The sequence below is a fragment of the Amphiura filiformis genome, chromosome 4 (genome assembly GCF_039555335.1).
Source record: "Amphiura filiformis chromosome 4, Afil_fr2py, whole genome shotgun sequence".
In the NCBI taxonomy this organism is placed as follows: domain Eukaryota; kingdom Metazoa; phylum Echinodermata; class Ophiuroidea; order Amphilepidida; family Amphiuridae; genus Amphiura; species Amphiura filiformis.
The window spans coordinates 49,838,123-49,910,211 of NC_092631.1; the positions used below are offsets into that span (position 1 = coordinate 49,838,123).

Consider the following 72,089-nt stretch of genomic DNA (forward strand, 5'->3'; position numbering starts at 1 on the left):
CATGTGTCATCTAGCTGTGAATTTTAAACAGCACAGGAAGCATATTGGAAATTAGGTTTCAAGAAACAATTTGTCATGCAAGTGCACCCCCACACACTTCTATAATGTAATGAATAATGTCAGAAATGTGTCCTCTCCTTTACTATCAAGTGACCAACTGCATTCTAAGTGTTCCTTTTTATGTGGAACATTTGTTTCTTAATGCATAGAATCAGAATCAGATTTTATTGACATTCATCTTACAACAAGATATGGTCAAAACATATATAATAATACGATATATATAATACAAATAAAGTACAAGAACAATACAGTTTAGAATATAATATAAATTAACTAGGCATAGGCCTATTATTTAAATCCCGTTTTTCAAATGCAGTATAAATGAAATTGGCAACTGCATTGGTGGTGTCAAAATCATTGGCACCCAAGATATGAAGAAACTTATCATTTTCAGTTAAATTGTTTGTAACAAAAATATCATCTATTAACGTCATAAATCTATTACGGATATCGTTATATAAGGAACATTTCATAATGAAATGAAATTAGTCCTCAATTTCATTGAGATTACAATATTTACAAATTCTCCGCTCTGGAGGCAATTTAGGTGAAACATATCTATCCATTTCAATCCTTAATTTATGACAACTAATTCTAAGTTTACAAAAAGTAGATCTATGCCTACGTTTTAATAATGTAACATAATTTTCTAATGAAAATGAACACTTGAATTGACAATAAGTTCAAGTTTAGTCTGATGGTTTTTACAACATTTAACCATGAATTATTATAAACAGTTTTTAGGCTATCTACAATTAATGTGTTAAAATTAGCCTTATTAATCATGGTAGGTCTATTCCATATGTCATATTTATCAATCAGTTTCAAAACATTCATAATTCCGGTGGACCAAGAAAAGGTGTTTAGTTTCCTGTTATCAATCAGAGCCTTTGTTACAAGAGAGGTTGAACCTAACATGCAGTTTAAATTAAGTTCCCACCAATATTTTATAGCTAAAGCAATCATAGTAATGAGAATGGGGTAACTTCCCAATTCTCCACGTACAGCATTATTTGTAGCTTTCTTATGAACACCCAGTACTGTTTTACAAAATTTTATATGTACATTTTCGCCAGGAGGCTTATCACAAATATTTACAAAATTAGTATCATTAATGTTTTTACATAAATAAGGCACCCATATTTCACTGCCGTAACTTAAGATTGGTTGAATGAGAGTACGGAATAATGTAGAGCTGCACTTATAAGAGTTGCTATAAAGGTTTTGACGAACGTTAAAATATGCTTTTAAAGCTTTATCTTTCAGCCTAACCATAGCATTTTGAAATGAACCTGATGGTGTGAAAATAACACCCAAGTAGCAGTATTCATTAGTTATTTTAAGATCAGTATTGCCATAAGTAAATGTGAAGTTTCAATGAGATGACCTTTTTTTAAAGATCATGATGTTAGACTTGTTAATATTTACAGAAAGCTTCCATTTTAAACAATAATTATTTAGATTATCAAGTGCTTGTTGGAGACCTTGAGCACTTTCAGAAAGAATGACAAGATCGTCAGCATACATTATACAAGATAGACGATATTTATCAAGCAATACTGGATCACATGAATTGTCAAATATTTTTGGAATGTCACTGGTAAAAATATTAAAAACATTGGGCTAAGAATACATCCCTGTTTGACTCCAACTGTTGTATAAAACGTGTCGGTTAACTTACTATCATATTTTACAGCAAAATTGACTGAAGAGTACATATCACGGATAATATTAATCAAGTGACCACCTATTCCAGCCTGCATCAGTTTATATAACAGTGCGCTTCTCCATACGGTGTCAAAGGCTTTTGAGAAGTCAATAAAACAAACAAAAAGTTTTGACTTTACTGAGTTCAAGCTTTGGTTCAAGTATTTGTCGATAAGAGATTTAAGAACGAGAATATGATCACTCGTGACGGCTACCCTTTCTGAAACCAATTTGTTCAGTTGGAATGGTCTTGTATTTATCTGTAAATAAAACAAGACGATTATGTAAAACTAAGCAAAATAATTTGCATAGATTACTGGACACTGCTATACCACGATAGTTTCCTGGATCTGTTTTATCACCTTTCTTATGAAGAACAGTCAGTGTACTTAATCTCCATCTTGATGGAAATTTACCGCTAGTATAAATTGTGTTAAATAGTATGCATAAAGCAGGTGCAAGAATATGAATACCTTCTTTTAACATTTCGTTTCTTATACCATCAACTCCTGGTGCTTTGTTGTTCTTCAGTTTCAGACCTGCTTCAATGACTTCATCTGGAGTTATGTTAAAATTTAATTCATTATCCGAGAAGTCATAATGATCCCAGAGGCTGTTTAAAGAGGCCTCAAAATCTTTATCACTGTGTACGATATTTCTGTTCATCAGTGTTGAGAAATGATCTAACCATTTTTTGGACTGATAGGATTAGTAGAATCAGTGTGAGAACTACTGCATAAATCATCATATAAGTTCCAAAATGCTTTAGGATTATTTTCCTGCATATTATCTAGCATATCAAAAATGTTATCACGGAAACTTTGTTTTTTCATATTAGGCAATTTCTTGTATTGCTTTTTCATATAACGGAACTTATGAATTAAAAACATGTTAGATGGTTGTTTCTTAATATTACGAGCCAAACTTTGCAGTTGACGAAATGACAGTTTACAATCCTTATCATACCATTTACCATCTTTATGCGTTTTACATTTATGTAATTTATCAGAAGAACACTTCTTGCCTTTTACTAAGCCCGCTGAATTGCCCATGTTTTCAATAAGATCGTAAAAGTTATCTACGACTTTATTACTATGTAATTCCTCAGAAGTATCTGAAAAATTGCCAATTTGAACGTTTTTGGTGAATGACTTAACAAATGATTCAGCATCTGGGTTTCTAATAAAATCTTTCCATGCCTGTAAAGCGTGAGTGTTCCATATAAACTGATCAGGAAGCACATGAAGAGGAGTTTCTTCAGCAAAGATGTCATTGTAGGTACACCAATTTGACTTTACAGTACAATATATCATACAATGAATGGAGGATGGTGTTAAATCATGAACACGGAAATATTCAATATCATTTAATATGTTGGAACTACATAATGCATAATCTATCACACTTGGGGTACCTCGATGGTTGAAACAGGTAAAATTACCACAGATATCACCTAGTTTTCGACCATTAATAATACGTAGTCCACTGCTCTTACATAAATCTAGTAACTTCTTACCATGGGTATCAACATTCTTTTCGTCACAGCTTCTCCTAATAATAGGCGTATCACTAACATAAGATGAAGACAGTGACAAAAAATTATTATTATCATTAGTAATATAGTCGGGTTTACAGTTCGTTCGAGCATTGAAGTCACCAATAATGATACAATTACCCTTCACTAATAAACGATAATGTCTTCTTCAATTAAACTAAAAATATCATCTCGTTGAGAAGAGAAACGAGAGCGAATAGGACAAATATATACATTACAAATATAAATATCTTTGTCCAGACCAAAAAAACGTTTGTTTAATTTGAACCACATGTATTCAGAATGAGTTGATTTTAGGAAGGTAACCCCTTTAATCAAGGTTGTTTTCACCCCTACTGCCAGACCGCCGAAAGCATGAGGAGCATTTTTTGATTGCGGTCTATTATTTTGTACGATGTGGTAACCAGGAACTGAAAGAGAATCAGTGGAGTTACAATGAGTTTCAGTAAGACAGAAGATATCTAGTTTTGATAACATATCAACAACATGTTTAAATGTAAGTTTGGAGGTACGAATATTTGCTGTTCTAGTATGCACACCATCGATATTCCATCCTCCAATTTGAATATCAGATTGAGAAAATGTCTGAATGTTGAATTTGATTTAAAAGTGAAAGTTCGTAGGCTAACTTATCTAGAATTAGCAACATACCGTTTTCTTTTATCACGGATATTTAAGGTAACTTCGATCTTGCACCTAATATTACTATATAATAGACTAGAACCATCTTGGGAAAGATGGTATCCATCAGATGCTAACAGGTGGTCTATTACTATACCATTTCTCAAGAAGTTACTGTGGTCACAAAACACAACATTTGGGAAATTAGCAAGTTGAATGGAGTGTTTTAGCATGATATTTACCATATCTGTGGCGAAGTTCAGGTTTTTGAAGTCTTTGCGTGGCAAACCGAGCGAGAGAATGAACTTGGTTTTTGGATATTTTGAGGAGAATTCATTTAAAATACCCATTAGTTGGTGTGCGCAAATATGCGGTGGCATCCCTTTGAGAGAATTGGTAATCTCGTGGATTACGATGCAGTCAGGAGTGAATGAGAGGTTGGCTAACCTGTCGAGACTTCTTGAATTGTGTATGCTGGTTCGGACAAGCATACGCTGGCGCTGAGGTACCAAACGCCACGCGTCTCGTTGGAGAAGTGCGAGTTACCAATGATGAGAGCTGTCGGACGATAAGGTCGCTGGTGAGCATCATCTCTGTATTCGTGGTAGTAGTCCGGTGGATCAGGTCTATCACGAGTTGCTGATGCGGCAGGTAGGCCTGCTGATGGTGATGAATGATCATGAAGCGGTATGCCATGCTGCGCTGGAGATGATGAAGATGAAGCTGGTGGTTCACCGACGAGAGAAGGAGAATGAGCTGGTGTTTTGCGGGCTGTCTGTGTACGCTTAGCTGGTGTTTGCTGAGACTTTTGGTTTCTGCGGTTTACAGCAACGAAATCATCATCAGGGTAGACGGCTGCCTGCGCCTGTGCATGTTTAGCTGGTGTTTGGTGTGACTTGCGGTTTTTGCTGTTTACAACAACAAAGTCATCAGGACAGACGGCTGTCTGTGTGCGCTTAGCCTCGTAGGCCTCCTCCTTGGCTTTGAAAACTTCAACCGCTGCAACTGCTAGTTGTTCTTGAAGTGTCGTGATCTGCTTGTCTTTCTCCGTAAGAATGCTGTTGTTTTGATGTTGATCAACTTGGCATTTGGTCAGTTGTTTACGTAATTCTGCCTTATCAATTTGGTCTTGTTGTCTGAGGGATTTTATAGCATGCTCCGCTTTCAGTACGCAACTGATGTAATCCTGCCTTATCAGGAGAAGTAACTGCAGGAGATTTTGACTTTGATTCTGCTAGCAGTTGCTTATGTTCTTTAATTAGGCGTGCATTTTCTTGATTTGCAATATCAAGATCTTTCTTGATTATTTGTAATTTCAAGTCATAGTTTTCCTTCATTGACCCACATAGTCTATCAACAAGAGATGTTTCCAGATCCCGTACTGCCTGGATACATGGATTGTGAAGTTCAGGATCAGGTGTGGGCTTATTTGGTGAAGGGTTTATGGCTTCGGTTTGTACCGAAGTTGTAACGTAACATACCTCACCATTTACGCCAGTCTGTATCGCAGCTGTAGTAGAACTAGAAGAAATAGTAGTAGGTCTATCACTATCACTATCAGCGAGAGTACCGGTATCAGTCTGTGTTGATCTTGAGATAACATTAGTATCAGCTGTAAGATGTTGCACAATATCTTCATCCGGAGATGCACATTTGAGGCAGGTATATTTCCTGTTTGAATTCCTTAGAATTGACAAGAAATAGGGCGGCAGTTTTGTGCATTCATAATGCAACCGAGATTTGCAATCCCTGCATTGTATCATGTATTTATGATTTATGGCAGAGCAAATCACGCAGGAATAGTTAGTATTAGTAGAATCCGAAGTTCTTTTCTCTGTAGGCCTATCGTTATCCGAGACTTCCACTGCTTCCGAGGGAATAATGCTGATGTTTGACGCATCATTCACATCGGGATTACCTGATAAAAAGTTCTGAGCATCTGTCTTGTCTTCGAAGGATTTGTGGCGAGCACCGGGATATTTATCAGTGCTGGCATGGGCTTCAAACCAGTCTTCAAATATCCCAAGAGATCTGCCAACAGCCACTGCATAGTATTTCTTCGGTTTCAAAGAAGTCATTTCTGTACCAGCTAACGCTCCAGAACGGAGGACGCGTTATTAAAACGCTACCCGTGCATGTTCCAGCTGTTATGCTTGTCGATGATGATGATGAGAAACTTGGAGTTTCAAAATGTTAAAGCCAGAAAATATATGATTAATTATAATTATTAATCAAAACCAGCATCCCGTCACTATCCATACAGTTGTGGCAACTTATTGTAAAAATTCCAAGTTGATCGGAAGTGTTAAAGAGGCTTTTTTATAGCAATTTCTTGCTGCTATCTTCAGAAGATAGCAAAACCGTGCTTCCATGTAGTGTTTATTTTTCTCAGACGTGTAATGAAGCTGCTTTTAAAGCTTGTTGAACTAAAAACGTCTCAGAAAGGTGTTTGTGTGGTTTTCTCAGCCCCTTGGTATATAAATTAAAAATAAAAATATGAGGGTTTATCCTCATCAAAATAAATATGAGGGAATATCTTCATCTAAATAAAGTTGTTGTGTGTGTTTTTTTAGAATGCCGTTACGGTTAGAACTGTCGCCTGTGAATGGTGCTGTAGAATACTTGAAGTGTTTCAAGTGCAACCAGTTTGAGACTACTGACAGAAAGGCTTTAAGGGCACACATAAAGAGTCATAAGGTGATTTACAGATGCTCATATTGCCCACATTTCACCCATACCAGAGAGCAACGAGTTAGGAGACATGAGAAAGAACAACACGCACATATGGTCAATTTGACATATAATCCGGTTGATAATTTAGAGCAACTACCTGACTTAGCCAAAGTGGTGGAGGCGGTATTTCCAGAAGAGAATTTCACCACATCACAGCCAACTAGCGCATCATATTATGAGGGATATCAAGCAGAACCGTGGCCCATCACACCTGCTGCTGAGATTGTACCAGCTCCGGCCCCGGTAGGCTTTACAGAAACACCAAACACGTCAAACGCCAATGCCCTCGGTATTCAACCAATCCTTCACGCACCAATGCCCCCACTCTTCGGGAGATGCCTCCGGCAGGCACACGGACAGGTGACATCGTCCAAGAAACTTGTCTAGAAGCCGCCCGTGACCCAACAATCCAGAGACTTTGGGAAAACCCAAGTTTGCTGGTCGGGGGTGTGACTTACCGCAAGATAACAGAGAGCGTGACCCTACCGGACGGGACCAAATATACAAGCGTCGTAGAGGATATGGAAAAGCCAGAAGAGGAAGAGCGTCCCCATAAAAAGCACAAATCGCATAAGAAATCCTGTTAGGAAAATTTTAAAATTTCAGAGAATGTTCAGACAATTATCTTATATGTTAGTCACGTTTTGAGGCATTTTTTTTTATAATAGGCCAAATAAAACAAATTTCTGATTCAGCAAATTGTTTTCTTTTATTCACAAATTAAAAGGAAAAAAAGCCAGATGGCAATTCAAAGTTTAGGTCTTTTCAAATTGCAAGTGTCAGAATTACCAAAAACAAAACAAAAAAAAAGTCAAAAATAATATTAATTTTCATTCAGGAAATTTGTACCTACTGACATTCTCTGTTAAACAATTAATTAAGTCCCCACTTAATGGTTGTTGATTACAACCAAATTTTATAATTAAATTTCATGATGTTAATATTAATGCTGACAGTAAAGGTTGTGAGGAAAACAATATTCTGAATACATGCTGTTTGGGATGTCAACCACCACTGTCTGGCATTAATAATTCTTTAAAAAAAAAAAACACATTTAAAAATACTGGGTTACCCATTTGGTGCCGAGAAAGTTCCTAGTGAACTTTCGAATACCTGTTGCTTTAGGCATGTTGCTTTAGGCAAGTGCACCAGGGAACGTCTCAATTTGGCGATAACCAGTTTTTTTTATATTCATGTGGTTTATGCATTCATGTATGTCAAGTTATGGCTGAGAGAGAAAATAAAAATGTTTAATATATGCATGAGGATTGTCAACAGTTTTACTTACCTCTTCACTGAAAAATTGCCTAGACCTTGAATTAGCTGTTTCACTTCAGTTCTGGTTAAATTTTAGCCTTTAACAAGATGTCATTGCGTGAATTTTCATTGAAACAAAAATTTAATATGTCTGACTTTTAAGATTTAACCTTGTCAAAATGGTGAGTCCTTGCCCCTATAATATACACATCTTACTTGTGACCAATGCGCTATAATTTTTGAGAAAAATGCAAAAATAAGCACAAAATTGGCCAGTGGTGTAGTACCCCCTTAATATAATTATGCCTAATGTAAAGGAGGGACAAAAAGTTTGACACACAACATCTTTTTAATGCGAAGAGCTTAGATTATTACATTTGGCATCAGATGTAATAGCCACCCATGGATTATTGTAAATGTTATTGGGTGATTATTCAATAACACTCACATTATTCACTCACTTTTGTTCAAGTAACATAAAACTTCTTGAAGTCAAATTAAATTTTTATCAGGTTTTCTGTACTTGAATGTGATGTTGTCAGATATATTTGTTTGTTATTGGCATGATTTGTATACCGTTGAAAAGCTACATATGTCAGCATAAATTGTTACACATTTACTGTTTAAAAAAGTCTCACTTTAACAAAGTCTTCATTAAATTGACTGGAAAATCACCACTTTCCAATTTTTCTCTCTATTTCAGAGTATAAGTTAAATTTTCAAAAAAGAAATTGAAAGCCAACCTAAAAAATTGCTGTAAAATGTAAATTTAATGCCTGTAGACTCAAACAAACCAGAAAAGGAGTACAAAAAACATACTTCAATTTTGACCCCTATGAAACCTACTTGTGTACCCTGATTGTGAAACAGCCCATGTATTATATTTTGTTTATCTATTTTGTTGTCCAATAGGATGTTTTTATTGTTTTGAGAGGAGGCATGTCCTCAGCAGCTGCCCATCCCTGGGACGTCAGCGTGAGCTGAACAGAATGAAAGCGTTTTTTAGGGAAAGAGAAGAGGAACTGGAAGAAAAGCAGCAAAGGATGAGTCAGATAAGGTTGAGTGTGGAATGGAGAAGGAGGGACATGGAGAGTAAGAGGGCACCGGAGGAGATGGAAGGAGGGGAGAAAATGGTAAGTAAGAAAACAGGAAAAGGAGGGGGTAGTAAGAGTAAAGGAGGAGAAGGCAGAGGAAGTTTTGGAAGGAATAAAGAAGGAAGTTAATGACAGGAAGAGAATGTTAAGTGGCGATGACAGGAAGGGAGTACAGAAATATCATTCACTGTTCCACCATCTGTCACCTCTCTGACAACAAAATCCTCTCAGACACCCAGCATGGGTTCAGGAAATGACGTTCTTGCGACACACAATTAATTGCCACTGTAGATGACCTACATGTAGATAAGGAAATCAAACCGATGTCATCCTCCTACATTTTGAAAAGCGTTTGACAAAGTGTCTCATCGCCATCTTCTAGCAAAGGTCAAGCATTATGGCATACATGGCAGCACATACCATTGGATCAGCGACTTCCTTCACGCCAGAACACAGGTCGTACTGGTGGATGGTCAGAAGAGTTCGGAAGCCTATGTCACATCTAGTGCTCTGCAGGGGAGTGTGCAGCCCTCGAATTAACCCACGGCACCCATGGCATTTTGCCGTGGGTGCCCATCCCCACTGCCGTAATGCCCTCAAAATATGTTCTTTACCCAAGGCAGTCACTTGCCGTGCCCTCTAATGAAGTTGCCGTCGGTGCCCCAGCCCTGCCCCTTCACTTATAAAATCATCTATCTATGTTTGTGTGTGTTTTCTTCACTTTTGAGAAATTGCCTTGGTGCCCTTCTCAAATTTTCAACAGTTGCCAACTTGCCATGATGCCCTCTTGAAATATTACAAACTGCCGTGCTGCCTTGCCTTTTCAGTGAAAATCCAAGGCAATTTCCAACTTGCCCTAAAAGTTGCCATGCCCCTTCAGATCCTTAATTCGAGGGCTGGGAGTGTGTTAGGCCCCCTCCTTTTCCAGATCTTTATTAATGATCTACCTGAGTGTGTATCATCTGCCACTGCTAGATTGTTTGCTGATGACAGCATCTTGAACCACCAAATATCTTCAAGTGCTGATTCTATCAAACTCCAGAAAGACCTTGATGCTCTCCAAGACTGTGAATCGAAATGGCTAATGAGGTTTGACGCCGCCAAATTCCAGGTCCTCCAAATAACCAACAAGAGGAATCCCCTTCCAGCATCCTACACAATTCATGGCCAAGTCTTGAAGGTGGTAGGCTCAGCAAAGTATCTGGGCGTTCACTTGGATAGTCATCTGGATTTCAACACCCATATTGATGCCATTACCCGGAAAGCCAACTGTACAAGAGCATTCCTGCAACATAAGCCACAACTGAAAGATTTTTTAAACAATTTTTTTAATATCCCAAGTATGATGTTATGTATAATGTTATCACATTTGTTTCTGATTACAGACAAATAAAAAAAAGAAGAAAACAGATTCACCCCGGGAACCAAATTTCAAAGAGGGCGAATCCAAGGTCCTAATTGCTAGCATTGCACAGTTCAAACACAAGCTGTTTGGTAGTGCTGGGAAACCGGGACATGAGATTCAGAGAGTAATTATTGTTTTTGTGACGCTGGATATCACTATAATAGTCATTTATGTTTATTTTGTCACATTATAAGTACTGTCTTCTTCTTTATGTGGAGTGTATAATTGTTATTGATGTCTTTCGTACTAGGTTGTCACCTGTTGACCCATCATTTTGTACTTGGAATATATGCTATCACAAATAATATTCCAAAGCCAGTTTTATTGCTCATCGACGGTCACACGGCGCACATTAACATCCACACAGCAGAGTTCTGCCCCACACACAACATCATTCTTTAATGTCTGCCACCTTCTGCAAGTCACATCCTCCAGCCGTGTGATGTTGACCTCTTCACATTTAAAAATCCTTGGATGGTATAGCCTATAGGTCTAAGCTTGTGGTATTGTAAGACATCCACAAATTCAGGTGAGCATGAGGCTAAGATCGGAATATGGCATTATTTTATTTAGACTTATTTGCTATTGAATAATGAAATCAAACTTATTTTACACATTTTCACAATTTCATACAGATTTGGACTGAAAGATGCCTTTAAGGATAAAAACAAAGATCCCATTTTTGGGGCGCTCTCTACGAAGGGGCCCCAATATTGTCTTGTAATTGCATTTCAGTTCGGGGGCACTGCTAATTCAAAGACGTCTCTGATATCAAATACTCTTGAAGCGTCATGTCACATAACAGTATCATATTTCAGAGACGTCTCATAAATCAAGTACTCCCTAGTTTCAAAACCCAGTCGCAAACGATATAAGTAATTTTGATGAACGTGCCAGCGCAGTGGGTATAATTTTGTGTATAGGCCTTATCAGGGTTGTAGCTAGCCCAAGTTGAGCATGTTGAGTGCCTGCTAATTTTACTATCCAATTCATGAATTGGATAGTAAAATTGGGATTTTTTTACTTCAAAATATTTGATTTTGGCCATTGCAATCTAAGTGTGTTCTATCTGGGACCATTTGTCAGAATTTGCACAGATAGATATCATTTTTGCACAGGCAGATATTTGCTAAACATAGGAAAGCTTATTCTAATACACTCAGCTTCGTTCCGATGTGCTGCATCGAATGCCCAGCTGTCAACAAAGCTCGACGTATGTGATATCACAGACCCCCGTATGTGAAATCACTGACCCGTCTTTGAAATCAGAGACGTCCGGTTATTACGAGTGCCCCCGAACTGATTTTGCTTCAATTTTTGGTTTTTGTTTAAAAGTACGTGCTGAAAATAAATAACACAATAGATTTGGTTTTGATTTTATTACTATTTACTAATATGAACTGAATGCAAGTTAAGTAGTTATATACTAGTATTTACAGCAGGAATTTACGCTTGAAACACGAACCATGAGAAGACCTGAGATGTATTTATTTGACGTCACACCAACTTCCACATGTTCAATGCACTGGACAGATTATGTCACATGACCAGTACTGAATTTAAAATCCTAATCAGCGCTTGTCACCATGATGAATGCTTGCCTGTACCGTGACCCATCTATCCCCCAGTCCCCGAATACTCATGCACGGCCGCTCCACTGTGCTGTATTGAGGACTGGAGCAAACAATGTTCGAAAACAGGAACAGTCAAGTCTCATGAATTATTAAGTAGATGACCATATTTGGTAACATGAATAGTAAGTAAGTACAAGTATGCATGCCCAGTGCTCAATTGTTTTTCATCACAGTCAATTTATCATCATGGAGATTTGTAGCCACTGCAGGCAACTAGCCTCAAAGAAAGTGAGAAAAATACTAAATAAAAATGACAATAATCAACAAAAAATGTTTAATAGCTACCCTGCTATCTTCGCTTCAACCGGGAAATGTTATGTATGCAGAAAATGCTATAGATTGCTTGAAACATTAACCAAAACAAAATCTCAACTGGATGATGTATGATCGAACAGCAGCAGCAGTAGGAGCAATCCAGAAGGAAAACTGCACAACGTCGTAACTGAAGTAGAAAATAATCCTCCGAATAATTCGCCAGATCAAAGTGAAAGGAGCAAAAAAGGGAAGACTTAACGTTGATGTAGTGGTGACGCCAAAGGTAAGCTTTTGCTGAAATTTAAAGCACATGACAATGTTTATATTTACTTGAAAAGCTCCACCCACTAGATGTATATTCATGATGGTATATCGTCGAGTGTATTTCAATGCAATACCATGGTACAGCAAAAATGTATCAATGTCAAAGTTCACATTCTACTAGGTTGCCATACAAGTTGTGCGTGCCGGCCGAGCTGAAAGAAGATACTGTAGATATCACCCTACCAGTGGAGTTAGTTTTATATTTGCCAGCAATATTTCAGGACCCTATCATCACTTAGCCACTGGGATCACTGGGATCGTTATTGTTTTCCAATCTTACATTCAATCTTATTGGACAAGTTATCTTAGTCTACGTCCAAGGATGGAGCATGGGCTGATGCTGTGATCCTCATCGTTTCCAATCTTACATTTAATCTGATTGGATAAGCTAACTTGAAAATATATCTAAAGATGGGCTGATGCTGTGATCCTCATTGTTTCCAATCTAACATTCAATCTGATTGGATCCCGGGGATTGGATAAGCTACCTTGAGTCTATATCCAAGGATGGAGAATAAGCTGTTGCTGTGATTCTTGTAGCAATGGATCATATGCTGGAAAGAGACATCATGGTAGTGACCAGCTCTCCTGAAAGCACAGATGATCAAGCTAATCTGCAGCAGAGACTTGGCGATATCCAGTGTAAGGTTGTCTAAACAGACTTGGACGAGGTGCACCACATAGGCATAGAGATTTTAGATTGGATAAAAACCTCAGGTGTAATAATGGGTACTCGGTTCAATCCCTGACAGGAGCTTCCTGGGGTTATTGACAGGGTAAAGATTTGCACGGATATACAGATGACCAAACAGAACAATTGCGTGGCCCAGATATTCATTTAACATTTTCCATACCAGATACATGCTGAAATGATTTGGTGAGGGTGAAGGATAGGGTGGAGCAGGAAGGATGAGAATGTCCATCAGAAATAGATTGATTCTTTGATTGATTCATTTCATGATCATTTAGTTTTTTATGTTAATATTACAAGCAACAGAAAATGGCAGATGAAAGTAGCATTTCAGAGAGACCAGCAATAAAGAAGTCTGTAGCTGATAATGCAGCACTTAATTATCCACCACAAGATCCAAAACAACTCCAAAGACATGGACACGAAAAGCTGCTGAAATGTTTGGACTTGGTAGTGGGATTACCACTACTGATTCGCAAATCACAGGTTCACGCCTTCCAACATGCCGACAAATACTTAGATGCTTTCTATACCACCAACAAAAGGGTGCATCTTCCAGACAAACCAAATTTGAGACTGCCAAATTGTACTCTCTCAGGTCTCTGAATTTTACAGGAAAGCAAACATCCCAATAATTTCAGAACTTAAAGCTTGTTAAAAAATTATCAAACTTGCAGATGACAATGCAAAGCTCCGGTCCACCCCTGAGCCCGCAGAACAACACCAGCTACCCTCACTAAACTCAAAGATAGGGATAATGAACTGAACAAAACTTTCCAAATCTAGCCACCAAATGCTGCAGAACTTATATCAATATCTGAAGATCTTCAGTTCTTGGAGTACATGAAGACTGAACGCTCTGCAACATTTGGTTGCATTGACAAATTGTTGTGGATAACACCAAAGTTAGCCTCTATACATTGGGATTCCAAAACAATGTCTTCACCATTGTACCAAAATGAAAAGGAAGAGCATCTTTCTATTTTGGTTGGAAATGCTCATGAGATTAAACTTCTAGGAGTCCCATCATATAAACCAGGCCCTGATCCTAAGTCTGGTACTATCATCTCGGAATTGACTGTTGATTTGCTTCACTCATGGCATTGTGCGGATTCCATTATTAACATGGTCTTTGACACAACTGCTTCTAACACAGGCCATTTGTCTGCAGCATGTATTGCAATTCAACAGTCATCAGCATGTACTCTTGTGGTCAGGATGCCGGCATCATATTGGGGAAATCATCCTAACTCAAGTATTCAATGACTTGCAAATTGAAGTCTTCAGATCACCCGACTTTAGTTACACTCTTCTCAAGATATCTGACAAATTTTGACATACTACCACAGAGTAGTGACCAGCCACTTGCACAATTAAACCTTTCTCAGTTCAATGAGGAGACATTTACATTGTTACAGGATTGGAAAGCTGATACCCTAAAGATTTTAAGATCCAAGTTGGATCTCACAAGATATGACTATCGTGAGTTCGCTGAACTGTGTCTGGTGTTTATGGGTGGTCAGCAATCCATCAAATTCAATCGACCAGGAGCACTTCATAAGGCAAGATTGATGGCCAAATTGTTGTACTCCGTCAAGATCTCCTTGCTGCAGGATCACATTCTGCAGCTTCCACAAGGCACAGTCACAACAAAACACCAGCTGCCCAAGCTAAAGACTTTGTCATGTTTGCAACCATCGTCTATTCATGGTGGATGACATGCAGTATTGCTGCTGACGCACCATGGAATGACCTTAACCTGTACAAGCACCTATTGGCATATGAACATGTCAATGCTGCAGTTTCTCAGAGTGCAGTTAAAGCACTGAAACAGCATCTCTGGTATTTAACCGAAGAGATGGTCCCCGTTGCACTCTTCTGTGAAAAAGTGCCGACAGAATTGGATAGAAATCCACGATGAGGGGGGGAAGGTGGAAAGAGTAAGCTGTTAATTGTGCACCAAGCATAACAACATGGGATTACCGGAACAGCTCTCAAACGAGATAATGCGAAGAAGCACCATGAATCTGAGATGCATCAGAAGCCTACAGGCCTTGAAACAACGCTTCAGGAATTTTAGAGTAAAACACAGGTGGGCAGATGTGCCGCTAGTGCAGAATCCGTGGAACGTGACCGGGTTGGTCAGCTTATAGACATTGTCTACTTGCTGGCCAAAACAGAAAAGCCTATGATGTTGTATCCCCAGATTGTCGCATTAGAAAAGCGTGGCAGAGTTGAGCTTGGATCAGCATACCACAACAACAAGGCAGCAACAGATTCTGCTGATTGCATTGCTCAGGTAAATGATCAACTCATTATAGTTTCATCATTTTGCTTTCTAAAAATGCTACACAAAACTGTGGAAATACTACACAAAAATATGTTCATTTTTTGCTTTGCAACAAGATAATACATCATTATTGAAAAAAATGATAATTTGCTTCTTAGCATAGGCCCTATCATACTATAGTTCTTGTAAGCGATTTGAAAAGAAGTAAACTCATAATTGCAGGCCTTGCCGTTTAGATTTTAAAGGCGAGTGGTTAATCACTCGCTAGCATGATTCAAGGCGAGTGGTCGAATTTACACCACTTATTTGGGTATAATGGGTATACTAGTAATCAAGTAGAATTTCAGCCTTAAAACGGTATCGATGTATTTATGTTGAAATGCGCGTGTAGCGCGCTAAAATTTGAGGCTTTCTCCGCTTGGGAGAACAGAATCGATTGAATGCTGAATTGGCTGATTTGATGGCTGATTTTGGGAGATTCGCAGCGAGTGATATTCAGTGTCTATGGCGAGTGGAAAAACGCTGACTAGAAATTGAGTTTGGGTGAGCAATGGCGAGCGAGAGCAATCGCTCGCCTCAAACGGCAAGGCCTGTAATTGAAGGGCTGTAACTACAGATCCATGAGGAATCTGTTGTAAAAGATAATATCATTAGAAAGAGCAAATTCTAAACATCTAAATAAAAAAATTGTTGTAATTGCTCACAGCAAAACCAAGTTAAACTCATTTTTATAAAACTACTCATTTTTGTAGCTGCACACAGTTTCACTTCCCAAGTACTTAGTGTATTGCTTGGATTGGATCTGACCCTGCTGGGTTATTGCTTATGGGGTTAACTCAAGTTCCAGGTACTAGTATATTCTTGAGGCCCACACCCAAGTCTGCATCTGGATGCCCAACAGGTAGTGAGGTAACCATGACAATTAATTATAAAACATTGCCTCGTTAAGGTTTCTTCATCATCAGTGCACCATTCAATTAAGGACTGATAAAGGACAATATAATAAAGATTTGACATCTAGATTCAAAACAGGTGATGAGGCAACCATGAAAATTAATTATGAAACATTGCCTCGTTAAGGCTTCTTCATCATCAAATCAGTGCACCATTCAATTACTAGTAATTTAAAATGGCTGATAAAGACAATATAATTAAGATGTGTCCTCTGGATGACCAACAAGTGATGAGGTAACCATGACAATTTGAATTAATTATGAGACATTGGTCTCGTTAAGGTTTCTTCATCATCAGTGCACCATCCAATTAATAAAAGGACCATATGGCTACGAATCAAAACCAGAATACAAAATCTAAAGGAATGGTGAGACTATGTGTAAAAATGCACATATTTAAGCACTCAAATGGACACAGCAGTTATAAACAGAAGAAAGAGACTGGTTATGACAGCAAATCACACACTGAATTTCATTCTTATTTCAAAGAAGAACACACCAATAGTCATGAAAACATGCATCTTCTCGGCTTTCATATTAAGCATATTTCTTTACAATATTGAGCTATGAACACAACCAAAAAACCTGCAAATAGCATTGAAGTATTACAAAGATCAATTCTCAGTCAGGAGAATGCTAAATATTAAGACAGACAAAATGACAAACCCTGAACTATATGGTAAAACTAAACAAGACAAATGGAATGAAATAATCAAAACATGAAGACTAAGGTGGTTTGTACACCGAATGAGACTACCCAAAGAAACACCAGCAAACAAAAACTAAGTTGGATCAAACAAATAAACAACCAGTTGACAGAAATGGGTAAAGATGACAAAAACATTAAACTTTTGACCTATGATGGGGACTACCTGGAAAGCTGTAATTGTTGGGTGTGCCAAGTTGACGTCAATTGATGATGATGATAAGGCTATGACAATTAATTAATTAGGAAACATTTGTCTCACTGAGTTTTCTTCATCATCAGTGCACCATTCAGTAAATTTATTTAAAAGGACCATAAGGTTATTCCAGTTAAATCCTATTTGAAATTCACACCCCCTGTGTGGCAGATTAAGGTCACGTTTTCCATGTGGGTGTATGGATTTCAACTGGAATAGCACATAATTATTTGGGTCTTAATCTGTGTAGTTGACAATTAGGCAACGAAAAAAACACATTGTTCTACGGGCGGATGGACCTTTCAAGTAGGGTCGGTCGGTCGGTCAGGCGCTTTTTTTTCTGGAGCCTAAAATTACTCTAAAATTTCACCTGAAATTTTTTGAAAAGATACTTCCTAAACATTTTAGCCAACATTAACCAATTTTGGCTCAAAAATGGTTGATTTTACATAATTTTAGCAAAATTAAACAAAAAAAAATATTCAAAAGGCAAATTCTGGGTCGGTCGGGCCTATAGAACAGGGTTATTTTTTGTTGTTGCCTTATGGGAACAAATTATTGTGCAACAGTAATCATTTTGAGCAACAGCTTTTTTTCCCACCATATTAATTTTGTGCAAATATTCAAATCATAAATTTTAATGCATTTTAATGAAATCAATTTGATCAATTCTTGCAGCTATAACAGATTGTATTTTAAATGGAACCTTAGACATACAAATTAATTTTCCCTGTATTTTGACAGAATGTACTTATATTTACCACCAGAACTAGGATCAGTGACACAATTACACATCGGTTGACTTCCAAAGGAACCAAACAGATGATCTACTGTAAGCTTAGGTAACACCTACCAATGGCACCACATGTGCAAACAACAAAATTCTTACACACATCTGGTTGCTACATAATACATCATCATGTACATCATAATGATGTAATGCATTTATCAGGAGCTATGTTACCAGATGTCTAGCAAACTGTTCCATTGCAGTAGATAACATTAACCACCAGCTCCTTTACAAATCTTCCACATGATGCGAACTATTTCTTTCAAAACAGAACAAATCCACTTACTTCCCACAGCATTGGTAATCTAAACCAGCATCTAGAATTGACGTTTTGCTCTCCAATCACACATACATATCCTGTCTAAACTAGGAATTTCAATTGAATAAACACAGCTCTCAACAGCTGTACACGATCCAACCACGATCATATATCGTGTTTTTCAAACTACAACGCCAATACAATACTAACTAATTACAAGTGCGTTGACATGGTTGGATTCACTTCAGTGTTACGCACGCAGAGTCGCACACGCTGGCGTGTACGTCGTGCAGTGTATGCAAAAATCATCATGCTATATCAGGCTGTGTCCATTCAATTGAAATTTCCACTGTAGTCAAAAGAGATTACAAGAGTCCGGACTTGGCCATGTTTGCTTATGTGTCTCTTCGGCATAGATGAAACATATACAGACCATTCACCAACGGCGAAATCCCTGTGATTTGTGTGCCGAGAATTCTTGCATATTCATGAGGGCCGATCATTTTAGCGTGTGTTTACACAAATTACATACATGCCGTTTATGCCATCATGGCTGTATTTAAGATCATGGCTGTATTTAAGGTCACGACTCTGTTTAAATTGAAATGTATGCTATAACAGGCGCAGAATCGGTTCACATTTCTGTGCGCTTGCTTCATGGAACACATGGTCCTTAATAACAAATTATGCTGGACTTTTAGGCTGTATATTTTTTGTCAATGATGTTCAGATTATTTCGCTATGCATCCAGCAAACTTTGATTATAGGTTATGCTTATATGCCTTCTATGTGCAATGCATTGTGCTAATAACGCGCAAAGCACTAAAAGGCACACCTTTGTCTAAAGACGCAGTTTTTTGTTCAATTCCAGATTTTTGTTGATAAATACTGGACTCTGTAAATCTGAAATACATACACCCCTTGGCATGACCTTGACCCTAAAGCCCCATTTGCTTTTTGGCGAGGTGGAAGGAAAGAAGGAATGAAGACTTTTTTCTCTGGTGCGGTTTTGAACCACCCCCCCAGCCAATCTTTCCATGGCCATATGACTGCTCGCATGATGATGCAATCACATCACCTGGGATACCTGTGTAGGCGTAATGCTTTGTGAATTGAGGTTTTTTGATCTTTGGTTCGGTTAGGGTTAATCATCCAAAATCTACACCCCAGTAGAGGAGATTAAGGTCATGTCTGTCTTCCATACGGGGTGTATGGATTTCAACCAATAACACAGGTGCATAGATATGGTAGAGTTAAGAATCAATCTCAATTCTGACAAAAGCTAGTTCAAGAGTTCACAATCTGTGTTTGTTGAATACAAACCCAATTCTTGAAAATCAGATCACTCCCAAGGGTAGCGCTAGCCTGTTAAGTTTGGTAGTTCAAGGAAGGGTCAACAAACTCTTTACTACAACAGTTAAAGTCATATTTTTGGGATCTGACTCAAGGTAAGTGCCAACCCTGCTCCAAAATTCTGTTACATGTCCCACTGGATGAGAAACCCGGAATTAGGTGGATGAAACAAGGCGAATCAAATGACTCAAGCAAACGATATGGCTAGCATGCATAAGAGAAACTCCTACGCTTGCTAGTATCATCTGCTGAATTTTAAAATTGTACTTCATGCCAAATTAATAGGGTACACCGGTTTGACCCTTGATGCATATCTCTACCATATCACACCACCCAACAACACTTGTTCATTTCACATGTTCTTATATATGTCATTTCCAAAAGTAACGTAATAACACACAACAAAAACAGCTTTTGTTGAAGGATACAGTCTATTCCTTGACTCCCACAATGCTTTTCTTCTTTTCTGCAACTTTTGGTACGCTCCCAGGAGCACTGTGCCTTCTTCTGTTCTCCTCTCTGTAATAATAAACATGAAATACATTACAAATTGTACATGTAAACTAGATTTGTAATATCACAAGTAAATACTGCTTTGAACTATTTTAATTCAGGTTGAAAGTGCTTAATTGTGGTATGGTGGTATGCAGCTGCAGAGGTGGCTATTATTTCCTATATTGCTAAGTGTTGTTTGGTAATTGTTAAATTTTTCATACATTAATATTGGGACACAGTTATTAATTAGGAGTTCAATCATATATTTTCATCACTAAACGGTTATTTATGCCCAATGTGGCCGCTTGCATACATCATTAAAAAATGTGGATTTCCTTCGTTTTCCCTATCCTGCGATTTCACATCTGGGCTACCGGCCATTTAACATTGTTTATGCCAGGCTTTCGACAAATCACACGAGCTGTCATATAGCGCGTATGTATGAACCTATGATCACAAGCAGGATTTTAGCCAGAATAAAAAACCGCCTGTCCACCCGTTCGGGCAGTCCACAGACCCGATGGCCATTCAGACCATGGGGGATTACAACCATTGTATTTTGCAATATCAAAATGGCAACTGTTTTACTACGTTCCGACTGCGACAATGCATCAGAAATTGGCTTCTATAGACAAGTAGAGGCTTTTAGTTGTTGATTTACCCAAATTCAGACTTTGTAAAGGAAATTGTACTATAAATTTATCTCATTGGGGATTTTTATCAGATGGGATACACATTTTTTAAATGCTTGTCCAAAAGTGCCCCTCCATAATACATAGGGCAGCCATTCAGCTGTTGTGACAGGTACTAAGCCTTAAAGGAGAATCACATAAGACAGGAATATAGGAAGAGGCCGGGTTTTAGAATGCAGGAGGAAAATTAAAGTGCCAAGAGAAAAAAAAGGTTGACCCTTCATGTAATTTTATCTGTGTAAACTAGTTCAGAGCTCCCGCTAGCCTTCAAATGCTCTGCGTCTGATCAGACGCACAACTGAAAAACCTAGTCGTGAAATGCGTGTCCCACAAACTTTTTGTGTGTCCGTATGTATGTTGATGTGTTGGGCAACAGACAATGCAATTTTACAGGAAGTTGTCCCAAAATAAGGTCAATAACACTAACTCATTTAGGTCTATGTTGCTAATTTAATATTAATTTACGCATTTATACACAATTGGAGATTTAGAAATTTTATTTCATGGTTATTGAGTAAGCTTAAAAACTAGTTTTATTGTGCATTGATGCAGCTTGGATGCCCAGACGCGCACCTTAGCTGAAGGCATTGAGTTAATCCTAATCCTAACCTTACCCTAACTCTAATTTTGTTTGTAATTACATGAAGGAGTAACCAAAGAAAAAAATGGTCGTTGATCAGTAACAATGCTCACTTCCAGCACGGGAGGACTAAAACCCAGGTTTGCAATAGTGAGCGAGTGCTTCCACTACTGTAGTGACCCATTTTATGTTGTTACGATTCCACCGAGTATGACAAAGTACTTACTTTCTTCTGATGGACTGCTTCTGTTCCCTAATGATTCTTGTCTCATTGTACACAGACTTAGGCACATGTCTATGCTTGGCTATTCTCTTAACTTGTGGATGATGCTGATATTTCTCCTTCAATTTTGCAGCATAGTTGAAGGCAGCTACTTCACGCTTCTCAAGCTGCAGAAAATAAGTAGAAAATAATGCTGATGTTGGTTACAGAGAATATCATTGGTTGTAGTGAGTGTGTGATGTGTAAAGAGAAAACTGAATTTATACTTGATCAGTTTTGCAGGAAAGCGATTCTCATGCATGCTCAGTGTTTACTTCCATTTTCAGAGTGTGAAGCTGATCAATTGATACCATTGCTTTTGCAAATCAATGGCGCTTTTGTGAGTTGAAAAAATTTCAACTCTAAAGTGATGTCGCTTGTCATGTGAATGCATCAATCAATCATTGAAAACCAACTGGATCTATTATCTTGCTCATTGAATTACTTATCTCGATCATTTTGAAGGTGAATTAATTCAAAACAACAACTATTAACAGCAATGGATATACTAATAATGTATTTTGTGGCATTTCGAAAAATTGTCAGATGCATCACATCTGCAATTGCCTCATTTCAAAAGCGATGCATCGCAATCCAGGCCTTGTCTTTTGAGGAGAGTGAGAGCGATCACTCGCCATCACTCACCTAAAATGAAACTAAGGAGAGCTTTTTATCACTTCGCCTACATTTGGTGTAATACTAATACAAGTGATTAAAATCACTCGCCTACAGCTCACCTGACAAGTTTTGAGGAGAATCATGAGAGTGATTTGTCACTCACCAGCAATTTTCAAAAGACAAGGCCTGGCAATCGCACAACGATCTAGTATAAATTCAGCTTAACCAAATAGATGTATTGCAATTTAAGCCATATTGTAACATTTGCTGAGGACACCCTCAAGTTTTGTCAAAATTCTGATTTTACATGATTGTAATGCACATTAAGAACTAATAAATACCCTGCCAAAATCATACCTTTACATTTGTGACAAAATCCTACATTTTTAATCAAACCATGTGTCTCCTGTCATTTAATTCATGATCAAAATATTAATAGAACACATACACCAAGTTGATATCACTGGCATACATGGCATATACAGGATGGTCATAACACAGCAAAAGAACCAATGTCAATCACAATCGAAGATGTGACACCCATTGGGGACATTGGCGCTAGAATTAAATTGTAATTTTCTTTGCTTAATTTTTTGTTCGGCTCAAAATTAAAAGGGGGAAATATCTGACATTAAAAACTAACATTTTGTGGAAAAGAAACACAAATCTATTGTTATGGACATGTTACAATATCAGTTTGGGGATGCCGTGAATTCAAAGACTCCTCTAAATTCACAAACTGTCTGTGAATTCAAACACTCTTGCTAACTCCTTACTGCATTTTAACATAATAGGCATTTATTTTTACACTGTAACACTGGCATACATTTTTAGCTAGTTTTGTTTCAAGGTGCTTATGTTGTTGCTTATATTGTTGTGGTTTATATTCCTATGTGCTACAACAACATAATATCTTTAAAAAAACAGTGAACAAAGTTATGCTGCAAATTTTTCATATATATCTGATTCATTGCGTCATTTTGCACTGCTTAAAAAAATTGCGCAAATAGAATTTTAATTTGCACAGATGAATTTTAAGCTAAATAGCCCATTAACTATTGTATGTACTAAACAGACTGCCTTAGTGTTTAATTTGCTGCCAAAATTGAAAAGTATGTGAAATCACAGACCCGGGTATGTGATTTCACAGACCGGGTCTCTGAATTCAGGAGTCTGTGAATTCACAGTGCCCCCGAAACTGATATAGCTTTAAACATGTTAAAACGTGAGCACTTCTCCCAATTCCTTTAGCTGAATTGTTCTTTTTTATGATTATATTCAGTTTCTCCTTGTATCACTAATTTGATCCCCCATTGAGATTGTTTGTTCCAAATTACAATACATAGGTTTCTTACTTCATGATAATTACCCACTTTATGACACGTGTGGCGTGATGTGATCAAGTAAAATTAATTAAATGCTGACCAATGTGGTTTTGTTACATGAACAAAAGAAGCCTTGGGCTAGTATTGCAGTTGAAAACCACACCCATTGGAGTAAGGTTTCTTGGATTCCAAACAAATTCAATTATTCCAGATCCAGCAATTTTCATCCAAAAACAGTGGAAAAGGTATGAACATTTTTTAAATTGGCACCAAATTTACCTGGATTTTAACATAGAGGGAGGATTTCATAAATAGCTCATTCCAACGATGTCATAATGGTCCATTTTTTGTGACATTAATATCACAGACAAAAGTGAGCACCAATATCTTGTCTCCAAATAATACTTGATCTGATTGATAGCCTCATCTTCCCCCACTTTATCCCCATCAAAATGCAGAATTTTTCATAACCCAGTGAATTTTGTTGCATGCTTAAAAGAGTCATGTTTGAAGGGAACAGCAGAGATGCCAACATTAGCATCCAGAAAATAGGGAGGATTCAAACAACAAATAGGGAGGTTTTCAAAATTACATGCAACTTCAATGGTACATAACTTGTCAAATATAGGGAGGTTGCCAAATTTGGGTGTCAAAATGGACAAAAATGCTTCCAAAAATAGGGAGCCTCCCTATTAAATAGGGAGGGTTGGCATCTCTGGAACAGCTTACCACAATTGTCAGTATTTTTGCTATGGTGTATATCGGTGAGTTTATTTCAAGTAGCCCAAGCATAGGTTCATACCATATTCTCTGTAATAAACGCCCCTCTTATAAATGCACCCACATTGTTTTTGTAGAAGTGACCGAAATGCAAAAATTGCCATGCCATAACATGTAGGTAAGCTTAAAACTGGCATTTGTTGGGCATCATGATCACCGAAATTGGTGGTCACAAAAGTAATTTGCAATAATATAGAACTGATACAGGAAAGTGTATTTCGCCAATGTATATAGAAGCTTACATAATACAAATTTTCATCCAAAATTTATTTCTATTAAACACCCCCTTGCAAAAATGTAACTTAAGGGGGAATTTATTAGAGGGAATATGACATGTACAAAAGTGAGCAAAGACATAACATGGATACGCATCATTTACATGTGCATTTAAGGTTTGCCTTGTGTGAGGAAGCAAAAACATCCATTGCCAAATATATTTACCTTTCCTAACTTTTCTGATGCATTGGCTTTCCATATTCTCACATTCATTTCATCGGATCCAGATAAAATGTACTTGTTATCCAGACTCCATCTGATTGAGGACACATGCTGCATACGTTTGGTGTAATAAATCTCTCTGCAATACCAAACAAAACAACAATTAACTGCCTATGGTGTATTTTGATGCAATTGTGTTGTGCATTTTTTGTTCATAAAACACTGTGATATTTGATGTCAGCGAGTCAATCCACATCAAAATAATTCAGTTGTGAATTGAATACCTAAGTGGATGAAGGGCCCAACTCCATTGTACAAAAATGAGTTTATCATATTTTAAAAGACCTGTACCATTGCCATTGCAACATATATCATTTTATAATGTATGTTTATGTACCAGTACTAAAGGTCCCCTCAGGATGAAAACAGTCTGTCTCTTAAAACTTTTCCAAATATTGTGTTTTTTGTTAATATCTCAAAAAAAGTGTTGATGGAATTCGGCCCTTCTTCCACTCAGGTATTCAATTGTGAACTATCTTTTATGAGATTAGTGCAACCTATTTAAATTACTGTATTTCGTCAAATCAACGTCCCTGGGGCGTTACATTTCCCAAGGGGGGGGGGCATTTATTCAAGGTCAATTTCAGAATGATAATTCCCGTTAAAATCATTAGGTAAACTTAAAACTCACACTAAAATGACGAACTATGAACTACAGATCATGTTATGCTTGGAATAGACTCCCCCAAGACATCCGTGGAAACTTTGATTCTATGACCGTTCATACTTTTAAAAACTGTATTTCAAAATTGTGATTTGACTTTATTATTTGATTTATTGAATTCCACAAATTTATAAAAATTTTTGTCTTTTACTCACTATTTGATTGTAAAACTTGTACAATGTTATCTATTCTGTATAATGTAATTATTACTTGACCTGATGTACAATGTAAATACTGTATTTAAGTAACTTTTGCTTCCATACATTGCTTTTAATTGTTATCAACTTCTTTTATTATATTTTGTGCTGTAAATTGTCACTCAGGGCCCCCTTGGAGATCAGTACCAGTTACTGAAGGGGCTACCCTGGTTAAAGAAAGAATAAATAAATAAATAAACAATGACTTCTGGTTCACTTCCGGGTTTCCAATCCAGATTTTCTCCAAAAAGAGACGCTATTATCGACCATGTGGGCAACTTGGTAAGCTTACTACACAAGAAAGCATGGAAATATCGGCATTTTTGAAACATCTTGGTTGAAAAAAGTGGTGGGGGCGTTTATTTGAGGGGGGGGGGGGGGGACTATTTGACGAAATACGGCAGATCATAAACCTGCAATCAAAAAAAAAAAAAATTTTGATCTGTCATTGACCTATTTCACACAACAACTGTGAGATTTACTTTTTGAAAAGGAGCACTTTGTCTCATTTGGCTATTCCAGTCAAAAGTCCATTACACCCCATATGGAAGACATGACCTAAGTCTCTCCAACACAGGGGGTATAAAGTTACCTCTCAAACAGCTAATCATTGGACTATTCCATTTGAAATACATACACCCTCTTTGGACGATATGACCTTAATTTCCCACACAGGCGGTGCACATTTCAAAAGGAGTCACCCATTCAGGTAACCCCATTTGAAATTGACACTCCCTGTGTGAAAAAAGGTCAAGTCTTCCGTTTCTAGCCCATTGTCTTTATAGGTCCACCTACCTACTTCTCCCGCTATCAACAGGAAATATTCTGATGGTCTTGTCATAACTGGCTGTGACAAATTCTTTCCCTGTGGGTGAGTAGTCCACATCCAATACAGCAGAAACATGGTCTTGATGTACCATCATAGCTTCACTAAGTTTCCTTAGATCAAAGGTATACAAACTGTGGGGAAAAATACGATAAGGGGTTGAAGGTGTGTGATCCAAATGACAGCCTCATCCACCCCACTTTACCCTTCAAAATGCAGATTTTGGGATCAGGTGAAAGCGCATATTTTTCTCACAACCCTGAATTATACACCATCGTTGAAGTCATGTTCTGTTCTCTGGGCAATTTGTGACACACTTTTTAAATTCTAGAATCCGAAATGCTGGAGCAGTTTGTCGCAAAACTTGGAACATCATAAATGTTTGGGTGATGATCTAAATGTGAGGTAGAAAACACAATACCGTAAAACCCCGTCTACAAGCATATATAGTGTTTTTTATAAAAGCTTAATTAATTCGAACCAAGCGTTAATATACCAATACAATAGATCGGTCTTAAAATAATACTTGTTTGTATATGCTTGGATCGTAATTTATTTGCTCAAACTCCATAATGGCGACTGGATTAATGTAGCTTTCATCAGAAGCACACTATATGCTTGTAGACGGGGTTTTACGGTATGTAACAACTGGATCATCACCCTATAATTAAAAAGAGGAAATGGTTGCTTATATCAATAGTTGAACATGGGGAAAGCTTATCAAATAAGTCACCTGCAAAGCGAGTTGGATGGCAGGATCTAGCAGTTTTAGCTAGTGTATTTCTTAATATTAATACATTGATTTTATAAGAAATACGTCAAGGAAACCAATAAATGTATTATTTCCATATATCGTGTGGTTCTTGCATCAAGGCCAATAATAAATAAAAACAAAAGTTTCTGGCATTTTCCTCCCCTGAGAAAAATCATGCACATGGGGTGGAAATTACACCCCTTATATCAAGGCATTGGAATCTCCTTCATAGAACCCATCCCTCTTGTGTGTATTGTAATATTTGTCTCAATATTTGAGTGCAACCATTACTACATCTTGATCCCTACCGACCCGCCTTTAGTGTTTACCATTTCCTATCAAACCAGAATTGATGAGAGATACACACAATTTGAGTTGTAATTATGAAACATAAAAAAATAAAAATACTAGACAGGTTGACAGCTTCCAATTACTATTGTAAGTCATCTTAATAAGGGAAATCTTACATGTGCAGTTAATATTGAAGGAGTTCAGTTGATCAATAATGTAGCCAACTGTTGCTCAGCATTTTGCTTTGCTTCTCACAGGTTTTGAAAATTCAGATATATCCTTATTTCCCCATATGTGTATCATATTTTCCAACACAGACATGCAACATGATCTGCTGCATGGGGGCCGAAGGAGGCATTTTTGTAAATTGAGTTGCTATAATTATTGCCTTATACGTAAACATTAGGCTATCATATACTGAAAACACCAAAGGTCTAGGATACTTGGTTCTAAAGGAATGTGATGTGTATTTCTTATATATATATATATTTTTTTTTTTCATATTTTGGCATTTTTCTCAATTTCAAATTTGCTACCTTTGGCCCCTAATATGGACCAGATCATGTCCAATACAAAGATTAACCCACCACTGTAAGGGAATTTCAATTGAATGAACGCAGCTTTCAATAGTGTGACGATTTTTTGCATACACTGCGCGATGTATGCCAGCATGTGCAACTGTGTGTAAGTAACACCGAAGTGAATCCAACCATGCCAACACACTTGCGATTGGTTAGTATTGTATCCAAGGTCGTGCGTTCACATTTTAGTTTGAAATATGAATTTCAATTTCAATTGAATGAACGCAGCTTTCAATAGTGTGACGATTTTTTGCATACACTGCGCGATGTATGCCAGCATGTGCGACTGTGTGCGAGTAACACCGAAGTGAATCCAACCATGCCAACACACTTGCGATTGGTTAGTATTGTATCTAAGGTCGTGCATTCACATTTTAGTTTGAAATATGCGACATACGATCGCAGTTGGATCGAGTACAGCTGTTGAAAGCTGTGTTCATTCAATTGGAATTCCTACTGTAGGTGGGTGGGTCTACTGTAGGTGGGTGGGTTTGGGCAACTCAGAAATGATGTTAGAAAGATATAAGTAGTGTATTGGAAATGTCAAATTGCGCTCCACATAATATGGGCAGTGGGCACTGTTCTCAAATATGTTTGCATTGTGTAGGATAATATTCTTGCTCATATCAAAAAGAATAGACCCAGAGAGAAGCGACTACACCATATTAGTGTGTTGCGCCCGGAAGCCAAAATAGTGTGCCTCCAGGCTTTATATTTTTTAGTATGAGAATCACTAGACAATTCTTACTTGTAGTCTTCATTAGCTGCAGTAAAACAGAATGCCTCCATAGGATTCCATGATATTGTGTTGGTTTTCATACTAAGGATTATTTTTCTTAACGGTGATGCTCCTCTCATGTCATACAGTACTATGTTACGATCTGCGGCACAGCTGGCTAGTAAATGTGTCTGAAATATGGAGCAAAAGTTTTGTAATGAGTAGTTATAAATGGGGCTATTCCAGTTAAAATCCATACATCCGTATGGATGACATGACCTTAATCTCTGGGCCGGAGGGGGGGGGGTATTTCAAATGAGAGTCACACATTCAGGTAACCCCATTTGAAATTCACACTCCCTGTGTGGAATATTAAATTCATGTCTTCCATAGTGCTGATGATGATATGTACATGACCTTGACCAGCTGAGACTGTGAGCTACATGCAGAACGAGAACGTGTGTCCCTTTGGAATTTCCTTGGATAGTGGAAGATCTCGCATGTTTTAGCTAGAGCTATATTCCTTTCCAAGCAGTAAACCCCCGGGGAGGCACTCCCTATCTGAAATGGCAGGGATGTGCCTCGGCCATGTTAAAAGTAGGGGCTTTCAGGTCAAATGTACAATTACAAAAATATGGGGTTATTCAGTACACAACCTGAATGAAAATGTTGTCGGGTTGAAACTTTAAATAAAGGGGACCATTGGGGTAACAAACTGTAAAATTGCGGTCATTGGGTACACGATTGCCAAAAAGGTGTCATTGAGTACACATAAATAAGTGCCAAAACGAAACATGGCCACCTTGGGAATTTGAATCAATTAACAATTGGAAGCAACTGGATGATTGAATTTGAAAAATCCCATTATTTTGTAACTTTGGAAATAAAAAGGGGGTCAATGGGTAGAAGGAAATAGAAAAAAAGGGGGGTCACTGAGTACCTGAAGGAGGGTCATTGGGTATCAGGTAGGCCAATAACACAAAAAGGGGGTCATTGGGTACAAGCCGGTTTGAAATAGGGGGTCTATCCCGAGGCACATGATGCATATCTGTTATGGAAGTGCCAATAATGACAACAATTTGCATGAATGGCCAATATTGACAGTCAGTATTTTATATATGTATATAAACTGTTGATTGAACAACATTTTGTATTACTTTAACATTTATGAGCCAAATCTATCATATTTTACAATGCAATGTACGACACTAACACTATCAGTCCTGTATACATTCTTATGTGTACTATGTTCATCTATGTGTGACTCCATACTGGCACTAGATCCGCATCAATACGTACAAACAAGCGTTCCACGAAACTATACACTGTGTGTTGAGTGGGTACACGCAATGCTGAGCCAACATATCTTAAAGTGTGCTTCCTTTATGCAGTGCACAACATACACTTACGCGGTACTGCTGTTTTCAAATGTCACACAATTTATCCTGTGTAAAGAATGTTACATAAGTCCACACTACAGATCAGCATCAGATCAGAGGTACACATTGATGTGAATTTACTGCCAGTGTGGAGTCGCCGTATGTAAACGTATGGTAAGACCTACCTCTACAGGATTAAATTTAACACTTTGTATACTATCATTTCCCCATGTAAATGATCTAAGCGGTTCTGTTCTAGTGTGTTCCCATATATCAACCTGTTGTCCACACGTAGCAAATACAGGGTCTTTCCAATGGTGGTCCATTCCTATATAAATTGTCTGAAAATATGAGAAGACTTACGGCGATTATTTGTCAAGAATTATCAATATTTTGTATTACCACTCAATTGTACAAGAATTATTTAAGTATGAATTACACAAAGGATGAAGGCCATTATGGCAGCCTCGTTCATTTTGGCAGCAATCCAGATTGGCTGTCTATGTATTTCTGCGCTTCTCCTTCTTTTTTCTCTTTTTTTCTATAACTTACCTTTCCTATGATAGTACTGAGGGGTTCTTCTCTTTGACCCCATTCAGGAGGCTGCATACTCCATTGTTTGATGGTCTGATCATCTCCAACCTAATAAGACAAAATATAATTGTCACAAACTTCTAAAAATCACAATTCAGGGAGTTCATTCATTACGTCATTTTTTCAATATATCTTTATTACAAGCTCTTTCAATACATAAGTACTGATTACCCAAGAGGTCCAGATCTGACAATATATATGACAATAACTTTGAAAAATCAAAATGCTAAGAATACCAATAAAAAATGAGGCTATGATCAAATGGTCTATATTGAATCTTGAATTCACAGGAAAGCCTTGTATTTGAATACCATTACAGATGATTGACATGATCTGATGCACTGAAAGGATAGATCTCTTGGTGTGGTTGGTGTGGATTCGAATCCCACCAGTCTGTTTGTCCTCATGAAATAAATATGAAATTCCCATGGGCAAAGGGACCTAACTGCTTATTTTCTCATTACCTGTTTAAAAACTCGATGGTTTATTGTGGTATATAAGGTATGCACTTCAAGTCACCAATTGTTGCTAAATGGTCTACATGTATGGTGTTTCTGTGTCAAGGTTTGTGAGTGTATGCTTAGTGCACTATAAGTATAAATCACTGCATTTTGATATTGTTGAATGTGTGCAGCACTGTCTTGAATTAAAATACCATATTTTCCACATACAAATTAATTTCTTGTTGTCTCAATGTCATCGTATGACTTAAACTTTTTTTTACAGTCATAATTAATTCACTTATATCTATCCAGCAAAGCTTGGTCCCATCATGGCTGGATAAAAGAGGTTGGACACAGTTTTGATCACTGCATTGATACTTACACTGAAGAAGTTGCGCCCCCTATGATCAAGACACAGGCCTCGTACAAATCCCCTGTGAGCTGTTACTGTGCGTGTGCATTTTCTTGTAGCTAGGTTCCATAATTTCACCTGCAAAAGGTATATAATTTATGTTTACTTCTAAGTTACTTGAAACAAACAGTACTGGTACATATGTACTGATACAATTACTCAAATATGTAGTTCAGGCGACAAGAACAAGTTATACTGGCGGACAAACCTTCTAAGGTGGGTCAAGTTGGTTATTTTTTTAATAGCAAATGACTCTACAAATCACACACAAAAATTCCCTCATGGGTTTCTCAGTGAAAATAATCCATTTTTGCCCAAAATAGATGAGACAAATATGAACTTCACTGAAACCAGTCTACTGCATTTGTGACCAGATCTGTTCCAATCAGGCTGAAGTCGGCAATAAAGAAACTGAGATATAGGCAAAAAGAAAATGGACATATAAAAGGTTCATAACTTTGACACCTGCAAGTATTCAAGAGACCTGGGATTCAACATCAGTAATTGTACGTACTGATGAAGTTAGTGATGGTAGTAACTCAATTTTCAAAATGTCTGACTTTGGCCTGAGCAGCCCTCGAATTAACCCACGGCACCCATGGCATTTTGCCGTGGGTACCCATCCCCACTGCCGTAATGCCCTCAAAATATGTCCTTTACCCAAGGCAGTCACTTGCCGTGCCCTCTAATGAAGTTGACGTCGGTGCCCCAGCCCTGCCCCTTCATTATAAAATCATCTATCTGTCTGTTTGTGTACGCTTTCTAGAGAAATTGCCTTGGTGCCCTTCTCAAATTTTCAACAGTTGCCATGATGCCCTCTTGAAATATTACAAACTGCCGTTCTGCCTTGCCTTTTCAGTGAAAATCCAAGGCAATTATCAACTTGCCCTAAAAAAGTTGCCGTGCCCCTTCAGATCCTTAATTCAAGGGCTGGGCCTGAGGGGATGAGGCTATCAATTGGGTCACACACCTTTTAAGTGAATGGGTCACTAATTACTCCCCATTCCAGAAAAATACAGCACTAATTTTTGGGATTAAAAAAATATTGCCAAGTTCTGCAGAATGAAACATAGCTCAATCCTAATAATTAATTTAGTACTAACTGGAGATAAAAGAAAAAGTTCTACTAATTAATTAGTTTTACTAATTTCTTGAACTTGCAGGGTCAGAAATTCGGCGAGAATCCGAGAACCCATTCTCGCAAAGATTCTCGTCAACAAAATTACAAGAATCTTAATGGATTCTCGTAAACATTTCAGTTTATCATGCAAAGTTATATGGCGAGAATGGTTGTGAATTTCTGACCCTGACTTGAGCCCAAAACATGCATTTTTGTCATGTTTTCTGACAATTGAGTCACAAAAATCAATGACAAAAAATCAATAAGTCACAAAAGGGTCATTCCATATGAAATCAAGGAGTCGCCCCACCTGACCCCCTCAGATTTGCTTTATATTTTAGTCATATGTTGTACCTGTAAAAATATTAAAAACCTGCAAATTTGAGGTCTGTAGCTCTTACGGATTTTCTGTGGCAGCCATTTAAAGTTGGAGTAGGGGGTCTAAATTTGGACCCAAAAGTTGCCCTTTAAATAAATTTCAAAATAAAAAGTCTGTGCCTTCTTTATAAAAAGAAAGAGAAGTCTGAAACTTTGTATACACTAACTGCATGCCCAATTTGTAAAAAATAAAAAATAAAAAATTCTGTAATTATGCGTTGTGTCACAGGGTCATTAAATATGCAAGAAAAATGTAATATTTTGTAAACTGGCAAGTTTAGCCCCCCTAAATTCACATTTTTGGTCAGATTAATTATTTTTTGTTGTAACTGATGCTATATATAGGATAAATACAATGCATATCCAAAAAATTGAGGTCACAACTCATTTACATTTCGAACAGCGCCCTCACGAAGATGAAATTTATTGCAAATTCAACATTTTCAGGGGCCCAAAGTCGATGTGGTCCACCTTCAAAATTTATAAAACATCACTTTTATATAACTACTAGTCTTAAATTACAACTTTGCTAAGTCCCAGTAATTGTATAGGTTGACTTCATATAAAATGACAAGCCCAAAGTTGACCATTTTCTTATGATTGCATGTAGTGCAAATGTGCCAAATTCGGAAGGCTTGAAAGTCAAATTGGCCACAATATTAAAAATAAATGATTAGATGAGTAGTTATTGGCCCTATTTACTTTTATTTCCATTTCATTTTCAATATATACAGATTTTCTATGGTAGCCATTTACAGTTGGAGTAGGGGATCTAAATTTGGACCCAAAAGTTGCCCTTTGAATAAATTTCATCTTTGGGACCATGTACCTTCCTAATAAAAAGAGAGAGGTCTGAAACTTTGTATACACACTAATTGCATGTCCAATTTGTCAACAAGTAAAAAAAAAATAAATGTCTGTAATTGCTCGTTGTGTCACAGGGTCATTAAATATGCAAAAAAATGTAATGTTTTGTATACTGGCAAGTTTAGCCCCTAAATTCACATTTTTGTCAGATTAATTGTTTTTGTTGTCACTGATGCGATATATAGGACAAATACAATGCGTATCCAAGACATTGAGGTGACCATTTATTTACATTTCCAACAGGGCCCTCGCGAAGATGAAAATTAATGCAAATTCACCATTTTCAGGGGGCCCAAAGTCGATGTGGTCCACCTTCAAAATTTATAAAACATCACTTTTATATGACTACTAGTCTTAAATTGCAACTTTGCTCAATCCCAGTAATTTTATAGATTGACTTCATATAAAAGCGACAAGCCCAAAGTTGACCATTTTCTTATGATTGCATGTACTGCAAATGTGCGAATTCGGAAGGTTTAAAAGTCAAAATGGCCACAATATTGAAAATAAATGACTAGATGCATAGTTATTGGCCCTATTTACTTTTATTTCCATTTTATTTTCAATATTGGGGCCAATTTGACTTTCAAGCCTTCCGAATTCAGCACATTTGCACTACATGCAATCATAAGAAAATGGTCAACTTTGGGCTTGTCATTTTATATGAAGTCAACCTATACAATTACTGGGACTTAGCAAAGTTGTAATTTAAGACTAGTAGTTATATAAAAGTGATGTTTTATAAATTTTGAAGGTGGACCACATCGACTTTGGGCCCCCTGAAAATGTTGAATTTGCAATAAATTTCATCTTCGTGAGGGCGCTGTTCAAAATGTAAATGAGTTGTGACCTCAATTTTTTGAATATGCATTGTATTTATCCTATATATAGCATCAGTTACAACAAAAAATAATTAATCTGACCAAAAATGTGAATTTAGGGGGCTAAACTTGCCAGTTTACAAAATATTACATTTTTCTTGCATATTTAATGACCCTGTGACACAACGCGCAATTACAGAATTTTTTTATTTTTTATTTTTTTACAAATTGGGCATGCAGTTAGTGTGTACACAAAGTTTCAGACCTCTCTCTCTTTTTATAAAGAAGGAACAGCCTCCCAAAGATGAAATTTGTTTAAAGGGCAACTTTTGGGTCCAAATTTAGACCCCCCTACTCCAACTTTAAATGGCTGCCACAGAAAATCCGTAAGAGATACAGACCTCAAATTTGCAGGTTTTTAATATTTTTACAGGTACAACATATGACTAAAATATAAAGCAAATCTGAGGGGGTCAGGTGGGGCGACTCCTTGATTTCATATGGAGTGACCCAAAAATCAATAAGTCTAAGCATTCAAAATCTTGAGTAGATGCTGCAATTTTGCTCTAATTCCCACTTTTTTGTGTTACTATAATCAAATAATTGGATATAAATTTTATGAAACATGTCTTTTCCAAAAACTGGAATGCATAAACTGAAATTAGTCTTAGTACAAGTCTTTGGGCTTGATTGTCACAGCATACGAAAAACACCCTAAAAACGCATGTTTTTGGCCCTTATTTTCACAAATTGGCCAAATATTAAAATTTTACTTTTATTGCCAGTTACGACTAACTAAAGGATTAGGATATAGCTATGTTTCATTTGGCAAAACAGGATAATATTTTTTATCCCAAAAAATAGTGCTGTATTTTTCTGGAATAAAGAGTAGATCAAATACGATGGGTTCCGAGGTGGGTCTTTCAGTACTCTTACCTGTCCATCACAGCTCCCAGACAGTAGAGTAGATAAACTTGTTGGATGTTTGGCCAAGGTGTGTACTGAATCTGTGTGACCTTCTAATGCTCCTAGGAATGGCTTTGCAAAGACTCGTTCTAATTTGGTGGCATTTAATGCTCTCACATACTCCCTCGGTGCCTCAAACGGATGTAAGGCTGGGTTATAATTTCTTGGAACTGAAAGCAAAGAAGTATCAGGTTAGTGAATAATATTATATTATTATTAAACTATAATATGAGGGGCGGATAATAAGTTTACACAATCATTATGAATCTCCACTCAAGCAACATTTATTTACAATGAATTATTATAAACAACTTCATACCTTTATCTTTCAAAACACACAACAGTTTCTCCAACCTTAATCATTGACTTACCAAAAATAGTAAAATACAACGGCGATTTAGTACACTGATCATGCGCGCGATTCAGGTTTCTGCAAAAGCGATTGAGTATAAATGCATCTTTATGACCGGCGATTGTGTGTTCTCAAGTGGGTTTTATCATGTATATTAGTGACCTGACACACATTTGTATTGGTTCGATCAAGCATTTGAAATGCTTTCATTTTTTGTACTGGATCGTTCAAGCATGCTCAACAAATTTTTCAATGCAAGTGCCTCTGGCCCTAGTAGAAGTAAAAACGGATACTATGGCCAGAGTTACTAGGGCACAGCGTCGTCATCCCTATATTTTCGTGTCAAAAATTGCCGTGATAGTACGGCGAATCATCTCGTTTTTCAAAAGCTATGCATGGCGATTTTGTTCGAGATAGGCCAAGCAACTCAGACTAAGCATACCATTTACTAGACCCTCCCTCGGGTCCATGGAAAACGACTGGTAATGTAGATTATATAACATTAAGGGGTACTACACCCCTGGCCAATTTTGTGCCTATTTTTGCATTTTTCTCAAAAATTATAGCGCATTGGTGACAAGTAAGATATGTATATTATAGGGGCAAGGACTACAACTACTGCAATGAAAATTCAGCAACTCAAGGCAAATAGTTATTGATTTATTGATCAAATATTGGTTTTCCCTCATTTTTGAATGTAACTCCACATACAACTGTTGTCTGTGCTGAAATAAAAATTTCCAGTGCAGTAGTTGTAGTCCTTGCCCAGTATAATATCGCTCATTCTACAAAATTTGGTGCCAATAGCCTTTTTTCCATTCTTTGTCGAGCATTTAGGGCATCAAATATGTTGTTTTTCTGGTAGAACTCAACGAGATCTACACGGACATATGTAGTTTTCCATACTTTAAATGCTTTCTTCAGCCTGATTAACCCTTGCAAAGGCTCAAAAATCGCTAAAAATGCATTTCCACTACTCAAGTGTCACATCTAACCCTGAATATTTTCTTTGAATAAATGCGATTTCTTTACATATTTGTTGATTTTTTAATTAGATAACGCACCACCATATTGTTTATCAACATTATTTTTAGTGATTAAAACGCCTTTGTGTAATTCTAAAATAAATTGCACTTTCCACCAAAACGCTGTGAGCTACGTTACCCTTTTTAATACATGTTATTGGAAAGAAGTAAAACAGAGGTATCAATGTAATTTGCGGTTTTTGAAAGGAAACACTCATAGGTTTTTAAAAATCACAGTAACAATCGTGATGCTGTAGCATTTTTGGCATAGAAATGTTGTAAACATTGAAATTTCGACCCACCATGTTAAGATTGGTGAGCTATGTTACCAGGATTCTATAGTATGCACTTGTATTACATGTACTTCCTAATAATATGTGAAAGCTACCAGTGGTCAAACCCCATTTATATTAGAATTAACCGACATAACGTTCTAACGTTCGCAAATCACATTAAAAACCAGTGAACTACATTACTGTGAGCTATGTTACACACTCATTTACGCATCTTCAAAACTTCTATGAAATGGTGAAATCTGTTTTACATTTCACTCAAGTGATCTTTAGTTTGCTTTTTATGACCTTGGATTGAGTAAAACCAGCCCATTTTGTAGTCGGTAACGTAGCTCACATTACATTGAGTTTTAGTGTTAAAAACATCATGACTTCCTGAAAGAAAAATATGCAAGTGGTGTTGGCAATTTTTTACATCTGAAAGTAGTGATACATTTACTCTTAAAAAACACAAAATGCAGGTCTTTTTGAACAACTTTTATTTTCTCAATTTTTATAGCGGATTGGCTCCGGATTTTGTAGAATGAGCGATATACATATCTTACTTGTCACTAATTATGTTATAACTTTTTAGAAAAATGCAAAAATAGGCTCAAAATTTTGCAGGGGTGTAGTACCCCCTTAAATAAACCCGATACATGGGCCCTCCCAATGTGTAGGCAAGTTGCCTTCCAGTTCCCAGCATTTTGTGGGAATTCACTTTTACCGATCCTGGGTCAGACGAGTTATATATCACGTCCGTGGTCTCACTGTCTTGCCGTTTGTGTAAGCGGCTACTTAGTCTGACCAATCAATGTAGATCTAAGCAAGCAAGGCGATATTTGAAATGGGTTTTCATTGATAGTCTATTGATCATAACCAACGCGCGCGCAAAATGACAATAGAACTGGTTCATATGCATGTCATGCCTACCATATTTGAATTGACAATGGGGTGGGGCTATCATAATTGACGCAACAGACACGTTTACATAGCTTGATAATTATTTGGAAGGGAGTTTGCTATCAAAGCAGAACAGTCTCGGATTAGGAGAGCTATTATAAAAAAATAAACAAGTTGGTCTGTAGATTGATTGAGTTTTCGTCGACACACAGTGCTCCAGGAGCACTATAACTTTGTTGCTGGTAGTTAGGGCTTAGTGGTGTGTTGGTATTAATATTTGGAGTGAAGGAGAAGGTGGTTTTAGCTCTAATTATTTACCCAGTGATGGAACCGAGACTGTGGGACAGTCTAACCATTTACACGATATGAGATACCACAGAGTTTCTATTCTACACATTTTTACGATTTGTACCTGCTCAATAGTCAATACCCCATATGATGCACACCGTCATCGTCCCTATAGCTTTGTGTCAAAAATTGCCGTGATAGTACGATGAATCCTCACGTTTTCAACAGCTACGCATGGTGATTTTGTTCGAGATAGGCCGAGCGACTCAGGCTAAGCATACAATTTGAGATTTTGAGAGCCTGCCACACTGTTTCTATTCTATGTTTTTATGATTTTCGCATGATCAGTATATGGCTGGCCGTAACCGCCACAACGTGGAGCTGCTACGCCAGTAGCTTACTTTTTCGCTTTCATGGAGCTAAATTGACCAATCATGTTAGATCTTTTCATTACGCGGAGCCAGTGGATGCATCCTCCAGAGAGAGAAAAACTCTTGCCAAAATTAATGTTTACTATGGGGATTTTAAATGAATCGATTGTAAATAAACCACAACCAGTTGTACAGGATCAATACCATTGTTTGATTAGTGTATAGTCAATGTTACCTATCATGTGTCATGTGTGTGGCGTGTTTGTTTGTTTGTTTGTCTATTGTGTCAGGCCAGGATCACTGACACCCACGGTACTGATACTGTCATACTATCACGGTGATCATATTGTTGAATGTTGTTGACTTTAAAATAATCATGATGCAGTCATGTCTACAGTAGAATTCACCACAACCTTTGAAGGACTTAAACCCCATTAAAGGCTATTAAACCAAGATAACACTCAATGAAAACAGCTCAACATCAGATCTTCTCTGGTTAAATACACACTGCACTTGTGTCTGTTTTACCTGTGCAATGAGCTGGTATTATAGTTTCAGTTGGGTGAACGATTATAAAGCGAAAGCAAGGTAACAATACTGTGGGCTTTTGTTTACGAAATGAGACAATAGTCTGCTTATTGTTAACCAGCGTTCTTGAAAATGAGAAGCTTAATGACTTAACACGGTTTAGAAATAATTTCTTCATTTTTTTGGTGTTATCTGTCGTTATATCCTTCCTACATGTATGTAAAACACAAAAGTACCAATATTTCCAAACACCTAAATTAGCTAAAAATTAAGGACATGTTACAAAACTATATTTTCTAGAATTTCAGAGAATACTTTAAATATTGGCCGGTTATTTTTTACACAGTGACGTCAACTAGGCAATGGCCTATACTTCTAACATACACTATTTGTAGAGGTCACGCGTCAATGGTGAGCGCACTGAGTATTGTGTATAGGAAAACGGACAGTAACTACAGTATGTATGGCCTACTACTAGTTTATAAAGTAAATCCGAACTGGTTTGCAGTTTGCTGAAGGTCGAATTCCGCAGGCCACACCGCGCAATTTATACAAATTAGCTCCCGGCGATACACTGCAGATCGCAGAACTGTGTGCATGGTTTACCACCACTCTGCCTAGCTATATAGTTATGTACAATACTGTATGAGTTTCTTATGAGTGCATGTCCATCTTAATAATAAGTCGGTTCGTACTTTTCATAAACTACTTTTTGAATCATAACTTTCGTGACCGAGGATATCTTGCAACTACGTGGCGCTTTCGTCTGGCAAATTCTTAATGAATAAATTCGCTTCACGTAATGAGTAAGTCGTACTTGATTGGTCAGTTTTACCTCCGAGTAATGAAAAACTCTAACATGATCATGATTGGTCAATTTGGCTCCACGGAGCAAAAAGTCAGCTACGCGTAACAGCTCCACGTTGTGGCGGTTGCGGCCTACCATATCAGTATCCCATATAATATTTTTATTGCAAGAAAATTTTATTTGTTGTCAGGTAAATCACAGGTTTTATCTTAAATACACTAACTGGAAATTAAATACACTAATTAGTGAGGACCGGTATTTTGCTGTGGATGTGTTTAACTGCAATTTTGCGGTAAATAATTTGAAATCCTGGGTAAAAATTGTGATCATATTCAACTCTTTGAGAAAATAATTATATAAAGGAATCCAGGTGCAATACAATGTACATTATTGACACACTATCACTCTCCTACGTCAATAATAGAATATCGATTTCAATCGACTTGAATACATTGCTCAGTTTTGAGTTTGTAGTTGACTACTGCGACCTAAGCGATCGATTGCTAGCCAATCAGATAGAACTCCTTTTCTTGCGTTCGTGAAATACCACTCGCCTGTCGCTCACCACTCGCCCGTCGCTCACCAACGGAGTATTAAATTTATATTTATCGTATAGGACGTCGACACTGTGTGATGTTGCCATTACAAGAAAATTCGATTTGTTGTCAGGTAAAACCCAGGTTTTGTTTTCAATACCCTAACTGGAAATTCAATACAATATAGATAGGCGAGTGCTGTTGTCGTTATATCGCATATAGTTTACTGCATTTTATACATTACGATTTTTAAATCGTACATTAAAATTGTGATATTCAACTGTTTGAGAATTAAAATCATATAAAGCTCAAATCCACATGCTCTATAGAATATTAAATCACAAGTCTATAATATAATGCATTATATCGAGAGCTATCGAGACACTATGCAACTTTCTTTATCTGCGTCAAGAATATTGATTTTTATCGAATTGAATACATCTCTACATTTGTACATTTTGAGTTTGTAAGTCAGCACTGAGCGATCTAGCGATCGATTCCTAGCCAGATAGGACTCCGTTTGTTTCGTTCGGTGAAATACCAATCGGCGCCGCCCGTCCCTCACCAACATGACCAACGGAGTATTAAGTTGCAGGGGAAAAAATCTTTATAATACAGGGTCTCGACACTGTGTAGGGCTAATGGCTAGTAACTATAGCTAAAATACCGTAATAGTTTCTCGATCATGCGAATATAATGTAGGCCTACTGCGTGCACTGCGTAATATCACAAGTTTAGTGGAATGACAATAGCGCGATCGATTGTGCACGCACAGGAAATGCAGAGCGTGTGTGGTAGGCGTTGCACGCCGACGCAATTGTCATTGCGTGCCTATTGAGCTCTTATGATCGAGAAACTATTATTTTAGCTATAATTGACTATAGAAAAATTATCAAATGTGTGTACATCGTGGAACATACTCTTTGCGTTGCTGTGCGTCATGTGCGTAGTAAGCAGTTGTACGCAGATAGCCTCGCTAATATCATGAATATGGACGCGTAGAGTAGCGTTGTACGCGCGTGTAGTTAGCATGATTAGTCGCGGAGTAACAAGCTTAGTTGAATGTTCCACGATGTACACAAATTTAATAATTTTTCTATAGTAGTAAAGTTGTTTTTTTAACTTCCGTGGTCCGGGTACGCGCTGGTGAATTGCGATCGCGTAGAAGTGACAAGGTCGCCTACTATGCGCCGCGCCGAAGACCAATGGGTCAGCCGGCTTGTTGTCAAGTGCATTGATCAGCCAATCAGTAGGTATGCTAGGTGAATTCAAATTTGCCATCAAACTGCATCATTTCATATATCAAATTAAAGCCCTTGAGTAAACAAAGCCAAAACTGAAAACCATTTTTTCATAGCACTTTCCGTAGAAAAGTTACATCTTGTCAAAGATTGACTTTCATCAAAAAGTTTCAGCTAGCAAAATTCCCCAAAACGGCATTTCGGGGGTGTTTCTAGATCTTAGTCTCATTATGATAGCAGCTTTTTTTAATGGAACTGCTATCCAAATCCTCTAAAATTCCATGTGGGGTGACTTATCACCATAAAAAATCACATATTTGGGTCAAGTGAAGTATAGAAAACATATTTATGTAGGTTTCTTTCTTCGGGCACTTGTTTTAAATTTCTATGTAAAAATGCATTGACATTGTCGGCGAATTTGGCTGACTAGCAAATGTGTTAACTAAGCTAAGTTTGCCTGGGTTACCTACAATCAGCATGATTGTTTATTGCTTTTGCGTTTACGCTCGTGTACGCGATACGCACAGGCATGACCACGGAAGTTTAAAAAAACCAACTTTACTTTTACTTTAGTCTGCACAAATACAATACATGAATAAAAAGTCAGTGTCAGTGACAATTTAAATTTAAATTTTAAATTTAAGAAATTGATCATCATCTTCATTTTCTCATTAAGTTTATTTATTTATGTCTTTTTAAACTTTGGAAAACTCGACCGAGTGGTTTTTTTTATCCAAGCAACATGAACAAGAACAAGAAGAAGAAGAAGGTACATGTAAGTGCCGGACTCGATCATGAACTGGACGACGGACTTACTACAGACATGGGTATCCTCGACTTTTCTAAAGCTTTTGACGTCATCCCACATCACAGACTGCTCATCAAACTAGACTTCTATGGTATCCGATCTGCCACCAAGAACTGGGTTTCCTCCTTCCTCACAAAAAGGTTCCAAAGGGTCGTTGTTAATGGAAAATCCTCTGAGTGGGTTCCTGTTCACAGCGGAACTCCAAAAGGTACGGTCTTGGGACCTCACCTCTTCCTCCTTCATATCAATGACATCCAAGATGGAGTGACAAGTACAACAAGACTCTTCAAGGATGACTGCCTTATCTACAAGACCATCAGATCTCCCGAAGACGAGTGTGATTTCCAGACCGACCTGAACAGAATGGTAACTTGGTCCACCAAGTGGGGCATGAGATTCAATCCCAGCAAGTGTAAAACCATGCGTATCACAAGGAGAAGAAACCCACCCCCGACCTCTTACAATATGATGGGTGTCGACCTGGAGGAAACTAATAGCAGCCAATACCTTGGAATCTCCATCCAAAGCGACCTACGATGGAATAAGCAGACAGACCATGCCAAAACAAAGGCCTTCCGTGTTCTTAACTTCCTGAGAAGGAACTTCTATGACACCTCATCCTCCATCAAAGAAAGGCTGTTTAATACACTTGTCCGTCCACATGTTGACTACGCCACCGCCGCCTGGGACCCTTACACATCTAAGAACATCAAAAATCTCGAAAAGGTTCAAAACGCAGGGGCGAGATATGTTACAAAGGTATTCGTTACAAACACCTATGGCAAGGACACCAGTGTCACAGCTCTGAAGAATTCCTTAAACTGGCCGCTTCTTCAAGACAGACGCCGTAAAGGAAGACTGACCTGCTTGTACAAAATCCTCAACGGACAGATGGACATCGACCACACTAACTACATCACCCCTAAAATAAACCGCTCCAGAAGAGGCCACAGCAACCAATTTCAAATAAACCAGACCAGGACCGACGCATATTCAAACTCATTTTTCCAAAGAACCGTCAAGGAATGGAACTCTCTCCACCTACAACAATCAACCAACCTTCCATAGCTACCTTCAAGAATTCCCTGACAAGTGACTGTGTTCGACCACGCCTCAAAAACTAGCCCGCTCTCATCACACCTCCAGTTTAAACTCCCCAGGAGTATTTAGGAGGTCTACCAATCCAAGATCCAAGATGCGATACTTGAGTTCAAAATTCAGCACCCTTTACAACACAGTCACAGCTTTTCCATGTAAGCTTACATATTTTTTACCTCTGTGAATGTCGCGCTTAGTTTCCCGAACATAATCATCTGGATTTCGACTAAGAACCTTCACTTTCATCTTTCTACGAGATTTCACGTCTCCTAAAGCATGAATTTTTTACAAAAATATGACACAAATTAACACAAAATTCACGTGCGCGTGGCCGTCTGATTTGGTGTTTAACAGTCTCTGTCTTGCTTTGAAAGCGTAGTCATTTTGCAATACAGTAGCGACAAAAACCAAGCGTCAATCCATAATTCGGTTAAAGAGATGTAATCTTTATTTCGGACCTTTACCTTTGACCCACATGTAAACAACATAACAATAATTTTCACATTCTGGTGTGCAGTGGACCAAACTTATATAACTTGAAAGTTGTATAGGCGTGTTTCTGGTGCCTGCTTACGTGAACATTCTACTACTGAAATTGATCAAGATGGTTGCGATAGAAGTTCCAGCTGAGTATGGCTATGTTGTGCTGAGCGTGTTTGCTAGCTTTTTTGTCGTGGCGTGGATGGGGTTCAACGTGGGGAAAGCACGCAAACAATACAATGTCAAGGTAAAATTTTCACTAAAATATCATGCAGCATCACATGATCAGGGGCATCAGCATGTTGTACATGTACAGGGATTATATGTTTACTAAAGGGAGTCATGGAGTGTTCATAAATTCTTTGGTGGGAGTGGTTGAAAAAGAAAAGTTGGCACCTTGGACACAAAAAAATTGTTGATTTTGATCCCCCTTTTCAGCCTCAGGATTTGTTGATCCCCTTTTTTAGGGTCTAAATTTTTTGATCCCCCCTATTTTTCCAACTGCTGCAGATTTAGTGCCGTACTATTACGCTGACTTTCGTATTCGGCGAGGAGGATGATTTCGACCTCCTGGTTTGTTTACAAACAGAGAGGTAGATAAAAGACTGTTCCGCTTGTCCAAACACTCAAGTATCAGAAGGATGGTCCACAATAGCGTGATTCACGTAACAATGAATAGGGATTAAAAAGCTGTCACGTGTACAAATGTAGAGCCATGTGCTTCTATTCAGCATCGAAGTGGTTACGTAATTCTCTTGGTTACCGGATCACGCTACTTTGGTATGCCTTCGAGTGCCATATACTTTATGTGGTGATCATTTCGATCGTGGTTCATTACTCTAGCGCGTGATCCCGTTGACATAGTAACATTACGTAACTTCGATACTGAATTGTCCAATTTGCCATCAAGATTTCATATGGAAACAGTTCAGACCCAGTACACGATCATGTCAGAAATTAATATTTTGTTCTGGGTCTGATAATTCGGACTACTGCAGATTCTGTTGTATTTCCACCACACATTTGTGTGTACAATAGGCATGTGTAGGCTACACACAATAGCCTAGCATTGTGGCCACCCTATTTTAAAGTTTATGCAGAGGTTTATATTATAATTATATTAAAAAGTTTCTATAAAAAATGCCCGGAAAAAAGTAATTCCAGAATAAAGTGCTACAACATCACAAAATAACCATTGTTTCTTCTGATTGTTTAATATACCGAAAATATTAATTTCTCGATCCTGAGAGTATATGAACGTACTGCGTGCACTGCGTAATGTCGCCAGTTTAGTAGTGACACGATAGCGCGATCAATCTCATGTAAATGGGGGGCAAAGATTTTTTGCATGTCAAAAAAGGGGGGCAAAGGTTTTTGGCACATCAAGGGGGGGTGGGTCAAAGATTTTTTGGCATGGCCAAAGCTAGGGAGCCACAAGCAATTTTTGGGATACCATTAAATATTGAGAATTCACCACCCAGGGGTACACATAATTATTATAAGTGGGGGGAGTGATTTTGGCACATACATACATGTATGTTTTGGGCACCGCTACATGTATATTACGCCCTGAAAAGGTGTAGGAAAACAACACACGGTTCAAATAAATTACCTGCCCTCCGTGCTCGCATTTTTTTAATTTCTTTTTTATGATGCAATTTAAGGTTTTAAATTTGGATTCCCCAAAATTTGGCATGTGTAAAGGGGGGGGGGGAGGGTGAAGATTTTTTTGCATGTCAAAAAAGGGGGGGGGGGCAAAGGTTTTTTGGGACATCAGGGGGGGTGGAAAAAGCATATGAATAAACTACTTTGAAATTGAATATTTAAAAGCACTGTAATCCAAGTATCAACACCCGGGTATCAACATTTTAATTTTATCGAAAATAATCAATTGTTTTTCTAAGCAAATTGATACGATTCATTCCAAATGAATATCAATTTGAGCTTCATCTTTGATATTAAACAAAGCATGTTCTTTTTTATGTTTCAGTACCCTACCATGTACAGTGACAAAAGCATAATTTTCAATTGCTATCAGAGAGTTCATCAAAATACGTAAGTAAATTAACCATTCTATTTACTCCATATGTGTCACTGATATGATGGGAATGCAAACGTTACCACATCAAAGTGAAAGATTATGTTTGTGCACGATGGAGTAGATAGTGTCATAATTATAAACATTATAATTACCCCCTTTAAATAATGTCTCACCATTATTCAAAAACAGGCTATTTTGTTACAAATCTGAATTGGAAGCAGAATTTATTGCTGCACATTTTGACACCTTATTTGTAGCAATTGACTAAATTTTGATGTCACAGCTTACATTTAAATAAATGTAACCCAAGATTTGAAAGTTGCAGTATAGTCTATTGATTTGTATTCAATATAATGGAAGGAAATCTGTGTAATGTGTGATGTATCTGAGTGTTTTTGTGTTGTTTTAAGTGCAATTAACTTTCCAATCTGGACCTCACTACATTGAATTGGCCGGTTTTTTATTGTTTTCTGGGCTATGGTATCAAATGAGGTGTCAAAATGCGCAGAAATAAATTCAGCTTCAAACGCATTTGACAGATTTGTTATACAATAGCCCGTTTTTGAATAATGGCCATTATTTAAAGGGGAATTTATATTACTTTTTTTTAGATGTTTATGTATAAGTTTTGCAAAGTCGCAATAATTTGCAAAACACAATGTACAAAGAGGGTAGTTTATTTATTTATGGTACTACATGTATAAGGCTGTATGAAAGTTATTTGTTTCTTGTTCCTCCTACCTCAATTTGGTCTATTTTTTAATAGATTTTTCTAAAAGCTAAAGACTTTGGAATGCTTATGAAAACTTTTTGTGGTACGACAGTTGTCTTGGAGTTCATCTCTCATCAGAATCTCACATTTGAAAAACAAATCCATGGATTTCCTTCTTTATTTAGATGCACACTGACCCATACTTCTTATTCTTATTTGCTTGACAGATTGGAAGGCCTCCCTCATTACTTAGTCTTTGCTCTAATTGGAGGACTGCAGCATCCAGTAAGTTTTTGACATGTACATATATATGTATATTTTGGTCCCATACAGAGTTGGCCATGCGTTTTGAGTTGGGCCGTAATGCGTTACATGTTTTCATGAGATGAAAATGGCATGTTTTTTCGTTTTAGATATGCATATCTTCACATATTATACCCAACATATATAAAAGTATACATTTTCTTGCTGCAAATAAACCAAGGAATCCAAAAATGCACTTTAAAATGGCACAGGGTGTAACACTAAGGAGTTATGAAACTGAAAATACCAAATATTTTAGGGAAAAAATCTAAAATTTGACAAATTAAAAAAAAAAGTTAGCTTCACCCCACATACTTAAAAGTTCCATATTTGAATTCCTCTCAGTCAGAGCTTTAAATACATATAACATCATAGGGTTCAATAAAATTAAAATGATTTTGCGCCAGCCTCTTTCAAGGCATATTTTCCCATTGACTTCAATGTGTAACCCGAACGGAAAATAAAAATGCAAAATTGCTTCTCAAAGCAAATTAAATTACCTGGAATATGATTGTTTGGTGTTATAGTATGCAGTTTAAAGTGAATTGTAAAAATGTGAAAAAAGAAATGGACCTCTAGCATCATATGACCCCTGGGGTCACTTTTATTAAATTTGCTCCTCCTGATCCTCCTCCTCCTGATCCTCCTCCACCCCGCACATTATGCTAATTAGATGCAAATTATTCAAATGTTAATAACTTTTACAACTTTTTAAAGGTTTACTGTATTGGTCTCATCACAAGCTTTAATTTGACACCAAATTTAACTACATAGGCTGCATATTAACTGAGAAAATTAAAAAGATGAACCCTAAAATGTCGCGCGCATGTAACATCTCCACCTATTTACTGGCCCAATTCAAAACGCATGGCCAGTTAGCATTAAGGATTGAAAGCCGGGGGTAATTTTTCACCCCCTAACTCTCATGAAAACCAAATATGGTGGGTGAAAATGAAATTTTGGAGGTAGAAAATATTTTTGAGATAGAGTGACCAATTTTTTATCATTTTATATAACTGCTACTAAGTGAATGAACAGATTTTGCCAATCAGCCACACACTCTCACCATGTTGCTCATATTTCAGGAGTGAAAATTCACTCACGAACTACCAATGTAACTGCAGTTACAAAATTCATGAGTGAAAAAGCATGAAAATGTGATTTTGGTGAGTGATTCACCCCCAAACCTGAGTTAATACCATCCCTGGTCCCATAAGTGAACTAATAGTGCATGACATACCTATTTAAAATGCTTAATGAACAAAATGTGGAATTGTTATGAAAAACAAAATGCTTCAATTTAATTTGCGGGCGCCGTGGTTTGTAAAAATTGTATTCACAAGGTGTACATCCGAGTCTATGGAGAGAGTGGTTTATTGAGGGTGCTATCACCTCAGTTTTCAATCAGTTTTAGGCTTGTGGTAAAAAAAACCATAAAATTTGCACAATATGTGCTTCAAACATAGAGGTATGTCATGTAGTGTATCACTTATTTTTACGTTATGGGACCATGTAATTTTGTTGTATTTACCACGAAAATATCATTTTCCACTCGATTCGATTTTATCAGAAGTAGTATTATATCTAGTCGTAAATACCTCCTTTCTATATACATGAGCACCATCAGGGATTTTACCCAGGGGCATTTATTACAAACAATACGGTAGGTGACCACACTAACCTCTGCATTTTATGTTTTATGTTGCAGGTTCTTGTTGCCGGGTCCAGTGTCGTGTTCTTGCTTGGTCGCATTGTTTATGCTCTTGGCTATTACACAGGAGGTAAGAATGTAATATTTTGAAGAAAAAAAGGTTTATGTTGTGTTTGACATCAAGTATCTTAGCTTAATTAGCGTTTAGTCATGTAACGGTTAAATTTAATTAACAAGTATGAATTTGAGAAAGGTTATTTAAGTTTTAGTAAATCAAATTGACCACACAAGTAGGCCTGGAAATTCAGAGAGGCCATAAAAGTCATGGCCTCCTTGAATATTACGGCACTTTTACTTTAAGGGTACTGATATTAAAAATTGCAATTGAGGTATAGGTCTACATGTAATGTGTATTGTTATTATACCTCTACTGCCTACATTAGTACCAAGTTTCAACCACCGTTTATCATTGGGAGCTGGTAGCCTAATGGTGAGGGCATCCATTGGGTTGCGTGCCGGTCGGGATTTGTGTTTATTTGTTGTCTTGTTTAATTGTAACACTTTGGGTTGGTGAACTGTTCTTTTCTTTCTTATTTATATGTGAAAAAAATTGGGTTTGAAAAAAGTTTACCAAACTCATTTTAAAAGATTGTACATTATCGCTTTATGCACTTCTGAGACTGACATCTGCCTTCAATCACAAGGGAAAACAATCTATGCTATTTGCCCTTCTTGGCTTGAGCGATACTCAAACGTGGAAGAGTTTTCCAATCTAAAGGCTGTATCAATATGATTGGTACCCAGTAGTTTTGATATTTTTGGAAAGCCCACTTCTTCCAATCTAAGCAACATTGTTATCCTATTGAATACACTCAAATTTATAGTTTTGTGACCATTTATAATATTAATCTACAAATCAGGTGGATCTTAGGTTACATTATAGTCTTGTCCATAATCAGTTAATGGATGATGATCATTGTGATATAGCCTAAAATTTAATGGCTTCATGTTAACTAATATTATCCAACCTTTTTCTCCCTGTTTGTGCAAACAGATCCAGAAAAACGCCTTAGAGGATCATTTGCGTACATTGGACTCCTTGGAATGCTTGGATCCACTGTCTCATTTGCAATACATCTGCTGGGATGGTTGTAAGAAGATGGGAACCAGCCAGTACTTTAATTGTTTCTATGCATTCCGTTAAACATTTTACCCATTCCTCATAATGCATCATATTCATATTTGAGATTGAAATTTTAGACTGCATTTTAGACTGACAGGATCATGCTCTGGTGTTCTTAACTTAATGTGATCAAAAACCAACGCAATCAAAAGGTCAATTTGGGTACAACTATGCAGTCTCAGTTTCCCAGATTCTGGGAATAAGTCTTGACACTTTTTAACTTATAAGTTTCTCAGTTGTCAACCTGCATGAACATTGACCGACTGAGGCAATAGTCTATTATGACATACCTTTGATGCATTGTGTGATATGGGTAACTGGTCAATTGATACATAGAATCATGAACATTGGTAATTCAGGTCTCACATTTAACCCTGCAGCACTTGGCAATTTTAAGCATAATCCCCTTCAGCACTACTGACTATTCTTATCATATCTTTGATTGGCTCAGTATTTGATATAGGCTTCTGTGTAACCAATCAAAACACTGTATTCTGTTATATTTGTGAGTGGACGTGCAATTAAAAGCATGAAAATAACAACACACGAAAATACAATTTTCGTATAAAGTTACTTTACACTTAAATTCTGCGGAATAAACAACTCCCTCAAATTTCAAAAATCCCAAATTTGTGAATTATTCTGTAAGCAAATATAACAGCACATACAGTAGTTCTTAGATGTTGATAATTGAACCATTAGTGTCCACAAGGTTAATAAACATAAGCTGTAATATACTTGTAGCTGTGTGTAGTTGAAAAAAATGAGCCTTGTTGTACAGTTGGTATGTAATCATGCACTAAGGAAAACAGTAACATATTTGGACAAGTTAAAATTCATGTGGTCATGAGACAAGTTAATCAAAAAGTTCAATTACTGCCACTGAGAACTGGACATCCAATCACTAGATGACCAGGAAATCAATTAGCGATTGGATGACGTGTAGTTCACAGTATTGGTCCCCATCTAGTGTTGACGAAGATAACATCTTGTTATTGAAACATACCAACTAAGTGCAATTTATTGGATCAGAAATAAGAACCTTTTGATTGAATGTATATAATTGCTGATCGAACAAGTGCATATACCAACAAACAGATTTGAATAATTTTTGTATGTTATTATTACCCATAATAATCATAGGCTTTTATTAAGATTTCTAACGAGACATCAAACAAACAATAAGATTTATTAAACAATCAATCATTTTGATCAATACCATTATCTTATGCAATAGAGCAATACTACATGTATGTAAGACAGTAGTTGCCATTTTCATGAGCAATCCAGGACGAAGGCATCAATGGTCAAATTTAAATACTGCTAAAAATAAATATAGCCCTAAAAGTCCTTAAAAAGTCCTCTGGTTATAAATTGTTTTTTTCGGAAGCCATAGTAAAATGTACCTATTTTACGATTAGCGAATAGGGAGTAGAAAACAATATAATACATTAGATAATGGCATTGTAAAAGCTCTTAGCTTTGTAATTAAGTATGTATGCAGATGTAAGGTTTTTCTCTGGTTTATTTGGATCAAACTGTCATATAGAGTCTATGATCATATACGAGGGTTCTACCTCCATCATCACATCTCTGTTATCTTACATACCAGGAAATTGAAATTACCCATAATTATGTTCTTAAATCTCGACTACAAAATAACAGTTATAAATTAAAATGGGACTTTGGTTGTTAAGATGTGTTTTCATCAAATAACTTTCATGTTGTTGCCAAGATTTTAGAGTATAGGCATGAGTAATTTCAATATCCTGGCACAAATAAAGATTAAAGATAACAGAGATATGATGATGGGGGGGGGGGTAGAACTTTTTGAAAAACTATCATATATCACCTAAAAATGAATATACAATTTTTTTACTGGTTAAAGGTTGGATTTGAAACGATTCTATATTTGTAATGGCTGCTATTCTTAATGCAAATATATTTGACCACTATATCCAAGTACATACATGTATTGTATGTATACACTCAGGAACAAATGTATATACATTTAGTATTATGTCAATGTGGTGTGGTTTTAGTACTGTAGTACTTGTATTTTTAATGTTTCAGATTTTTAATTCCATCATAAATTACACACAACAATAATATTGCACATGGTATGCGTACATAAAGTAATGTACAGCCACTGAAGTGGTACAACTAACTTAAATATAACATGTTTTGCTATCAAGGATTAAAGTCAAGTTAAAAGGAAATAAAATATCTATCTCATAAATGTATGCGTGCATTTTGCAGCATATCTTCGCCTTGATGAAACCAGCAGGTTAATTTTTTTCTAAAAAATTTGATTTCTTTATTATAATTTGTTTGAACACTTGTGAGGTTAACTTCCAATTTAGCAACAATAATTGATTGTTTCAAAGAAGTTTTCAACGTTTCAAGCACTACATGTACAGTTCTTATGTTTGGCAAAATTATAATGAAATAATAATTGTTTGACAACAAAAGCTCCAATTTTCTTTAGATTTTGATACATTACAAGGAAGACATTGAGATATACTATGAGGGTTGAGAGCCAGTAAGCCTCAACTCACAATCACCTGCTCCCATAAAATGAGCATAAAGTTGCCAGGGCACTATAGAAGACACAGTCCATGAATCATGACAAAATTCCATAGAAAACCAAAGACATTTTGGAGGAAATATTTTTGAAAACCAAAGCAAGGAGCCAACTTTATGCTCATTTTGTCATAGCGAAGTTACGGCTTTCTGGTTCTGAACCCTCGACTAGTTCTTATCTCTCTTGTGTGAATGCAAACTTGCTCGAAATTTTGAACGTGTACATAACACTTTCTAATCATGTAAGATTTAAAAAAAATTATAAATTCAAACTGCATCTTCTCAAAGTTGATAGTCCGAATGGGAAATGAATGATGAGCGTATTTCAAAGGATAAATATGGGTGGGAGAAATTACTGATCAAACCAATCAAAAGATGGCATGATTAGTGGAAATACAAAAAAACAAACCAATCGGGAGTGAGTTGGATTAACTTCCTTGTCGCACAGTGTACATGCATGTTTATTACCAGCTTAAGCTGTGTTTATTCATTTGCCATTCTGACTAATCACTATTCATATCTCTGTTATCACAACTAACTGTTGAAAAGTACTTTTTACTTAAATGAACTACATTGCATGTTTTACAAAATGAACTATTGTGCATAATATATCCGTGTGTAAACTACATGTATAGTATATAGTACATTCATAGACAATTATATCAAAGAACAGTTATCAGTCAGAATTAATAGGTAAATTTTAACGGGAAAATATACCATTAAATGTTGACTGGTTATAATATATTAATCCTAGTTTATAGAATTCATTAGTATGTACAGAGAAGATGTAAAGAAAGGAGATAGATCCAGCTATCCTCAAACAAAATATGTGTGTTGCTGCTCATTCAAAAGCAATCACGCTATTTAGGTTTAACAATAAAATACAACAAAAGGGTTCGAACCCATGACGGGTGTGATACACAAGTTGCTGCTTACTAGTTTTAGGAAAGGTCAGTGTCTGTATACCATCAATACTATGCATACCATGCATGCAGATCCTAACATCCAGTTTATTTCAAATAAAATATGACCGAAGTTCCATGACAAATAATAATTTTGCACGCTTGGTTACGCTTTCAACCTCTACGATTTATGATACAGCCTATTTTCAATTATCAAAATATCTTTAATAGGTTTGCAGGAAATGACAGGAAAATACATAAAACAATAAAATATAGATGATCAAAAATCATCCCTTTTCTAACAAAATCCTAAAACACTCTCCTAAATAATTAATATATGTTCCAAAATGGGCGGATTTTTTTGGAATCTTTACAAAACTACATTTCTTTCTTATAGTATCCACGTGTGGCATCCCTTCAGAGCAACATCAGGTACTTAACACACACGTGTCATACTTTCAAGGGATTCTCTATAGAAACATTGGATATGGTTTCAATTCTGGAGTGAAAATTAATCAACCGTAGTCGGCAACCCACATCACATCAAAGGCTACTTTCAAGTAGATGTGTAACTACTTGAGAATAAAGGACTATGAATAGGTGCGACAGGATTACCTACGGGATTATCTCAAGGACTTAATTCCGTTCTCCCTCCTTCTTTTTCAACTTTCCTGGTATGTAGTAGTCATATGGTGAATATTGGTACTTTTTGTTTAATCATTGGATAGATTTAAAGTGTATAACAATAATTAAATCAGCAGCTGTTTTGATAAAATTTTATAAAATAAATCATGTTACATAACTAAACAGAATGTTTTGCTTTGATCATAGTCTATATACGGTCTATGCTTTCATTTATGTTTTGTAATCTCCATAACCCAGAAAACACCAACTTTTTTAAAACATACTATATGTAAATTAAGTTTTTAGAATGTTGCTGAAACGTTATTGTAAACTATTTTTTTTGAAAACGTTTAAACACTATTTTGTCAACACTGACATTATATCACAACGTTTTGTGGCAACTTAAAAAAAGTTTTTTACAAATGTTTTAAAATATTTTATTACCCTTATATAACCCAACATTTACACATTTTAGGTAACCTTCGTAAACCTACACTTTTGAAAATGTTTTGTGTTTGCTGGGAAGCACAATACTAAGAACACTTCATTCGAGTACAGCTAACTGATACTGTGGTTCCATATTGGTATGTTTTCCTTTTCGAATGGAAGTTCCTTTTTTTATGGTTTTGGTATTGAAAACCGCTTTGTCAAAAGAAGTTCAAGCCATCACCACGATGTACTTTATTTTCGCGTATTCATACTTATTATACTACAGCAGGTCCATGAATTTCTTGAAGGCACATTTTTGTTTCAAAATTTGGTAACACAGGAATTTAATCTAACAAGGAAAAAAAGACTATCCAGCATATCCCAAATATTTTCGTAAGTTTACCCCTAAATTCTTGAAGGAAAGCACCGACTCTATACATACGACAATTATCCAAAATAACCTCTATAATGTACCCGTATATGTGACGTGTCATGTCAAAAGGAGACACTTTTGGGCAGGAATGTAAATGGAGAAATAGCCAAAAATCTGCCGGTGGGTGATTTTTTCACAATTAGAGTTTGTTGCGAATTTGTGATGTTATTAATGTTAAAAATATTGTCTGGTAGTTTCAGACCGGAATATAACTGGCATCTTGTAGTTTTTGAGACAGTTTTCAAATTAATTCCTATTCTCAACATTGTCAATAATATTTTTAAAGGCCGATATCTCAATTTCCAATTTTATAATACCCTAACTTCCGAACTCAATATCTTCGCTTAGGTATGTCCGATTTCATTGGGGAAACGGCGTTGTGGAGCAAAATATCTCTATATTTAAGATATGTAAAAATTCATAACCTGCCCAAAAGTATCTCCTTTTGACATGACACGTCACATATGTAACATGTTTCTGATCCAAACGAGGATGGAATATATGAGTACAAGCCTAACTTTAAATCAAGGGTATTCATTCCGGTATTCGGTATTCACTATTCATGTTTGAAATTGAGCAAGCTAGGGCACCATGGCCACCAACTTCATAAGAAGTCGCTGCAAATTTGAGGCACCAAGGCCGCCAAAATTGAAAGGCAATGTCAGGTTCAGTTGGATTGGTTAATTTGGTGGTCTTAATTGCGAGATTTGTCTCAGCGAATCTTGCATAAAAATACCTGTTTGAAAGCATTTCGATATCTTGAATTGGTGACACTATATATCAGAGGATTGATCACACTATTAAGGGTCGCCAAACCAACACAAACCCAAAACAATGTCCAAAATTTATTTTCTGAGACCTGAAACCCCACTCGGAAATTGCTAGCATAAAGAATACCAGAATTAAGCATCGTAACGATGTATGGCAGAAAGCATAAGAAATACATCATACCAGTTGTGATCAGCAGCCTGGTGACTTTATTACGCGCAACGTTTGCGTTATTGTTGGCTCTTAGTTGATGTGCAACTTCCGAACCCTGTTGTGGAGCATCCCCGACTCGCCGAATTCTTGAATGCATCTTTATTATGATCTTAGAGTACATAATCGTATTCAGACAGAACGCAAGGCTATACGGAACAGACATGGCCATGGACGAAAACCAATCGAATACTGGATGAATTGTACCGCAAGTCGTGATATACGCGGGTAAGGATTGGTACTCCTCACGTTCAGGCCACAAAATGCAAACTTCATTCAAGCGAGCGAATCTTGGAGTAACCACGAAGGTGAATGTTAAACCTATGACCCAGGATAAGATGATACATTTTAAAGTTCTTCCCTTTGCAGACATCATTTTATGTTTCAATGGTTTACAGATTGCTAAATACCTTTCGAAGCTCATAAAGATAATCAGACAATCGGCCGTAAAGTGTATACCATAAATGAGACCATGCGCAATACTGCAGTCGGTACTGGAAGCGTAACGCTTTGAGCGAGCGACCGGCGACTTCAAATAGGATATGAGAACGTCGTTCAAACTCAAAAGGATGAACATGATATCGCATACTGCCAAGTTGACCAGATACGCGTTGGTGATTGTTCGCATCCCAGTCACTTTGGCCACAACCACAAGAAACGCTACGTTGCCAATGAGCCCCAGTGTCAGAATCATAGAGAAGAACGTAAGGATGAAAATACGTTCTGGTGGCGAATAGAAGAACTGAGAGGCAATATAATCATTGGATGCATAACGTAAATCGTACGTTACGTGTGATGTAGCGTAACAAGCGGATTCAGTAGGGTAACCTTCATCAGCAGTTGTAGAGACGTCTGCAAATCCAGATGAAACAGACATGTCTTACAAGTCAAATGTAAGAATGTTGACTGTCAAGTATCTTGGAGAGCTTCAGAGCTCAGTGTAAAAGTTGTAAAGTTGTAAGAATAAGCGTGAACTTAGTAATTATCTTCAAAGTTCTGTTTCTCTTAAGAGATCAGTAATTGTATTGAAGAGTTTTCGAGCTTGAATATCTATTCGTTCTCTTGTTCCAATCACTTCCACCTCACTGCTCTGACGGCGTCGCCTAAATGGCCTACGATCGTGTAAAGATCATGTGTTTTGATGTTGCTGACTATACGCTTAAATACGATTTCTGCTCGGTAGCCTCAACAACCGGGGGCTTGTTTGTGCATATAGGGAAATGTCAGTGGCAATCATTAAAGTCATATTAATTAAATGTATTTCTTTGGTTTCCTTAGAACACGAAAACACCTCATAAGGTGAATGTACACATAACAAACGCGTAATACTGATGATGCAACACTGAGATTCCGTGGGCAATAGGATATATGCCTAATTAACTATGGCCCATCACTCAGCCTTGTCTCACGCGTAGAGACAATTGTGAAGACGGAAGTCGTTTTTTTAATTGCTATAATTAGGTTGGTTTTTGTTGTTCTCGCATGGGGTCTTTTCCGGGGTGTTTTTATTGAATGATGTTGACCATCTTGGCTCTTACCCAAGTGTTTGCATTTTGCATGCTAAGGTACGAAACAGATCATGGAAGGATTTAAGCCAGGTATACTAACTTGATGTAGGGTGTAAGTTCATGAAGTTACACCAGGAAAATAAAAACATTTTAAACGAAGCGGCATTAAGAAAACCGTAGAAGAATAGGCATACAAGGGAAACTACGATGGAGCAAATCCAAAACAAAAGGAGCCACTTTGTCATCTTATGAGAGCTCTAGTCAATCAAAAGGTTCTTATTTCTGATCCAATAAATTGCACTTACTGTGTACGTTTCGATAACCAACTCTGTTATCTTTATCAACATTGAATGAAGACTGCTACTGTGAACTGGTCATCCAATCACCTATTGATTTCTTGGTGATTGACTTGGTGACTGTGTTGCCAGTTGATTTTTTTCCTGTTGGATGTTTTGATGGATTTTTCACAGGATGTAGCAGTTCATCAAAAGTTTCAGTTTCAATTTCAGGGTTGATAAAGATAACAGAGTTGGTTATCGAAACGTACACAGTAAGTGCAATTTATTGATCAGAAATAAGAACCTTTTGATTGACTTTATTCTACCGATCCTGATGAATTTGTTCGTTTTTGAAACATTGCAGAAAAAGAGTCATTATGGTTCTTTATAGAGTTATGGTGAAGAACTCCACACATTGAAAGGTTTAAAAGGGTACTGCGCTGTTCTTCTCATGTTAAACCATTTCCTCGGTGTATGAAGATCACTTCAAGATATGAGCCGTCGCATCATGATGCAGTCATGTCTACAGTAGAATTCATTTCGACCTTTGCAGGACTTAAACCCCATTAAAAGCTATTTAACCAAGATAACACTCATTGAAGCAGCTCAACTGATTAAATCAGATCTTCTCTGGTTGTGCACAAGTGTCTGTTTTCAATGTGCGACATCACAATAAAGCTGGTATTATAGCTTCAGTTGGGTAACCGATTATAAAGGAAACGAAAGGAAACAATGGTATGTGTACTTTTGTTCACGAAATGAGACAAAGACCTGCTTTTGTTAACCAGCATTCTTGAAAATGAGCAACATAATGATTGTTGACTTAACACGGTTTGGAAATAATTTCTTCATATTTTTGGTGTTATCTGTCGTTTACATATTATCCTTCCTAAAACACAAAAGTGCGACCCTCTCCAAACATCTAAATTAGCTAAAAATTAGGGACATGTTACAAAACTATATTATCTAGAACCTATTTAGAATAGTTAACATGTAGCTTATACCCTTTTTTAGTGGCATCCTTCAGAAGTGAGCGGTCCGATACTAATATTTTCGGTCAAATATCCATTCAATTAACACGGGGAGTTGGCTAGCTATGCCTTGCCCTCACTCATATTTTACAAAAGTGCGACTATTTCTGAACAACTAACCTAGCTGTAATTTTAGGTCATGTTAGAGAAATATATTTGCTAGAAGTTTGGAGAATAGCTAAAATATTGGCTGGTTATTTTTCACACAGTGATGTTAACTAGGCATGTGCCCATTCTTCCAACGTACATCATGTGTAGAGGTCACGCGTCAATGGTGAGAGCACTGTGTATTGTGTATAGGAAAACGGACAGTAACTGCAGTATGTCACGCTGACCTGTTCGTGATAACATCCATCCGGTGGTGTTTGCAAATAATACCAATACTCTATAGTATTGAGAAGAACCTTTTTTACTTGATTTTATATTTCAACAAACTATTGTACATAATATCCATAATAATGTTATGGCACTGCCATAGATATCAACATTAACATAACAACATAACATAACAGAAAACTTTTGGTGCGCTGTTCCTTATGACAAGCTCGTAGCGCTTACAAAGTAAAAATAAAAACATCTTAAAGTACACAAACAAAAGCCTTAAATAAATAATGTTATAGAGTACAAACCTTAAATTTACATAATACAAGGCATAAAATAACACAGGTCAACTAAGGAAATCAACGGAAACATATCATGGAAAAAGATAGGTCTTAAGGGGTATAATCCACGCGTCTAGTACGCACTCGTTTCTAACTGAAATTTCTGGACATCCAATCACTAGATGACCAGGAAATCAATTAGCGATTGGATGACGTGTAGTTCACAGTATTGGTCCCCATGTAGTGTTGACGAAGATAACATCTTGTTATTGAAACATACCAACTAAGTGCAATTTATTGGATCAGAAATAAGAACCTTTTGATTGAATGTATATAATTGCTGATCGAACAAGTGCATATACCAACAAACAGATTTGAATAATTTTTGTATGTTATTATTACCCATAATAATCATAGGCTTTTATTAAAATTTCTAACGAGACATTAAACAAACAATAAGATTTATTAAACAATCAATCATTTTGATCAATACCATTATCTTATGCAATAGAGCAATACTACATGTATGTAAGACAGTAGTTGCCATTTTCATGAGCAATCCAGGACGAAGGCATCAATGGTCAAATTTAAATACTGCTAAAAATAAATATAGCCCTAAAAGTCCTTAAAAAGTCCTCTGGTTATAAATTGTTTTTTCGGAAGCCATAGTAAAATGTACCTATTTTACGATTAGCGAATAGGGAGTAGAAAACAATATAATACATTAGATAATGGCATTGTAAAAGCTCTTAGCTTTGTAATTAAGTATGTATGCAGATGTAAGGTTTTTCTCTGGTTTATTTGGATCAAACTGTGTCATATAGAGTCTATGATCATATACGAGGGTTCTACCTCCATCATCACATCTCTGTTATCTTACATGCCAGGAAATTGAAATTACCCATAATTATGTTCTTAAATCTCGACTACAAAATAACAGTTATAAATTAAAATGGGACTTTGGTTGTTAAGATGTGTTTTCATCAAATAACTTTCATGTTGTTGCCAAGATTTTAGAGTATAGGCATGAGTAATTTCAATATCCTGGCACAAATAAAGATTAAAGATAACAGAGATATGATGATGGGGGGGGGGGGAGAACTTTTTGAAAAACTATCATATATCACCTAAAAATGAATATACAATTTTTTACTGGTTAAAGGTTGGATTTGAAACGATTCTATATTTGTAATGGCTGCTATTCTTAATGCAAATATATTTGACCACTATATCCAAGTACATACATGTATTGTATGTATACACTCAGGAACAAATGTATATACATTTAGTATTATGTCAATGTGGTGTGGTTTTAGTACTGTAGTACTTGTATTTTTAATGTTTCAGATTTTAATTCCATCATAAATTACACACAACAATAATATTGCACATGGTATGCGTACATAAAGTAATGTACAGCCACTGAAGTGGTACAACTAACTTAAATATAACATGTTTTGCTATCAAGGATTAAAGTCAAGTTAAAAGGAAATAAAAATATCTATCTCATAAATGTATGCGTGCATTTTGCAGCATATCTTCGTCTTGATGAAACCAGCAGGTTAATTTTTTTCTAAAAAAATTTGATTTCTTTATTATAATTTGTTTGAACACTTGTGAGGTTAACTTCCAATTTAGCAACAATAATTGATTGTTTCAAAGAAGTTTTCAACGTTTCAAGCACTACATGTACAGTTCTTATGTTTGGCAAAATTATAATGAAATAATAATTGTTTGACAACAAAAGCTCCAATTTTCTTTAGATTTTGATACATTACAAGGAAGACATTGAGATATACTATGAGGGTTGAGAGCCAGTAAGCCTCAACTCACAATCACCTGCTCCCATAAAATGAGCATAAAGTTGCCAGGGCACTATAGAAGACACAGTCCATGAATCATGACAAAATTCCATAGAAAACCAAAGACATTTTGGAGGAAATATTTTTGAAGACCAAAGCAAGGAGCCAACTTTATGCTCATTTTGTCATAGCGAGTTACGGCTTTCTGGTTCTGAACCCTCGACTAGTTCTTATCTCTCTTGTGTGAATGCAAACTTGCTCGAAATTTTGAACGTGTACATAACACTTTCTAATCATGTAAGATTTAAAAAAAATTATAAATTCAAACTGCATCTTCTCAAAGTTGATAGTCCGAATGGGAAATGAATGATGAGCGTATTTCAAAGGATAAATATGGGTGGGAGAAATTACTGATCAAACCAATCAAAAGATGGCATGATTAGTGGAAATACAAAAAAACAAACCAATCGGGAGTGAGTTGGATTAACTTCCTTGTCGCACAGTGTACATGCATGTTTATTACCAGCTTAAGCTGTGTTTATTCATTTGCCATTCTGACTAATCACTATTCATATCTCTGTTATCACAACTAACTGTTGAAAAGTACTTTTTACTTAAATGAACTACATTGCATGTTTTACAAAATGAACTATTGTGCATAATATATCCGTGTGTAAACTACATGTATAGTATATAGTACATTCATAGACAATTATATCAAAGAACAGTTATCAGTCAGAATTAATAGGTAAATTTTCACGGGAAAATATACCATTAAATGTTGACTGGTTATAATATATTAATCCTAGTTTATAGAATTCATTAGTATGTACAGAGAAGATGTAAAGAAAGGAGATAGATCCAGCTATCCTCAAACAAAATATGTGTGTTGCTGCTCATTCAAAAGCAATCACGCTATTTAGGTTTAACAATAAAATACAACAAAAGGGTTCGAACCCATGACGGGTGTGATACACAAGTTGCTGCTTACTAGTTTTAGGGAAAGGTCAGTGTCTGTATACCATCAATACTATGCATACCATGCATGCAGATCCTAACATCCAGTTTATTTCAAATAAAATATGACCGAAGTTCCATGACAAATAATAATTTTGCACGCTTGGTTACGCTTTCAACCTCTACGATTTATGATACAGCCTATTTTCAATTATCAAAATATCTTTAATAGGTTTGCAGGAAATGACAGGAAAATACATAAAACAATAAAATATAGATGATCAAAAATCATCCCTTTTCTAACAAAATCCTAAAACACTCTCCTAAATAATTAATATATGTTCCAAAATGGGCGGATTTTTTGGAATCTTTACAAAACTACATTTCTTTCTTATAGTATCCACGTGTGGCATCCCTTCAGAGCAACATCAGGTACTTAACACACACGTGTCATACTTTCAAGGGATTCTCTATAGAAACATTGGATATGGTTTCAATTCTGGAGTGAAAATTAATCAACCGTAGTCGGCAACCCACATCACATCAAAGGCTACTTTCAAGTAGATGTGTAACTACTTGAGAATAAAGGACTATGAATAGGTGCGACAGGATTACCTACGGGATTATCTCAAGGACTTAATTCCGTTCTCCCTCCTTCTTTTTCAACTTTCCTGGTATGTAGTAGTCATATGGTGAATATTGGTACTTTTTTGTTTAATCATTGGATAGATTTAAAGTGTATAACAATAATTAAATCAGCAGCTGTTTTGATAAAATTTTATAAAATAAATCATGTTACATAACTAAACAGAATGTTTTGCTTTGATCATAGTCTATATACGGTCTATGCTTTCATTTATGTTTTGTAATCTCCATAACCCAGAAAACACCAACTTTTTTAAAACATACTATATGTAAATTAAGTTTTTAGAATGTTGCTGAAACTTTATTGTAAACTATTTTTTTTGAAAACGTTTAAACACTATTTTGTCAACACTGACATTATATCACAACGTTTTGTGGCAACTTAAAAAAAGTTTTTTACAAATGTTTTAAAATATTTTATTACCCTTATATAACCCAACATTTACACATTTTAGGTAACCTTCGTAAACCTACACTTTTGAAAATGTTTTGTGTTTGCTGGGAAGCACAATACTAAGAACACTTCATTCGAGTACAGCTAACTGATACTGTGGTTCCATATTGGTATGTTTTCCTTTTCGAATGGAAGTTCCTTTTTTTATGGTTTTGGTATTGAAAACCGCTTTGTCAAAAGAAGTTCAAGCCATCACCACGATGTACTTTATTTTCGCGTATTCATACTTATTATACTACAGCAGGTCCATGAATTTCTTGAAGGCACATTTTTGTTTCAAAATTTGGTAACACAGGAATTTAATCTAACAAGGAAAAAAAGACTATCCAGCATATCCCAAATATTTTCGTAAGTTTACCCCTAAATTCTTGAAGGAAAGCACCGACTCTATACATACGACAATTATCCAAAATAACCTCTATAATGTACCCGTATATGTGACGTGTCATGTCAAAAGGAGACACTTTTGGGCAGGAATGTAAATGGAGAAATAGCCAAAAATCTGCCGGTGGGTGATTTTTTCACAATTAGAGTTTGTTGCGAATTTGTGATGTTATTAATGTTAAAAATATTGTCTGGTAGTTTCAGACCGGAATATAACTGGCATCTTGTAGTTTTTGAGACAGTTTTCAAATTAATTCCTATTCTCAACATTGTCAATAATATTTTTAAAGGCCGATATCTCAATTTCCAATTTTATAATACCCTAACTTCCGAACTCAATATCTTCGCTTAGGTATGTCCGATTTCATTGGGGGAAACGGCGTTGTGGAGCAAAATATCTCTATATTTAAGATATGTAAAAATTCATAACCTGCCCAAAAGTATCTCCTTTTGACATGACACGTCACATATGTAACATGTTTCTGATCCAAACGAGGATGGAATATATGAGTACAAGCCTAACTTTAAATCAAGGGTATTCATTCCGGTATTCGGTATTCACTATTCATGTTTGAAATTGAGCAAGCTAGGGCACCATGGCCACCAACTTCATAAGAAGTCGCTGCAAATTTGAGGCACCAAGGCCGCCAAAATTGAAAGGCAATGTCAGGTTCAGTTGGATTGGTTAATTTGGTGGTCTTAATTGCGAGATTTGTCTCAGCGAATCTTGCATAAAAATACCTGTTTGAAAGCATTTCGATATCTTGAATTGGTGACACTATATATCAGAGGATTGATCACACTATTAAGGGTCGCCAAACCAACACAAACCCAAAACAATGTCCAAAATTTATTTTCTGAGACCTGAAACCCCACTCGGAAATTGCTAGCATAAAGAATACCAGAATTAAGCATCGTAACGATGTATGGCAGAAAGCATAAGAAATACATCATACCAGTTGTGATCAGCAGCCTGGTGACTTTATTACGCGCAACGTTTGCGTTATTGTTGGCTCTTAGTTGATGTGCAACTTCCGAACCCTGTTGTGGAGCATCCCCGACTCGCCGAATTCTTGAATGCATCTTTATTATGATCTTAGAGTACATAATCGTATTCAGACAGAACGCAAGGCTATACGGAACAGACATGGCCATGGAAGAAAACCAATCGAATACTGGATGAATTGTACCGCAAGTCGTGATATACGCGGGTAAGGATTGGTACTCCTCACGTTCAGGCCACAAAATGCAAACTTCATTCAAGCGAGCGAATCTTGGAGTAACCACGAAGGTGAATGTTAAACCTATGACCCAGGATAAGATGATACATTTTAAAGTTCTTCCCTTTGCAGACATCATTTTATGTTTCAATGGTTTACAGATTGCTAAATACCTTTCGAAGCTCATAAAGATAATCAGACAATCGGCCGTAAAGTGTATACCATAAATGAGACCATGCGCAATACTGCAGTCGGTACTGGAAGCGTAACGCTTTGAGCGAGCGACCGGCGACTTCAAATAGGATATGAGAACGTCGTTCAAACTCAAAAGGATGAACATGATATCGCATACTGCCAAGTTGACCAGATACGCGTTGGTGATTGTTCGCATCCCAGTCACTTTGGCCACAACCACAAGAAACGCTACGTTGCCAATGAGCCCCAGTGTCAGAATCATAGAGAAGAACGTAAGGATGAAAATACGTTCTGGTGGCGAATAGAAGAACTGAGAGGCAATATAATCATTGGATGCATAACGTAAATCGTACGTTACGTGTGATGTAGCGTAACAAGCGGATTCAGTAGGGTAACCTTCATCAGCAGTTGTAGAGACGTCTGCAAATCCAGATGAAACAGACATGTCTTACAAGTCAAATGTAAGAATGTTGACTGTCAAGTATCTTGGAGAGCTTCAGAGCTCAGTGTAAAAGTTGTAAAGTTGTAAGAATAAGCGTGAACTTAGTAATTATCTTCAAAGTTCTGTTTCTCTTAAGAGATCAGTAATTGTATTGAAGAGTTTTCGAGCTTGAATAACTATTCGTTCTCTTGTTCCAATCACTTCCACCTCACTGCTCTGACGGCGTCGCCTAAATGGCCTACGATCGTGTAAAGATCATGTGTTTTGATGTTGCTGACTATACGCTTAAATACGATTTCTGCTCGGTAGCCTCAACAACCGGGGGCTTGTTTGTGCATATAGGGAAATGTCAGTGGCAATCATTAAAGTCATATTAATTAAATGTATTTCTTTGGTTTCCTTAGAACACGAAAACACCTCATAAGGTGAATGTACACATAACAAACGCGTAATACTGATGATGCAACACTGAGATTCCGTGGGCAATAGGATATATGCCTAATTAACTATGGCCCATCACTCAGCCTTGTCTCACGCGTAGAGACAATTGTGAAGACGGAAGTCGTTTTTTTAATTGCTATAATTAGGTTGGTTTTTGTTGTTCTCGCATGGGGTCTTTTCCGGGGTGTTTTTATTGAATGATGTTGACCATCTTGGCTCTTACCCAAGTGTTTGCATTTTGCATGCTAAGGTACAAAACAGATCATGGAAGGATTTAAGCCAGGTATACTAACTTGATATAGGGTGTAAGTTCATAAAGTTACACCAGGAAAATAAAAACATTTTAAACGAAGCGGCATTAAGAAAACCGTAGAAGAATAGGCATACAAGGAAACTACGATGGAGCAAATCCAAAACAAAAGGAGCCACTTTGTCATCTTATGAGAGCTCTAGTCAATCAAAAGGTTCTTATTTCTGATCCAATAAATTGCACTTACTGTGTACGTTTCGATAACCACTCTGTTATCTTTATCAACACTGAATGAAGACTGCTACTGTGAACTGGTCATCCAATCACCTATTGATTTCTTGGTGATTGACTTGGTGACTGTGTTGCCAGTTGATTTGATTTTTCCTGTTGGATGTTTTGATGGATTTTTCACAGGATGTAGCAGTTCATCAAAAGTTTCAGTTTCAATTTCAGGGTTGATAAAGATAACAGAGTTGGTTATCGAAACGTACACAGTAAGTGCAATTTATTGGATCAGAAATAAGAACCTTTTGATTGACTTTATTCTACCGATCCTGATGAATTTGTTCGTTTTTGAAACATTGCAGAAAAAGAGTCATTATGGTTCTTTATAGAGTTATGGCGAAGAACTCCACACATTGAAAGGTTTAAAAGGGTACTGCGCTGTTCTTCTCATGTTAAACCATTTCCTCGGTGTATGAAGATCACTTCAAGATATGAGCCGTCGCATCATGATGCAGTCATGTCTACAGTAGAATTCATTTCGGCCTTTGCAGGACTTAAACCCCATTAAAAGCTATTAAACCAAGATAACACTCATTGAAGCAGCTCAACTGATTAAATCAGATCTTCTCTGGTTGTGCACAAGTGTCTGTTTTCAATGTGCGACATCACAATAAAGCTGGTATTATAGCTTCAGTTGGGTAACCGATTATAAAGGAAACGAAAGGAAACAATGGTATGTGTACTTTTGTTCACGAAATGAGACAAAGACCTGCTTTTTGTTAACCAGCATTCTTCAAAATGAGCAACATAATGATTGTTGACTTAACACGGTTTGGAAATAATTTCTTCATATTTTTGGTGTTATCTGTCGTTTACATATTATCCTTCCTAAAACACAAAAGTGCGACCCTCTCCAAACATCTAAATTAGCTAAAAATTAGGGACATGTTACAAAACTATATTATCTAGAACCTATTTAGAATAGTTAACATGTAGCTTATACCCTTTTTTAGTGGCATCCTTCAGAAGTGAGCGGTCCGATACTAATATTTTCGGTCAAATATCCATTCAATTAACACGGGGAGTTGGCTAGCTATGCCTTGCCCTCACTCATATTTTACAAAAGTGCGACTATTTCTGAACAACTAACCTAGCTGTAATTTTAGGTCATGTTAGAGAAATATATTTGCTAGAAGTTTGGAGAATAGCTAAAATATTGGCTGGTTATTTTTCACACAGTGATGTTAACTAGGCATGTGCCCATTCTTCCAACGTACATCATGTGTAGAGGTCACGCGTCAATGGTGAGAGCACTGTGTATTGTGTATAGGAAAACGGACAGTAACTGCAGTATGTCACGCTGACCTGTTCGTGATAACATCCATCCGGTGGTGTTTGCAAATAATACCAATACTCTATAGTATTGAGAAGAACCTTTTTTACTTGATTTTATATTTCAACAAACTATTGTACATAATATCCATAATAATGTTATGGCACTGCCATAGATATCAACATTAACATAACAACATAACATAACAGAAAACTTTTGGTGCGCTGTTCCTTATGACAAGCTCGTAGCGCTTACAAAGTAAAAATAAAACATCTTAAAGTACACAAACAAAAGCCTTAAATAAATAATGTTATAGAGTACAAACCTTAAATTTACATAATACAAGACATAAAATAACACAGGTCAACTAAGGAAATCAACGGAAACATATCATGGAAAAAGATAGGTCTTAAGGGGTATAATCCACGCGTCTAGTACGCACTCGTTTCTAACTGAAATTTCTGTGAAATCTTGTCCGCGCAGTTCTTGCCGTCACGCGCGCGTGAAACTAAAAACTGCGTGGAGTGTGCGCCAGGCGCTGGTAAGAAGTTCAGCTACGCAAGAGTACCGTGAAGCACATAGAGTAAATCGTCGTCTGTATTCCATAGTGGCGTATAGTGAGGCGCCGCGAATAAACAACTTTTCGAGAAAATCGGGTTTGAAGAAATGCCAATTTAAAATCGAGTTGTGTAAATCAGACATTCATTATATTTTGTAAATGATGTGAAATTTCTGTAGTAAACTAAATAGATTTTATTGTTATATATTTTTCAAAAGAAATAAATACATACTATTGCTGGCAAACTGAAAACAAAAAGCACAAAGCTATACGTCACTATGGAAAACAAGCAAAACGCAATACCCTAACCTAACGTTAACCATACGCCACCTCGGTCGCCGTGTAATCCTTATGGCGTTACTTTTCGTCGTTTGTATTCCATAGTGGCGTATAGGTCTGATACGTCACTAAGACGTGTACGCCACTATGACATACAATGTTTTTCATTTTTGCCGATAGTTCATAATTATAAACTGTGTATAAAAAGTGGCGTATGGTCGATACGCCACTATGAAAAACAAAAAATTTCACTTTGTAACTATACGCCACATTTAATTAATTAATTACTAATTAATTAGCTAGTTTTGACTGATGAGACTTAGCAAAAATGAAAGAAAACATCATTAAAAACATATGTGCCAATTTTAAAAAAATGACCAAAAATCACTATCGTCACTATGGAATACAGCCGACGAAATGTCCTGTCGCCTGCTCTAAGGTGAGCCTTGGGGTAATCCAAACGAAGAAAATCATTGATGGATCTGAGATTACGGGTTGGATGATAAATATGGAGACAAGTGTTCAGATAATCTGGTGCTAAGTGGTTTAGAGTCTTGTAGACGTAGAGAAGCAGTTTGTAAATACTACGCTGTTGGACAGGAAGCCAATGAAGAGCAGATAACAGTGGTTGCGAATCGTGCTTGCGAGGTACATTAAAAACAAGTCGAGCTGCCCAGTTTTGAAGACGTTGAAGACGAAGGACATGTTTATGTGGAATTGAAGACAAGAGTAATCCAAACGGGACAAAACAAGTGAGCGAGCAGCATGATTACAAGTATCTTCATCAATATATTTTCGTATTCTAGTTAAATTACGTAGATGAAATGTAGTTGTCTTGCATAAATTAGTGATGTGCGTTGTCATAGACATATTTGTATCAAAAATGAACCAAGATTACGAACTGACTCGGATGGCAAGATGGTTGAATCTCCAATTTTGAGTGAAACATTGTTGATAAAGCGTGAGTTATGAGGAGACGATGCAATGAAAAATTCAGTTTTATCATTGTTGAGTTGTAATTTGTTTTGGATCATCCAAGTTTTGATTTGATTAATACAGTTTTGAAGTTTTGCGATAGCTTTGTCTAATTCACCAGGTATCTTAGGATTACAGGAGACATAGAGTTGGTTGTCATCAGCGTAGACATGGTAGGATACGTCGTGTTTACGAGCGATATTGCCGACAGGTAATGTGTATATTAATGTAGCCAATAGGCCCAACAATTGAACCTTGTGGTAGTCCAAATGTTGCAGTTACTGGTTGTGAAAGTTCACCTGCTACATCAACGCGAATGGACCATCCAGTGAGGTAGGACTCAAACCATTTGAGAGCAACACCTTTGACACCGAGGCGATTTGAAAGACGTGAAAGTAATATTCCATGATCGATGGTGTCAAAGGCGGCAGAAAGGTCCAGAAGCACCAATAATACAACTTGTTTCGAATCCAACGCAAACATGATGTAATTTTTACCTTTATCAAAGCAGATTCTGTGCAAGAATGTGATCTGTAGGCTGATTGGAAGGGATCAGCAAGGTTGCACAAGTTCATATGATCGGTTAATCGTGAACATGCTATCTTTTCAATAATTTTTCCAATGAATGTCAAGTTGGCAACAGGCCGGTAGTTCTTAAGGACATTCCTGTTGAGTGATGGCTTCTTCAACAGTGGTTTGATTATAGCATGTCTTGCTGCATTAGGAAAAGTACCAGTGGAAAGCGATGAGTTTATAATGTTGGTGATCAGAGTAAGAAGATGTCCGTTGCTCAATAGTTCTTTTATAAACCATGTTGGAATTGGGTCAAGTCTGCTAGTTTTGCTAGGAGATTTGCCAATAAACATTCTAACTTCCTCTTCGGTGGCAGGTCTGAGCGTTGAAAGTGCGTGAAAATCGGAATGATTATCAGCAAAAGTCACATGATTAATTGTAGTACTTGTAGTAGTAACATTACTATCCAGATTTGAGCGGATTTCACAAGTAATTAACTTAATGTCATAATATTATGATAATAATAATTAAATCAGCACCTTTGATATAATCAAACTTGATAAGATAAATGAATGTTTTACTTCCATTTACGTTTTGAGATCATACAGCCATATTATAACATTTCCATAAGAAATAGAATTGTATTTTTTGGTATGAAATGTTAGTTTTCACGGTCAGGTATGTCCTCTTTTAATTTAGGCCAAAACAGACGAGGCAATAGAAAGAAAGTCGCTATTTAATACCAGCGCATACGGTATGTTGCCAATGCAAGCCACTCATTCGAACGTGAGTCGTGTCGGCTCTTTTGATATGTCACGACTGCCCGCACGCGCACGCCATGTACGTACTGTGTTATGTACATCGTGTACGCGTTTGACTATTATTTCCATCGTAATAATAAAACGACGGTTCCTGCAGTTTATTCAAAATCTCGAATTTCGACAAAACTACAGCACCTAAGTCTTTGCAGGGTATGTTGTAAAAAACAAAATTTTGAAAAATATTGAGGGCGTCCTGATCATTAAATGTTATAATATTGCTTTAATCACCCGTAAAACTGAAAATACAAAATATATAAGAAATAAATAACTTTACATGTCAGGCGTCCATTTCACTAAACTTATAACCCTTCGTAACTCAAGTAATCGTTCCCCAGCAAACACAAAACGTTTTCGATATCATTCACAAAAGGTTATAAAAGTTGTCAGAAAACGTTTAAATGTCGGGTTATATAAAAGGTATATTAAGTGTATAAAACGTTTTCATAACATTAAAAAATTTTTTTTGATAATCTACTGCC

General features: G+C 36.7%; 2 protein-coding genes across 2 annotated transcripts; one reads left to right on the forward strand and one right to left on the reverse strand.

The window, feature by feature from the left end:
- Positions 1-17,309: 17,309 nt before the first annotated feature.
- Positions 17,310-44,740, reverse strand: LOC140151016 (DDB1- and CUL4-associated factor 13-like). The gene is made up of 10 exons (XM_072173207.1): positions 44,554-44,740; positions 36,118-36,317; positions 31,966-32,073; positions 31,099-31,188; positions 30,732-30,887; positions 29,198-29,358; positions 26,793-26,957; positions 25,080-25,215; positions 21,880-22,043; positions 17,310-20,405 (listed from the first exon to the last, which is right to left on the reverse strand). The coding sequence occupies exons 1-10, from the start codon at positions 44,621-44,623 to the stop codon at positions 20,318-20,320; spliced, it is 1,338 nt and encodes a 445-aa protein (XP_072029308.1). The 5' UTR covers positions 44,624-44,740; the 3' UTR covers positions 17,310-20,317.
- A 90-nt stretch (positions 44,741-44,830) lies between these two features.
- Positions 44,831-55,044, forward strand: LOC140151017 (glutathione S-transferase 3, mitochondrial-like). Its single transcript, XM_072173208.1, has 5 exons — positions 44,831-45,104; positions 46,848-46,912; positions 47,838-47,895; positions 49,622-49,694; positions 50,619-55,044. The coding sequence occupies exons 1-5, from the start codon at positions 44,982-44,984 to the stop codon at positions 50,717-50,719; spliced, it is 420 nt and encodes a 139-aa protein (XP_072029309.1). The 5' UTR covers positions 44,831-44,981; the 3' UTR covers positions 50,720-55,044.
- Positions 55,045-72,089: the final 17,045 nt, after the last annotated feature.

What these genes read in the sequence shown, in the direction of transcription:
- LOC140151016 (XM_072173207.1), bottom strand. Translation starts at nt 44,623, where the DNA reads ATGAAAGTGAAGGTTCTTAGTCGAAATCCAGATGATTATGTTCGGGAA. An exon ending in TAAGCGCGACATTCACAGAG is followed by an intron (nt 36,318 to 44,553) that starts GTAAAAAATATG and finishes CTTTGCTTTCAG; the next exon opens with TTCCAAGAAATTATAACCCA. An exon ending in GCAGCTAATGAAGACTACAA is followed by an intron (nt 26,958 to 29,197) that starts GTAAGAATTGTC and finishes TTTTCCCCACAG; the next exon opens with TTTGTATACCTTTGATCTAA.
- LOC140151017 (XM_072173208.1), top strand. Translation starts at nt 44,982, where the DNA reads ATGGTTGCGATAGAAGTTCCAGCTGAGTATGGCTATGTTGTGCTGAGC. An exon ending in GCAAACAATACAATGTCAAG is followed by an intron (nt 45,105 to 46,847) that starts GTAAAATTTTCA and finishes TTTATGTTTCAG; the next exon opens with TACCCTACCATGTACAGTGA. An exon ending in TTGGAGGACTGCAGCATCCA is followed by an intron (nt 47,896 to 49,621) that starts GTAAGTTTTTGA and finishes TTTATGTTGCAG; the next exon opens with GTTCTTGTTGCCGGGTCCAG.